The sequence below is a fragment of the Tasmannia lanceolata genome, unplaced genomic scaffold (genome assembly GCF_043159265.1).
Source record: "Tasmannia lanceolata isolate RefF3 unplaced genomic scaffold, GAP_Taslan_0.1 ptg000015l, whole genome shotgun sequence".
Taxonomy (NCBI): domain Eukaryota; kingdom Viridiplantae; phylum Streptophyta; class Magnoliopsida; order Canellales; family Winteraceae; genus Tasmannia; species Tasmannia lanceolata.
Genome location: NW_027518692.1, coordinates 41,140,458 through 41,194,461, shown reverse-complemented (window position 1 = coordinate 41,194,461; position 54,004 = coordinate 41,140,458). Strand labels below are relative to the sequence as shown.

General features: G+C 38.3%; 3 protein-coding genes and 2 long non-coding RNA genes across 7 annotated transcripts in view; 1 reads left to right on the top strand and 4 right to left on the bottom strand.

Annotated features, from left to right (window-relative positions):
• Positions 1 to 5,009, bottom strand: part of LOC143847291 (putative protein S-acyltransferase 7) — a 15,207-nt gene extending 10,198 nt beyond the window's left edge. The window contains exons 1-2 of the mRNA XM_077356076.1: positions 4,620 to 5,009; positions 154 to 336 (exon numbers count right to left, since the gene is read on the bottom strand). Coding sequence (XP_077212191.1) covers positions 154 to 336; positions 4,620 to 4,709 — 273 coding nt within the window. The 5' untranslated portion in view covers positions 4,710 to 5,009. The remainder of the gene's footprint in view (positions 1 to 153; positions 337 to 4,619) is intronic.
• An 11,556-nt stretch (positions 5,010 to 16,565) lies between these two features.
• Positions 16,566 to 19,249, top strand: LOC143847290 (bidirectional sugar transporter SWEET14-like). Its single transcript, XM_077356074.1, has 6 exons — positions 16,566 to 16,741; positions 17,473 to 17,509; positions 17,621 to 17,831; positions 17,947 to 18,108; positions 18,356 to 18,475; positions 18,579 to 19,249. Exons 1-6 carry the CDS (start codon positions 16,690 to 16,692, stop codon positions 18,855 to 18,857), a joined length of 861 nt encoding a protein of 286 aa, XP_077212189.1. The 5' UTR covers positions 16,566 to 16,689; the 3' UTR covers positions 18,858 to 19,249.
• A 3,793-nt stretch (positions 19,250 to 23,042) lies between these two features.
• LOC143847289 (uncharacterized) lies at positions 23,043 to 27,896 on the bottom strand. Its single transcript, XM_077356073.1, has 6 exons — positions 27,662 to 27,896; positions 27,235 to 27,340; positions 24,377 to 24,829; positions 23,977 to 24,109; positions 23,552 to 23,695; positions 23,043 to 23,450 (listed from the first exon to the last, which is right to left on the bottom strand). The coding sequence occupies exons 3-4, from the start codon at positions 24,741 to 24,743 to the stop codon at positions 24,045 to 24,047; spliced, it is 432 nt and encodes a 143-aa protein (XP_077212188.1). The 5' UTR covers positions 24,744 to 24,829; positions 27,235 to 27,340; positions 27,662 to 27,896; the 3' UTR covers positions 23,043 to 23,450; positions 23,552 to 23,695; positions 23,977 to 24,044.
• Positions 27,897 to 34,931: 7,035 nt separating this feature from the next.
• Positions 34,932 to 35,407, bottom strand: LOC143847341 (uncharacterized). Its single transcript, XR_013235018.1, has 2 exons — positions 35,373 to 35,407; positions 34,932 to 35,246 (listed from the first exon to the last, which is right to left on the bottom strand). It is a non-coding gene; the product is annotated as an uncharacterized LOC143847341 (long non-coding RNA).
• A 204-nt stretch (positions 35,408 to 35,611) lies between these two features.
• Positions 35,612 to 52,787, bottom strand: LOC143847285 (uncharacterized). Of its 3 annotated transcripts, none has more exons than XR_013234994.1 (4): positions 49,640 to 52,787; positions 36,231 to 37,388; positions 35,875 to 36,111; positions 35,612 to 35,784 (listed from the first exon to the last, which is right to left on the bottom strand). It is a non-coding gene; the product is annotated as an uncharacterized LOC143847285 (long non-coding RNA). The 3 variants fall into 3 exon arrangements; XR_013234993.1 differs by having other exon boundaries at positions 35,871 to 36,111; positions 36,231 to 37,191; XR_013234992.1 differs by having other exon boundaries at positions 36,231 to 37,191.
• Positions 52,788 to 54,004: the final 1,217 nt, after the last annotated feature.

The window sequence follows — 54,004 nt, the reverse complement described above, 5'->3', positions numbered from 1 at the left end:
AAATCCCAAGCCATGTACAGACTCGAGCAGAACCAACTATCAATTTATAAAACATCTATTTTGGAAGCCGTGATATAAGCATTAACGACATCAAAGAAAACAGCAATATACAATATGCTATATGTATAAGCGACTCAGTCCGATGATACTCACATATAATGTGAATGCAACGGCAATGACCATTATTGATATTCCCAGGTGGTGAGAATAATCATCCATAAGTTTTCTCGCAACAAATACACAGAAAATTGTGACTGGAGCGGCAATGAGTAATATGGTCAGCAATAGAGACCTCACATCGGGTCCAAATATAAACCTCCCCTCAAGTAAAAATATCTGCATAATATATAATCAACAATGTCACTGATGATAGCATATATCATAACTCCAAGAGAAGATATATGTGAATAAACTGTTCACAGAGAATATGTTTGTTCATGCAAATAAACTTAAAAATTGTACAAAGATATACGTGACATCCAACAATATTCATACTTCTATAGGGTTTTACTGCACATTTATATTTAGATATTGTGACATTAACCACATTGCATAGGTTATAACACAAATTGAATGTCAATTTTGTATCTTCTTCTTCTTCCCCTTGCTCTTCTTTAGTATCTTTTGGGAAATAATTCTCCATATCCTTGCAAATACTCTTGTGACTTTTCCTACTGGTGAACCTTACAATTGAACAAACAAGATCAGATGGTGATAAGAAGTGATCTCCACTTGATCCCTCAATCCTCTAAGCAGTCAAAGAAAAATTGGCTGTGTCTCTTAGCAATTCCCACTGTTCATTGAAAGGGGATGAGGTTCTATCGTAGAAGACACTCTAATTGATATACATCATGAGCTCATTGTCCATTGCAAAAAGCATTGGTAAGAAATGTAAAATAAAGCACGCAAAGGGTAGTGTTGTAACTATGGCTACCAAATTAACTCAAACTAAGAACCTATTGTTGGGCTCCATTTGACCTTACCACCTTAAAATGTAAAAGTGAGAGAGGTCCAAGTTCCAACACCAATTACAAGCTCTGTTCAATCAGGCTATGTGAGATCGACCCAAAGCAAAGATTAACAATTGGCATTAATCTGAATTGAGAATTGAAGCATAGATAACCCAGCATCTCTATTAACTGCAAAGTCGAACCAATCTTCTTGACCTACTGTGTTTTGTTTCTGATTCCCAGCACATCATTCAATTTTTCCATCTAGAAAATCCTTTTTTTTTAATGGTGGCAGATTCCATCAAAGAGCAAAGGGAAGACCGAGATACTCAACCCAAAACATACAAAGGGAGATAAAGAAGAAAAAAGAAACGATACAAGAAATACCATTAAAAAAAAGAGAGATACAAGAAAAAGATACAACTCACAGAGGGAGGAAATCAAACATCTCCTAACCCCATCCCTCGCTAGTCTATCCGCCTCCTTGTTGGCGGACCGCGGATGTTCTACTTTGGTTGAAAACGATTGACGATCCTTCCACTTTATCTTGGATTTCATAAAAAAAAAGTGGGCAAATCTCCATGGGAAAAAGATAAAAAATCAAAACCCAATTGGAAAAATGATTGTCGATCCATGGTTGAAAATGATTGAAAACCCAAATCTCCAAGGTTGAAAATTATTGGCGATCCTTCCATCTAGAAAATCCTTGTTTTCAGATCTGTCCTTTTATTGGAGAACATAAAAAATCAAAACCATATTGAAAAAATGATCTGTTAGATATAACTCTAGAAACATTGGAAAACCCATTCAGTCAATCTCCGCAAAACTAAGTATAGTCACACAAAAGAAAACAGAAAAAATACCATGCAACACCAGATATTTCCACTCCAAATCATAGCATGAGTCCCTACCAATAGATTGGAAAAAGAGACCCCAAACCAATCCACCTAAACCCCAGATCCCACTTCCTTATAGCATCCTGCCAAAAGGTGATGAGATTCACCATTAGCAAATACTCGGGTTGGCACTAATAAGATTCTTTTTTTTGTTTTGTTTTGAGAATTTAATAGGATTCATTTTTTAGGGAGAAAATAATCCCCTAACATGATGGAAAGCTATCAAAACATCTATTAGGAGGGGAACTGCGAGGGGGGAGCTGTGGGGGGGTAGCCATGTGGATAATTTCAACATTGCATCAGCTCATGTCATCAACAGTGTCCGGCATGGACAGAAGGAATTGAAAAGCTCTAAAGCCAGCTATTTTGAGTTACTGGAGTGATTTTCCATAATTTTATAAAAAAAAAGGGCAGCCCAAGCACGAGGCTCCCGCCGTTGCGGGGTCTGGGGAGGGCTAGATGTACGCAGCCTTACCCCTGCTTTGCAGAGAGGCAGTCTCCGTGACTCGAACCCGTGACCACCAGGTCACAATGGAGCAACCTTACCATTGCGCCAAGGCTCAATTGATAATAGATTCTATGATATGCAGATATAGAAATTGGGAGAGCTCGATTAAATCGGACACTAAAGTAATTTAATCAAGTATTTTGGTAGGAAAATGTTCACAAACAAGAAGACCAAGAAGACTTAAAAGTTATGAAGATATTAAGGAGGTATGCTGTAATTTCAGAGGTTAATTCAACAACTTTAGTTTTTAGTTGAAGAGTTTTCTTAGGATTATCCTGATAGATCACACTGATGAGGAGGTGCCATCCTAGCTGAAGAGATGATCATATTCCAAGTGCTTACCCTCTTCTTTTTGCTTTTGTACTAAGAGATCTACCAAGTGCTTACCCTCTTCTTTACAATCTGATACGATTCAACCTCTATTATGATTTATGATTCAATTACGATTTTCAAAACAATGGTGAGTACCCTTCAGGGATCACTTGGAGCCAAAAGATCGAAGTGTTGGGGTTGTACATTCTGAGTATTAGGGAGACCTTTGATCAACTGATTTTTTTCTGAAAATTAAAGGGGCTAACAAAAGGTTCAGACTTCCGAAATTTTATTGAAATGTTCCGGCAGGGTGATGAAGTTTTTAGCAGGTTTGTGATTGCAAATTTAGTTTCCTCGTTCTGTTTTGTTTCGGCATCAGGGTAGTCGGGCAAGTGCTCAATCCAAGGACAAGACTCTTTCGACCAAGGTCCAGCCCTTACTTGCATCAATTTCCCATAGCCAGAAGCTGAGAACACCCCAAGATTGAAAGATAGAACATAAAAACCCATGCTGTATGCCTTTAACTACATTTACCAGAAGCAACTAGAAGGCTAAAAAATGTACAAAGTAAGCAACTTTTGCATCAAAAGCACAAACGAATAAAACCAAGATGTTGAAGCAAAAGAAGGTCCATAACAACACATCCCAACAACCCAAAGTAAAAGATACATACTATTAGACAAAATCAATATGAATCTAGCTTCTACAGAATAGAAAACCTATCATGTACAATGCGTGACATCATGGTGATATCCACAACCTACGACCTTTGGCCTCTCCTAAATTCTTACTCATTCTTCACATTCTTTCTTCTACCAAAATTGTTTTAGTTTTTTTTTTTTTTATGGGTTAGCCAGGGTTAGGCAGACCCCTACCAAAATTGTTTTAGTTCAACGCAAATATTCACTGATTTGCTTTCTTTAAGGGTCTGCTTGGTTGGATAATATCCCGGGTTTCGTAAGGGTTTTGTGTGGTATTTGGCTGCCACATCAGCAAAATACTATTTTTGGTTGCCTATAGGGTTTCAAACTATCAGAAGACTATTTGGCTTGTCCCCTTCTTGCCTCCTTGTGGCATACCAGCAAACTACTAGCAAAAAACCGCCAAAAGATGGTTTTAATTCTCCACTACTCTAAAAGGTAACTACTTGCAACCAAACTAACCCTAAGTAGCAAAATAAAATAAAATACATCAAATTGAGAACCGAAATCAAGACGAATCGCATGCACCAATTGAAATCAAGAGAAATTCCATCAATAAACCCTAATTCCAACTGAAAACCCAATCCCGCGCAAAAAATTCCTAATTCTCAGCTGAAAGTTGGAATTAATCATTAAAAAGCAAATGAAACTCTAGAAAAGAAACATAGAAAAATAAAATGAAATACATCAATTTGAGAACAGAAATCAAGAGGAATCACATGCACCAACCAAAATCAAGAGAAATTCCATCAATAAACCCTAATTCCATCTGAAAACCAAATCCCACCCGCAAAAAAAAAAACCCTATTTCTCAGCTGAAAGTGCGGAATCAATCAAGTATTAAAAAGCCAAATAAAACCCTAAAAAAACCATTCAAAAAAAAAAAACCCTATTTCTCAGCTGAAAGTGCGGAATCAATCAAGTATTAAAAATCCAAATAAAACCCTAAAAAAACCATTCAAAAAAAAAAACCCTAAAAAGGAAATCAAACAAAAAAAAAAGTATTCAGTGATTTGCTGTCTTTAAGTGGCATAATAAAACGAAATACATCAAATTGAGAATCGAAATCAAAAGGAATCGCATGCACCAACCAAAATCAAGAAAAGTTACATCAATAAACCCTAATTGCAACTGATAAAACCCAATCCCGCCCAAAAAAAAAAAACCCTAATTCAAAGTTGAAAGTTGGAATGAAGCATTTAAAACCCAAATCAAAAGTCAAAACCCTAGAAAAAGAAATCTTAAAACTCACATTACTGCCTTTCCATTTTTGGTAAGTCCTCGGCTCCGCCACGTCAGCAGCTCTCGGATCGGAGCCTTGAGGCGGAGGAACAACGTACATTTCTCCACAAAACCAGATTTGAGATCTGGAATAGGAAAAAAGAGGGTGGAAATAACAAAAAAGAGGTGGTCTAAGAATATAAAAAAGTGGCTCTTTTTCTCCTCTAGGGTTTTGACTTTCCCATCATGACGGTCAACAGCCGGAATATTTCAAGTTCCGACGATCTCCGGTGCCGGAAAACCGGTTACCGGCGGTGAACAATGAGATTTAGGGTTAGGACCGTACGGACGCTGTTTGGACTGATGATTTTTTCTTCTTCTCCGACAAACACACGACATGGAAATGAGAAGAGGGAGACAGAGAGAGGATTTTTTGTTAAGTTGGTATCGTTTTTGCTCTTTCCACCCTTTATGATATCATACGTGTCGGCTTTTCATTGGCGAGATCAGTTCCAAGTCAAGCCGTAGTCTTTTGGGTGCTAATATTGACACAACCATGTTTTGATAGTTAGACAAAGTCAGTTTGTCCTTTTTTTTAATTGGCTTACGAGAGCTTTTGAGAACTGCAATAACGAATGGCTGCTGTTTAAATAATAAAGACAAGATGAGTTCGTTCCATTATCAAAATATGGTAGTAGCCTTTTTGGTGTCTGACAATTGTAAAAAGATGGTATACAGACAATCACTGGCCCCGCTTGTGCTACTTTCATTTGATCCAGTCTGCTGATCGAATGGACGAAAATCTAAACCGTTGATTTTTCTACAAGATATACTGTCTTGATTCCATATACATGCTGGCATGTGGGACCCTAACATTGATCCTCACCAATGATCTGGACCGTGCTCTTTTTAAAGGTGGGCCCGCTTTGGATTAGCATTAGCATATATGGTAGTTAGTTGGTGAGAATCACAAAAATAAACTAAGTGGGGGGGGCCCACACACCGTTAGGCTAGCTAGCTGAATCAATATAGACACTGTGCCCCGCTTGTGCTACTTTTATGTGATCTGATCCGTTGAACCGACGGACGAAAATATAAACCGTTGATTTTCTACGGTCCTGATTCCATATACATGCCAGCGTTAGGGACCATAGAATTGATCTTCGAAGGTGGGCCCCCACTCTGAATGCTCGAATATGGTAGTTGCCTAGTTGGTCGGTGAAAATGGAGAAAATTTTAGTAAGTGGTGGGCCCCACACACTGAGTGGGTCGAATCACCTAGAGTCGCAGTCTAAACACTAAACTGGTCCTTGATGTTCACTTGTCACAGTCATTGATTGCTTAACCTTGGTTTTAAGGAATAATTACGTTGATGGCACTAGACTCTTCCCGATCTTTGATGAGTGTTCTTTAGTGACTGAGCCCGGGGACATATATGTAAATGACACACCTAATTAAATAGATTAATGCCTGTTCTCCTTTTCAATTGGGAATTAATATATTCGCTCCCTTTTCTTACTTGAGACAGCCCCCTCTAGTTTAGAGAAGCCCATTAAAATATTCCGGGCATATTTCAGAAACTGACAGTATATTGACGTTAGGTATTCGCAGTGTCATCTCTGGTAAATTTGTCATAAAAGATGGGCACATGTTACAGCTGCGTGACTCGTGATGAAGACCTTTATTGTCTTTTTATTCTTATCCAGTCTCAAACCCCGTTACGAAAAAGACAGTGGACAGTACACGTGGCGAGAACCCACTTCTGTTTTTTTTATTTTCTTCTTGAAGCCATGGACGGACAAGATCATCATGCACTCGTGTACGGCTCTGATAGCGCGATTGAATACACTATACCCGCTTCATAAAAAAAGGTTAAATTGCAGTGGGCCCAACTTATTTGGATTATCTACACAATTCATTTGTTGGTCCCTTGCCTTGTCCCCCAAAATCTTCTCCACGTGACGATCTTCCCCAACCCCAATCTATTATGAGATTTTATAAGGTGTAAGCCCTCATAGTCCCTTATTTTCAAAAAAGTACTGTACGGACCGCACTATAGGATGATCCAAACCGTCCATCTATAGATCGGAGGGCTAGGATCATCCTATTGAAATAATTTTTTGGGCACAACCTATTTACGTTACGGCCCATCACATGGACGGTTTGGATCACCTTATAATGTGGCCGGTACAATACTTTTTGAAAAATAAGGGACAATAAGTGCTTACACGGTATAAAATATATTAAAATCATTCTAATTAGTAGATTTTTGGGAAACAACCTATCTACGATACCATCATCTAAGTATTTCTTTTGAAAGAATAAAGGACATAATAAGAAAGAGTGACACAAATATGTATCCTGTATAGGAAAGAAAGTGATAGCCTTAGTTTGTTTTGTATCTCCACTTGTTTGGGTCCCTTTTGTCTCGCGGTCGGGACATTATCTTTCCATGTAGATTTCCAAAGGGTACAATACTACATTCTCATTCTAGACGGATAATAAGTAATCCCATTTCTTTACTTTCCTTTTCCTCTTTACTCAAGAGGAAAGTCAAACCCTAAAAAAGGTGAAGAGCAGATGGCAACCAAACAACACTGAGATAAATAAAACATGTCATTTTTGCTTTGATTGTCCCAATTCTTTGTGAAACCATGGTACATGGATTTTATAATGGAAATTGCTAGCGTCCAACGCAAAAGGCATTTCGCGGCTGGTCTGTCACATGCCAAACCAGCCACCTCGTGAATGGAGACATCCTAGCAAATCTCTCTTTTATAATTCAATCTTGGGATAAGCAAAGTTCAGGGAGAAGACGGGAATTGGGAATCATTGGAACTTACCCGGATTTTAAAAACTAAAAAAAGTAAGGTATAGGGAATTAAAAAACTGAAAATGACAAGGGTAAGTTATTAGACTTAACTTATGTCTTAGACTTAACTGATGTTTCTTCTGTATCTTTGATGAAAACCAATCTCATTTTAGTTTCCAGACCTGTTTCATCATAATATTCATTTATTTTTAATGAAAGTAGATTTGATTTATTCTTGAATCCCCTTGTTATTAGCAATATTGATGTTCTGGGTGATGGATTATATAGATTAAATATTATATAATTCAATCTAGAGTAAAGTGTTTCTGAGCCCGAGCTCAGATAGCTTCTCTAAGTTCGAGCGTCAAAAACTCATGTGAGCCAATATTTTTGGGGTGATCCAAAGCATTCATTTGAAATGCCCTTACATGGATAGGATGTGTACCAAAAATCAGGTCCATAGGATTATCCTAACCTATCCAAAAGTGGAGGGAAAATGGACAGATACTGTTTCTCCACAGATCTGCTCATTTTTTTCCCTCCACAAATGGAAGGGTTAGGATGATCTTATGGACCTGATTTTTTTGTAGGCATCCTATCCATGGAAAGGCCTTTCAAATGAATGCTTTGAATCACCCCAAAAAATGTGGGCCCACATGAGTTTTTGAGCTTGAGCTTAGAAACGCTTCCCTCTCCGATCTAAGCTTAAATACTAAAAATAATTGTCGATCTAAACGAGCACGCACAAATAAAATTTCTGACAAGTTTTAGAATAAGCGTTTATGACACATCTTAAAAGGAAGGACTGAACTCGTAGTAAAAAAAGGATCCCGACAAGCTATATTCTGACGATCCTAGTGTGTGTTAATTGTGTTAATGGAAAGATAACAAGACTATGAAGATAGATTCAACCCACAGCTTGTAAGGGTCCGTTTATTGACCAGTCTATCTTTAATCCGCGACTCTCGAATAATCTTGGATATCCATCATCCTGATCTCTTTCTGTAATGCTCTAGTGCTCAATTGGGCAATTGTGAACCATCCTGGAGTGCAGATGATGAGATGGACTCATTTGTGCAGTTGGGTTGGCTCAATTTTCATTGATTTTGCATTTGTGGGCCTACAAGTTGGGCTGGCTCTCTTTTGATTGGTTTTGCATGTGTGGGCCCACAAAGCTTCCCTAAGTGCTTCTACAGGTGTGCCCTTCTTGACTAACAGGCTGGACGAAATAGGAGAGAGAGAGAGAGAGAGAGAGAGAGAGAGAGAGAGAGAGAGAGAGAGGGGGAGGGGGGATTTTTTTTTTTTTTTGGGGGGGGGGGGGGGGGGGGGCGCATAGAAAGGAAGATTATAATTTCAAATAAGACTTAGCACTGCTAATAATGGCATTCAACACCAGAGGAAAACTATAATGGTGAATACGCATATCCTTAAAAATACATTAGATTTAGAAGATAATGAGCCGCTTTGTTTGCTTCACGCTGGGAATGAGTAATCTTCCAGTCCAGCTCGAATTCACTTCACTAAGATACTACCCTCGCTGCTCGAATCCAACTTCTTTGGGCTTCTGACCTCAAAGATCGAACACAAAATTTTATTTTACTATCATTACAATGTATGTTCCTACATGGTGCAATTGAGTGAATATTAACAAATTTGTTATAAGAATTACTTAATATCCTATAGCTTATACTAACCTGTGTTGTAAAAAAATTAGTGAAATAGCATTATAATATAGGGAAATGTTATCAGCACTACTGTATTTTGATGAGGGCACTCCTCACTTTATTAAAAGTACGGTATGGCCCGCACCATAAGATGATTCAAACCGTCCATTAGATGGGCCAGTGTGCCACAAAAATTATTTCCATATGTTGATCCTAACCCTCTGATCTATAGAGGGTTAGGATCAACACTCTAACATTCAGATCGAAAGGTTAGGATCAACCAATGGAAATGATTTTTGTGCACAACCTATTTAGGCTGTGGCCATTCTAATGGACGGTTTGGATCATCCTATGGTGCGGGCCATACCGTACTTTTAATAAAGTGAGGAGTGCCCTCATCAAAATACAGTAGTGCTGATAACATTTCCCATAATACACACTAAACCATGATATTTCCCCAGATCTTGAATATCGATCCATACTAATTTTCAAGTCTCTAATCGGATCATGGCCGATACTCAACTCAACTCAACTAAGCCTTTGTCCCAAACTAACTGGGGTCCGCTAATGAATTATTTAGAAAATTTTCATTAAATCGGATCATGGGATCCTCTTTCAAATTAAACATAGGGCATGTTGTGTCCGTGAGGCTTTATATATTTTTGATTTTTTTCCTCCCATAGTTTCATGAGGCTTCTCTGTGTTGCTCTTTTTCTATCATTTCGTTGTTCCCCTTTTGCCTCGACTTATTCAGTTTGGGTGCTTTTTCTATAATAAATTTTCACCAGTTCAAAAAAAAAAAAAAAAACCAAAAATAGGGCATGTTTGACAAACATAAAAAAATTATTCGACGGGATATTAGTGGGGCCAGTTGTGAGAGATTGCAGATAGGGAGAGACTTGAGAGGCCTCTTTGTGCAAGTGCATCTCAGCTGATCGAGCGCAGGATATTCCATTATAGTTTTCAGCTTGATCAAACCACTTATGAACCATCGAATTGAAGTCCAGATGTTTTAGATTGGCAATTGGATTGGTTAGATTCATCATATCAACGGCTGAAAAGTCCATGATCGGACAGTTGAATTTACTCAATAAAGATCAAACCATTGACAATATCTAGATCACCGATTTGAAAGCTTAGATAGGTGATCGGTACGTGTAAATTGTGCAATCCTATTATCAGAAGGCCGATCATCCCAAACGATCCATGTGCCATCATAATCAACAGATCACAACAATTTCAATTGAGAGAGAGAGAGTATGTGAGAGAGTAGAATCCATGAGGACCCACCTCTCCCCTTTCAAAATTCTGTGGAATTAAGATATTTATAGAGCCTTATTGTTTAATCACAAAAGAACTTTAATTTCAATCTAGAAGTGTCTTTGTAAAAAAAATATCAATTAGAGCTTCTATGAAAGGGAAAATGATATCAACACAACCATATTTTGATAGTTTCACTAACCTATCTTTTAGTATTTAAAGAGCTGTCAAAAGGTTATTAAATTTCCCAAAAAGCTCTCACAAGCCAATTAAAGAAAAAAAGACAGGTAGGTTTGAGCAAATATCAAATTATGGTTGTGCTGATAACATTTCCCTTCATGAAATTCTAATTGAGGAAGTTTCCTTGTTTTTAATTGGTTTTCACAAAGAAATTTTAGTCAGTTTTACCGATTTAGGGGAGATAGACTTATATTTTTTGGTGAGGTCGGACACTGGTACGAGCTCACATTCGATCGATCGATCATCGACTTGCTAGTTGGGGTTGGACACTATTTTTTTATTATTATCCGTGCTTTTTGAATAGTGAGATCACTATTCGGTACTTCAGACTGATGAGCATGAAATGAATTGGCAGAACTGTTATGTATAACGAGTTGATAATGTTTTCAATTATGAAAAATGTTTTTGAAGAAAAATCTTTCTGAAGTGTTTAAGAATACTTTTTCCTATTATATGTTCAAATCTGCTTGATCGGATTGTCAGATGTACTGATTAATTACTTGCTGAGTTGTTGAGAGCTCATTCTACTACTTCTTTCAGATCATGAGACCTCAAGGATTGAGGGGATTAGCGGATTAGGATTCTGACTTTGACTTATATGCTTATCAGAGACTTAAGGCTTTATTCAGGTATCGTAAGACAATTGTGATTTAGGACTTATGGCCAAATTAAATGATCTTAGATTTAACTATTCATATCTTTAGCAATTTAGATAACTAATTATACCCATGTAAGCTTGTAATTAGCCTTGCATGCCTATGGGATTTTACCCCATGGGCAAGCGGCCCTGTCACATGCCTGGCCCGCAATCTCAGTTTGGGGCGTGACAGTGAGAGTGAGGGGAGCTTGAATATCCTCTGAAAAATAAGAAAAAAAACCCAATTAGCAGCGTATTTGTTTTCTCTGTTTTTAGGGATTTCTCAAGCTCTCTCCACCACCCATTCTCTTTCATAGTTGGGCCGATGAATATTCCATGAAATTCTTTTCCACGTTTGCCAAACATGCCCTTAATGTCCGGATCTATTTTAATCTGATGGGCTCCCATTATCTAACGGTCTGGGTCCATTGACACTCCTATATCTTGTACATTTTGTAGGAGAATTTATGAAAAACTAAGACACTTGCTTGAGTGGAAAATCATGCAAAATCACACTAGTTTTGAGAGAATCTAGGATGACACATGATATTCCTTCTGAATTGGGTGTGGCTGTGGGATACAGTTTGCTATCACTAAACTCAAGTGGGCCTTTTGTATTTCTGTATGGTTCTATTAGTGAACTGGTCAGGTCCACCATACCCAAACTTGCATACTTACCCAAACCTCAGAGATATGGATGATGGTGATGATGCAGCTTCCATCTCCATTAATGAAATCTTTTTGGGCTTTTTAAAGTTTTCTTCCATGTATGCTATTATTATTAGAGAGAGAGAGAGAGAGAGGTACTATCTTTTGGGGCTTTTCAAAGATTTTTTTTTCCAAAGAAAGATGAGATCTTCAGATCTTTTTTAAGTTTTCTCCCCAATATGAAGAGTGGATTGGAGAGAGAGAGAGAGAGAGAGAGAGAGAGAGAGAGAGAGAGAGAGAGGGGTTGCCATATGATGCAGATTCCATGTATAACGGATATTCATGAATTCAACAACATCTCCCTCTCCCACTTTACTAATATATGTTTTATTTTCTGTTTTCTCTTGTGATGTAAAGAAAATACAAAACAGAAGAATCCTAGTCCTTTCGAAAGCTTTGAATTGTTTTTAATTTACATTTTAACTTATTGCACTCTCCTAACTTTTCTGAAGCAAAATAGATTATCAAGTGCACATTGTGGCACCATACAACATAAATGAAGATGACGAGTGCAATGCAATAGATACCAATTTCTAAAGGATATATACACAAACCACTTGGGTACCATCCTCACTAACCAGACCATCTTATCTTATCTGATCAGTGTCTGTCGATGAACTAATGACTAAAATAAGTCGGTCAACGGTCAAAATTTAATCATAGAAATCTCATGATTGACTAATTACGATCGTGGGGTCCATAAGATTATTTTTCACTGATGATTAGTTCTAATCACAATGTACCATCCTGTCGTCGATCATCTCCTAACACTATCTTAATTTTTTCTTTCTTTTCTTTTTACTTGATGTTTATCTCCCATGTTGATGTGCTACTTTACTCGCACACTGGTCTCTTTGGTTGTAGATAAAAATTTCCTTCGATTTTTTCCATGGAAAATGAAATTTTCAGTGTTTGGTAAACTTATTTTTCATGGAAATTTTTTCCTAAGGCTCCATTTCTTTCGACGTCTAAAACAAATTTTATGCCCATTTTCCACATTGAAATGAGCATAAAATTAGTTTTACGCGTAATTTACATCGGAAGAAACATTGCCTAAATCGAAAATTTCCTTGCTGTCCTAGGAAAACTACAAAACTACCAAAATTTTATTTTTCATAGAATATTTTTTGATGAAAATATTATTTTTCATAATTTTCTTTTCCCTAGATCCAAACACCCACGTAGCTTACCTTCTACTTTTCATGATTTGAAGAAATCTAATCCAATTTACTTGTTTCCCTTTTATCCAATAGACATGCACTAAAATAATACCATTTGCTCAGATTAAGGTGGGCTGGAGTTTAAGAAGTTTAGTTGAAAATGACACTTAAGAGAAGTTTAGTTGGAACCCAAAACGCCAAACAAGGAAGCAATACATTTCATTGTATCTTGCTTTTCCTAGTTTCCTTACTATGCATGCTTTTGAAAAGTTAGCAAAATCATCCTTCCAGGATCCTTCAAATGCTGAGAATGTTTTCCTTTGTCACCAGCTGTTTTCTTTGCCATTATGAGAAAAAGAAAGAAGCTAAGATGATACGCCTACTCACACAGGTAAACGCATTTAGGCTTTAATTAAAAGGAGGAGGTATTATTTTCCTATTATTTCCCTCTTTGGAAAATGCCCTTTTATTTTACAATCAGTAGCAAAAGGTGCAGCGATGCGTGCCACATACACACACAAAGAGTCCACTCCCTCCACCCCAATCTTAGTAAATCCATGTTAAGTAGCCAGCCTAAATAGTTGCTGGGACTTCACTTATATGTTAGTTATTTTAGTGTAGATGATTCAGATAAAAAAGTATTGCCAACTAGTACTAAGACATTTAAATACTGAAATTCAAAAAAAAAAAGAAAAAAAAGAAAAGAAAAACTACTACTTATGTAGTTGTGTTAGGAAATGTATATGATGCGTGGGCGTGTATATATGTTAGCGCTGTATATAGAAAGATTTCGAATAGGTCTAAAATCAATTTAAAGGTAGAAAGAAGTGAGTGGGAAGTTTGCGCCGCACATTAGTCATCGAACAGATCTAAACAATTAAACAACACGAATATGCTTTCTCTTATTCTTCAAACTTCAAGCAAAACATACCTTGAATAATGGTATGACTTCCTTTTTTCCAAAATATATAGGACAATGATCCCTTGTTAATAATATCCAAATTTTAATCAATTACTGTGCGTATATATGAGTAATGCTAAACTTAAGTGTTGCAAAAACTAGCTAGCAGGGCATCCCCATTGGGTCATCTCACCGAAGTACATATACTAGCTTGAAGGGCATCCTTGCAAAAACTAGCTTGAAGGGCATCCTTGCAAAAACTAGCTTGAAGGGCATCCCCATTGGACCATCTCACTGAAGTGCGCGTGCATACACACACACCCCTTTCGAAGTCATTCATTTAGTACCCTTAAATCATTGCTTAGGTGGCACTTCTCCCTTGTTTTGATAATGGCACTCCTCAGATAGTGAACACTTCTTGACTGGATATTGGTAGACCTAGAATCCTTTTTTGGGGGGACATTTATTCACTTTTGAGAATTGTAACAGCCTTGTCTTACCAATGAAATAAATGAAAATGAAGAGAGGAGTACCACCACTAGGGAAAGGGAGTGCTGATATAAATTACCATAAATCTATTACATACTCTACTTAAATGAATGTATATTCACATTTATGTTTGTAATTCAAAAAAAAAAAGATTTCATTCCACAGCACATCAGATGAGACTACAATATTAAATGATTTGGTGGGCGACGCATCATTATGCACTAAATTGAAACCCTATCTTCCTCATGCAATCTAATTAATGGAAACTCTTTTACTAATAGAGCTCGCTAGCATATTCTCATTCCTCTAATAGATCATTCTAACCTCTCCATCTCTAGCTTGCATAGCAACAACATTAATAATGACAATAATAATAGTAGGGTTATTCCAGGGACCATCTCTGAAGGCATGAGAGAGAAGCCACCTCACGAATAAAGACCAAATCTGTTGAAAAGTGAGCCGATCTGGCTGCTCTCTCATGCAACAGACCACCGTGAAATGCCTTCTTTGATGGACCCTAGCAAATCCCATAATATTAATGTTTATTAATGAGAATTCAATATAATTGAATTATGGAGTTGGAAGTTTTCGATTTCCCCCCTCCTTGATCGGTTGTTATGTTTTGAATGTTTGTTCTTCCTGTGTTTTTTTCTCTATCAATTGCTTTACCATTCAAAAAATAATAATACTAATGATTACATTTTTCATTCTTTTTTGTTTTATTATCTTCTATAACTGCAAGCACAAACGTCATCCGTGCAATGACATAATCTAGAAGTGTCTATGGGCGAGAGAGAGAGAGAGAGAGAGAGAGAGAGAGAGAGAGATTTCACACAAACAACCAAATTAGTGAAGAATGGAAAAGGAGTAAAGAGAGCTTCAAACAAAAGAAAGTCATACGTGCAGCTACAAAAAACCACAAAAGGAAAACAGAGAACAAGATAAAGAAGTGTATTCTCTCGTTTTGTCCCTTTTTGGATTTTAAACCACTTGCTTTATTAGAGAGAGAGAGAGTAAATTGGGAGATTTTATATGATGAGTGGGCGTACACATGGTTTTAAATTTCGACCGAAATCCGAAATTTTGATTTTTCCAAAATTTTACCCAAAAACCTATTTTTTAATTAATTCAATATTTCACTGAAATTTCGATTGAAATTACCGAAATTTAATATTGAATAAAATATTCTTTTCTTTGTTTCCCAGATTCGGCCGAAATTTCAAAATTTCAGGGGTCCAAAACCGGTACCAAAACCGAAATTTCAAACCATGGGAGTACAAAGGCGTAATGGAGATACCGCCCTTGATATTTGATTCGACAGCTTCTCGTGAATACTTCCACCGTGCTACCTTCATGCGTTTGTACGCCCACTCATCATATAATTTTTCGTAGATATGACTAAGTATATGAGAGAAAGACACATGGGGGTCGATTTAAGATATTTGAGGGTCGATTTATCAGTGCCCTTTTTTTTATAGGCTTTTTAAAATGAGAGAAAATGGAGAGAGAGAGAGAGAGAGAGAGAGAGAGAGAGAGAGAGAGAGAGAGAGAGAGAGAGAGAGTTAGTATATGACAAGTAAATATGGGTTTTGTTTATAGAGATTTAATATGGTGCCTGAGCATTAAGTCAAGTGTAGGACTTACCACCGCTGATATTTGATCCAACAGCAGCCAACTTCTTAAGTTGATCAAATATCAAGGGATAGTTCTTAAAAGTGGGTTGCTTTTATTCTCTTTTGTTCATATCATATTTAAAATGAGAGAGAGAATGACAGTAAATTTTTTTTTTTTTTTTTAAAGTAGAGAACTGGAGAGTGAAAATGACTCTTGAAAATTGTGTGTGAGAGACAGAGGGGGGTTCAAGGGTAAAAGGGGTTTAGTAAAGACAAAAGAAAGGCGTGTATTCAGTTGGATGGAAACGGCAAAAAGGGAATTGGTGATCACGTGAAAGCTCTCACACTCTCAAACGAGTAACGTAAAATTCCATTTGTTCGGTTGGGGAATGATTATCCAACGCCACCTTTCATCCCCCTCACTATCAGGACAACAATTCTCACCTTCTTCCTATTTAATCTCATCATCTCCAAATGTGCACAATATTCAAACAAGAGAGATTTGACACGTCTATCACCTCAACCCTATAAATTAGCAAGGATTTCTCTCCAAAACCCTCACTCTACTTTGCCTCAAGGAGAGTTCCCTTCTTTGTTTTTGCTTCTTTTCTACAAAGATGGCCATCTTCACCATGCACCATCCCTGGGCTTTCATCTTTGGCCTCTTAGGTAGCCATAGACTTCTCAATTTTCATGCATAACCCTACTTTTTCTTCTTCTACTACCTTTTGTCATAGTTCAAAAACTTGGAAACTCGACTCGACTCGGCATGGAACCGAGTCATGTCCACTCGGTCTACTCAATCGAGACTCATACAGAAATTTTATATTGAAATACCTAAGTTCTATACCTTTCTAAGTTTTTCTTGTAATTATCATCCCCATCTCATTCAATGACTTGAGTCAATTTTCCAATTGTATCGAGTCAATTCGGACGAGTTTCAAGTGTACCCATCGAGTTTTAGTACTATGAATTTTTTGGGTTTGATTAAAATGGATTCCTTTCATGTTCTTTCTTTCTTCTCATTCTTCTTGAGTTTGGTTGATAGGCTTTTTCTCGTTTTCTATATTTTATTTCTTTTCTTTCTTTTGAGGTATGGTATTCTGGTTTCTAATTTTTAGTCAAGTATGATATAATATTACTCTCCATCAAACCTCGAACAACACCATTCATGTTACTTTTGGGATTATGATGATCTGCCTATATTTTCTAATTACTTTTGGGATTACTCTTAGTAAGATTGTTACCTGTTTCCCTTTAGATATTAATCTATGTATGATGAACAGATTCATGAGCTACCCTACTTGTAGCATCATGTTTTTTTCCTATTTATTTAATAGAGTTCTCTATAAATTATGATAACATATTAATTAATTAATCTTTTGTTTCTTTAATGATAGGTAATCTGGTGTCATTCATGGTGTACCTTGCCCCACTGTAAGTTTTGTTGTTGTTTCTGGCAATTTTTTTACTGTTAATTTGTTTCTACGGTAATTAAGCTGTTCATGGGGGTGGAGTAATTTTAATTCAATTTTAATTTTATCGCAGACCCACATTCTATAGAGTGTACCGGAAGAAATCAACGGAGGGATTTCAATCTGTGCCTTATGTCGTTGCACTATTCAGCTCAATGCTTTGGATCTATTATGCATTTCTCAAGACTGATGCTTCCCTTCTCATCACCATCAATACAATTGGATGTATCATAGAAACTATGTACATAGCCATGTTCATAGCTTACGCACCGCGGAACGCTAGGGTACTGAAAGACTGACTCTTCTCCCTCTTCTTCATTTTTGAACAACTGTTTAAGTTTTAATTATTATCAGACCATTAAATAATCTCTCTAATAAAGTTTGTTTTTGGAGTTGCAGATATTGACTGCCAAACTGCTATTGGGTTTGAACCTTGGTGTATTTTCTTTGATTCTTCTCGTCACTCTCCTATTAGCTAAAGGATCAAACCGTGTTAAAATTCTCGGATGGGTCTGCGTCACCTTTTCTGTATGCGTGTTTGTGGCTCCACTTAGCATCATGGTGAGGATAAAAATTAAGATAACTTTGCTGCTTTTTGCCTAACCAGCCCAGATGTTTTCTCTGCTCTAATAGAAAGGAAATAGAATTATGTAGTCTACATTTATTGAACATTGAACTCTGTACTGTAATGTGTAGCTATGCGTGTACACTATGTACTTTCACCATACGTTTATATACACCCACCCATATATATTTATTTTTTTCTTATTATTTACTTTTTTTTTTCTTTGTTTTTTCTTTTTTGCAGAGGCTTGTCATACGCACCAAGAGTGTAGAGTACATGCCATTTTCATTGTCCTTGTTCCTCACTCTAAGCGCAGTGATGTGGTTCGGCTATGGCATGCTAATGAAGGATCTCTACATTGCTGTAAGTTCCTCAATTTTTTTTGTACATTTTATCCAATTCTATTATCGCTTTATGGAGAATTTGGCACTAATTGTTGGTTTCCACATGTTTCTTGTACAAATAGCTGCCGAACATACTCGGTTTCGTCTTTGGGGTCCTCCAAATGTTGCTCTACTGTATCTATAGGGATAAAGTTATACGAGAGCAAGAACTACCTGAGCACATTAACAACATTGTTAGGTCGGGGACGATGGGTTGTTCGGAGGTTTATCCCATCGATGTCCAACAGAATCGGAAAGAGGTAAAGTTAGGTGAAGGTGGAAAATTGCATGAACAAACTGATAACAATGAGGAAAACATGGGTAACCAAAATGAAGTTCAGCTAACTGTGGGTGAAGTCTGAATCACATACAATTCTCATTGGAAGAGGCTCCCTTTTTTAATATCCATGCACGGTTTGAAGTGATTCAAACAAGAGCTATGACTTCCTCTAAGCCAAAGCTCAAAGGACAGACTAGGAGAGAGGTTTTCCAACATCTTACTGCCTCTCTCTCTCTCTCTCTCTCTCTCTCTCTCTCTCTCTCTCTCTCTCTCTCTCTCTCTCTCTCTCTCTCTCTCCCCATGTGTCTGCATGTGTTTTGTGTGTATGAGTGTGTCTCTTTCTCTTTCTCCTCCATGGTAATCAGATGAAAACTCAAGGAAATCAGTGCTCAATGTATGGGAATAAATAAAAAAATCTCTGAATATATATACTGTTCTGTGGTAAATAAAAGTGTTAATTTTGTTCCCTTGCAACTTCTATTTCATTTTATGATTGGGATATATTTCCTTTATTTTACGTACCGAGTTCTCCTTCCAATATCTAGGGAGTTTGTGACATCATTGCAATTAGAACTGTGTATTGTAAGTGTTAATGATTGATTCCTGAGGGACCCACTGGTGGGCCTAAGGTTGGGATACTCTACAGAGATGTGTATTGTAAGTGGTCCTGATTCCTTGAGGTCTCTAGGGCTGGCTCTTTATGAAATAACTGAGCCAATCATGTGTAAAAAGAGGTGGTTTATCACTGAATTGGTTTTCTCTTTGTGTGGTTATGGTTCAAGTAGCCTTCTTCACTTTGGGCTTGTGCCAAGATACCCATATGGGCCTCCTGAAATGGATCAGAATCAGGCCTCTCTTGCAAGCTTAATGCTTGTTATAACACAATTAAGCACAATTAAGGGTGCATTTGGATTTCCGGAATTAGGTTCTGGAACCTTATGAGAGAAAGAAGAGTGCCTTGATATTCTGATAAGTCCCAAAGGTTTTGTAGCTAAGGCTTCGTTACAACTGGGGAACCAGTAGCTCAACAAACCATGACGCTTGGGTACTTAGAAAACCTTTAGCCTTCCCTCCTCTCTCCACTCCCATACAAACACCTTAGAAGTCCCAATAAGGTTCAGTCATTCAAAAGCGAAAGAGGAAGGGAAAATCCCATTCTGGTTGAGCCTTCCTTCTGCCTTACTAATCTAATAGGGGCTCTACAACTATTATAGCAGGCCGAACATCATTAGGTCCCGAATTCTGCGAACCATCGGATCTAGACCAAGATATCTCCATTACGTCGTACGATCTCTACATCGTAGAGACAATGGGTTAAGTTAAAGTAGAATTCTTTTCCCAGTAAACACAGCTAATGAAATGTCAATAGGATTATCAACCAAATAGAGGGGAGTTCCGATTATTCCTGATTCTGGTGTTTTGTTCGAAGAAATGAACATAATCATGAGGCGGTGGAAATGACACCTTGGCAGAATTAAAGAGGGAAAATGTCAGAATTTGTTTCCTGCCCTAAGAGGTGATATTCCGATTCCAGCCAATTGAATGAATTCCGATTCCAGCCAATTGAATGAATTTGTTTCCTGCTCTAAGAGGTGATATTCCGATTCCGTTTGGATGCAGGAATTTTTTTGGTTCTTGGGACTTTTGTGGAATTTCCGCAGGAAACCCACGTTTGGTTGCTGGTTATATAGTGAGCACAAAACAATCCCACGAACCAAAATAACCCCGCACAAAACCTAAAGCTGGAAAAAAAATCCCAAGAACCAAAATAATCCCGCACGAAATCCGAGGAACCAAGATAACCAAAAGAAGAACTTTTTTCTTCCCAACAGTTCAAGCAACCAAACAAAGGAATTTTTATTTTACCGGGATTTTTTTTTCCACCATAGTCCGGTCAACCAAACATGGGATTTTTATTTTACGGGAATACTTCCAGGAAGTAGAAATATATGTTAGAATAGGATGCTGATTCCAATTCCAATTCCTAATTCGGGCGATCCAAATGCAGCCATAGGGCGGACCATTCCCAACACATTCTGCCTCAAGTTCATGCGGGACATACAGGCCCAAACACGTATGTTATAATGGTTTCGACATCTTAAAAGGAACAATGATTCTATAAAGGAAAAAGATAACGACAATCTTAAAAAAGGTATTTTTTTCCAACCATGTCATTTGTCGTATTTGATTTGCTTTATTTTGTCGTATTAGATTTACTTTATTTACATATATCATAGATTGACTTGGTGGCAGTTATTGTATAAAAGTTTCAATACAAAATACTTACTCTATGTAAAAATAAATAAAAAATGATATTTTTTGCCCTCGCTACTTTCTATTATTTCATCTTTCTTTGATTGTATTTTAGAGCTGGAAAGCTCAATAGGGATAGTTTAGAGACATTCGATTTCCTCCCTCCCTCACCTTCATCTACTTTTAACTCCTTGGTCGGCTCTTCTTCTTCCCTTATCAATAAGATGGAATTTCGCAAAATGCATTTCGCAGGTGGTTTGTTGCATGTCTGACCACCTGCGAGCGAAATGCCTTTTGCGATAGACGCTAGCAATTTCCTAATAAAATATATATCTTTCGAAAAAAAGTTGGACAAGGGGATAAAATATCAGTAAAATATCATTTTCTTTATATAAATAGATATTGATAAATATATATATATATACTTTCCAAGCATGTCGCGCGTTTATGCACACACTTTGGTGGTTTGGGTGGACCACCCTGACCCCCTTCAGGTGTGCAACCTTTACCTCATAACCTAATGGGCATGAGGCTTATACATGCACAATAAGAGAACTAGTGCCTTCAACACTATCCTTTAATGACTTCATCCCATTTTAGAACCATAGAACCTTTGCCACCTCCGACCAGTTATAATGTTAGCATATTCAACATAAAACCTTTTGTGTTCATCCGAGATTTTTTTTAAACTTACTTGCAATCTTCCATTACATAAAACACTTAACAAACTTATCACAGATTGCAATATTTCAGATGAAGAACACATGCCCCTCCATGGATGGCTTATCTAGATATGCAATGGAAGCCTAAATGATCTGAATCTCTTTTGAGGACATGCGTGATTTCCTTATAAGAAATATATAGTGAATGTCTTTTTCAGTGCATTTATAAGAATCAAATCCCATATGAGAGGGAAAGGTTTCTAACTGTAAGTTTGAATATTATTGTTTGTTCATGTCAGTCTATTCTTGAGGCTCAAGCGTGGAGAGTGTCTATATCACAGGTGCAACAATGGATGAACCATGGGAAAAAGATACACCAGCTAGACGATCCTAACCATTTGACGGATAGAGTTTAAATGCAAGTTTAAGAAAAGAATTGGTTAATCGTCAATATTCAATGTGTAATTTCCTTTTTGGCAGAGTTTGAATCATTCTATTCGTGGGATTTTTCTATCAATAAGATCGGATCGTTCGAATAGCCGAACCATGGTATCGGATCTACTGGTCACCATCACTAATTGATCTCTTCGTTTATAAATTATTTAATAGTTAAAGAAAATTTTACATCTATAAGGTTTGAATAACCTCCAAGGCCTGCCAAGATTTCCCATTACATTTATACGAAGAGATTTTATATGGTGTGCGCGTGAAGTCCATTATTTTCAAAAAGTACAATAGGAACCACTTCATAAGATATGATCCAAACCGTTCATATGCTGCGCCACAGTATAAATAGGCTGCAACCTGTAAAATCATCTCCACAGGATGATCGTAACCCCCAATCTATTGAGGTTTCTATAGTGTGGGAGGGATAGGCTCATGCTATGTAAATGATTTTTGGGCTCTAGCCTATTTAAGTTGTGGCACAACAAAGGAACAGTTTTGATCATCTTATGAAATGGACCCTATTGTACTTTTTGCAAAATACTAGACTTAACGAGCGCACGGCATATAATATATCGAGATGGTGTAAGCCCTTATTGTCCCCTCACTACAACAAAAAAGGTTTTTAGCAGCGGTCAAAACCGCTGCTAAAAGTGGCCAAAACCGCTGCTATTACTTGCAGCAGCGGTTACACAACCGCTACTGATTATCTCGTCGCTGTATGTTTTAGCAGCAGTTATAACCGCTGCTAAAAAGACCGCTATTGTATGTTACTATATAGCAGCGGTCATAACCGCTGCTACATTTGGTTTGCAGACATTGAAGTTCATCAATATAGCAACAGTACTGTATCTTTTAGCAGCGGTTAGGACCGCTGCTAAAAGTGATATTTAAAAAAAAAATTATAATTCTAGAAATCCCCAAAATAAGGGTATAATACAGAATCTGGCTTAAGTGTACAATACATAACCTGCTTTAGACTATAGTACCTTTACACACATAAACATTACATTCACAAAATTAAACAAAAACTAAAACTTATCCATCCAAAAATGTTACTGATTAGATTGAAAAACCTTGATCTATTAGCTTTTCTGAAACCCCAATCTTAAACTGATTAGATTGAACTCTTTGATTTTCTCTTTGATGTGTGATCAAGCCCATGCCATCAACTTCTAAAAACAGCCCGGCCTTGGAGATCAAAGGCGATCTTAACTTTTCATCAATGGTAGATGGAGACAAAGCTAAAACTTGTTGGTCGAACGCTTTCCGATATTACAGCAACACCCAAAACCTCAAAGGAAATTCCTTTAGCACTGTTGAATACCAAATCCATCAAAATGAATAGACAATAAGAAATAAGCATATAAAAGTACTTCCTAAATTCCCACTTTCTAGAATTGGTCAGGAAACTTACCAAAAAAATGTTGTGGAGCTCCTCTAGTAGAGTTATAACAATGGCTTGAGCGTGGTTAGCTACTGCCGCAGCTTGCAAAAGTTGAACAGAACCATCCCCTTCTCTGATTTGTGAGGAGCCACAATTTGCATCATCTTAAGAATCCTGAACTCAGAAGAATGGGAAACATAAGTCAAAAGGCAATTAGATGAAATGGAAGGGGAAGAGAGAACATGATCACTAATGAGAGAATGCAACTTTGATCAGACACATTATCCTACAACATAATATAACCGCATCATACAATTAATATCTTTGTTTTCACTTGAGAAATGAAAATTTTATTTACAAAGAAAAAAGACAACATAATTTCAGGAGGAGGACAGACTGCATGATAAATAACTTGTTTGCGTCACACAAAACATGATTGAATGACAATTCCACACCTCTGGCCAAATCCAATACTTCATCAGTGACAAGCTACTATCGACCCACATGGCCTCCTCAAAACCCATCAACAATGTAAGCTAATCTCTTCAAGAATATCAAATAAGTAATAAGGCATGTGAATTGTTATCCCTGAAAAATAAAACCACACCAAATAAATCCAAAGAAATTGTCAGACATGTACATTATGAATATTATAGGCAGAAATTTTTTCACATCATTGTAACATAAGAAAATAAAAAAATTAAGAAAGCAGGCCTGTTGAGCACTTCATAGAGAAAGCCATATAGAAACAGAGAGCCCTTTATAAAAAGCTATAGGTGAGGAGAGGCAGAAAGCTCGCAAAGAGAGCAAGTAAAAGTAAAAGAAAGGAAGAGAAGAGCAAGTGAGAAAAGTAACCTTGGCAAGAAGATACCAGAAAAAGAAGTCGTTCAGCAATATATACATAACAGTGAGGTGATATGCATCCAACTTTTTCCTTCCAGTTGATATTAAATGTACATTTCAAGGCAGCTTGGAGCTTGCTGCTGACCAGAGAGATATGCCCGGATCCTGATTCCATGTTCTCATGCAGTGGTTCAATGAAATGTTTCCATGGTGCGATCTGAACAAAATGATTACTGATTGACTGATACAATTCATCAGGTACCATTCTAGACATGAATAAAAGCATCACCACCCTCCTAATTTCCACATGTGTTAGCCTACCCTTTATCAAGTAAATGTTTTCAGTAAGAACTTCTAATTCCAGACTATTTACAGCCATCACAGCAAGAGACCAGCATCGTGTAAAACAGTAGCCAGCATCCTCAAGACTTGACGCGCCACATTTTTCCAGATATAGTGTTGTACCTGCATTAATAAAAAAAATCACACACAATATATTCTTCACAAACTCCAAATATCTGAATATTATACCTCTCAAAATATCTAATTCCCAAAGACGTGTCAAAATATGCTTTTAAATGCTCATTCAGTCATTAGAAATTTGAGCAGATCACCCACTAAAACACACAATATTACAGCAAAGAACATTTCTTGTTAATGTTATGATAGAATTATAACTTGTCACTAGTTAGTGTTCTGAAGTAGAGGTACAAACCACTTCTGAACTCCATGGATTTTGCATGAGGATTTCTTATACGGAGGCCACCACATGAGTATAAAAGTAGCTGAAATTCTAGGCGACGTGGCAGTTCCCATATGCAAGAGCACCATAGGAAGTAGCGAAGTGTGAAAGCAACTAGAATTATTGATATAAAATATAGATATGAAGGGGACACAAACATGGGACATGTTTTTGCAAAAATTGATACACGGGTGTCTCTTGATGGTCCATGTTTCAATCTTGTTTAATGACCCAGAATTTTTTTTAGACGGCTCATAGCCTTCATCAATGTACCCCTCTTTTCCACAAGCCCTTCATTCACCATATCCAATATCGTGTTCACCAACACTACTACTATTAGCATATGTTCATTACCTCATAGATTCTCTTCAAAGAGATCAAATTGACCTGTCCCCATAAGCATCCCCATATTGATAAGCACTAGCACCAACTCCATAATCCAAACGAGCCTTGGACTAATGGAGAATCGGAGGTATTGAAGAAAACCTTCCTTCAATACCTTCATTCAATATGTTCTCTAAGAAAAGCATAAGAGAGAAAAAAACTTACATATATATGGAGAATCAGAGGTTGAGTATCAGGATGTTTCATTCATCAACGACAAAGTAAGAAAGAAGTGACATACACATATTAGTACAAGTACCCACCTCCAACATACACATACTACTATAGGTACCCACCCCAACCACTAACCACTGCACACACATACTAGTACAAGTCCCCACCTCCACCACCAACCCCAACACACGTACTCGTAAAATTCCCCACCTCTACCCCGACCCCCAACATACATATATTAGTACAAGTACCCACCTCCATCACCATTCCCACCCCCACCCCAAACAAAGGAACAAAAAAACAGAGGAATGAAAAGGAATATAAAAACTATGCCATGATGGATAATGGAGCTCAAATAGAATTGAAGAAACACATAACTAAATTAAGAGGGATGCACTTATAAATGCTTGAACAAATAGTCGGTAACAAATAATCCCTGTAAAAAAAAAAACCCTAAAATGACAGATAATCAGTTACAAATACCTATGAAGAAAAAGGAAGAACATCCCCCCCCGCAATTCCCCCTTTCTTGAGAATTCAAAGTGAATATGACGCTAAGTCAAAACCCTCATTCAACAACCTTTGCACATCCCTCAATTCATTAAACCATTTTTAGTAAGACTGATATAGAAACCGGCAAACCCAATAAATTCAAGAAATAATATCCACAAAATCCAAAATGTAATTACAAAAAACCTGAAAACCTCACAAATGCCACTCAAAACTATCCTAAATATTTAACACAGTCAAGTATCCATAAAAACTGATTGTTTAACACCAAGGCCCAAATAATTTCACCCAATTATGAATCCAAATACAAAATCATCACATAATAAAAGACAAAACTTACGCAATGCAACCCAAATTAAAGGAAATATGAAACGAAATGGGACAACAGCACAACCTTTGTAACATAAGTAAGACAATAAACTTAATAATGCACTAGGGTTCAGAACCATAATCTATATGAAAAATGATGAGGATGTACCTGACAATTATAAAATGATCCCTCTAACTGTCAATGGAGCAACAGTTCACTTAAGTGCAAAATCCATGTTGCAGGACTATTTTCATGTGAACATCTAAATAGGGTGCTTAGAATTAGTAATGGCGGGCGTCAGACAACTACTCTAATGGCGAAGAGAATACACAGAGAAAAAGCTAGAAGGGTTGTGAAGGTTGAGAACACTTCACGGATTTGGAGGAAACTTCACGGATTTGGAGGAAACTCCAACAGTTGAGAGCAAAAATTCTTCACAAAAAAAACTTTATTTAATATCTCTCCCCAAAAACTATAAACTGTTCCGTTCACCTCTTCTTTCAATAATCCTTGACATGCAAGATAGTAGAAATAGCAAGAATTGTTAAAAACAGTAACTAACTAATTAAAGCTAAAACTAAAAATGTAAAGATGGGCAACTTCTATCTCTCATGTCCAAGAATACAGCTGGTGTCTTCTTGGAATAGCAAGTGATAGCAGCAATAATTCCTCCCTTTAGCAATCTTTTATATTTCTAACAATGAAAAAAACAGCAGCTTGATTTCTAATATATTGAAGAAATGCACTTGCCGATTTCAGCTCCATTGAATTGGGCAAGTTCCCATACGAGTGTAATTGCTGAAATGATATTATTTGTGGGCCCTCTTTGGATTGTGCATCCACATCGTGTAAGCCTCTGCAATCAGATCATACGATCCTGCATCAATTAGGGAACGAATTATAGAAAAAACTCCATGGAACAATCCAGGGTATAGAAAAAATGTCTAACTAAGGCTTTGTTTGGATTGCAAGAATTATTTTGAAAAATTACGAAAGGAAAAACAATGCCACAAAACAAAGAACCCAAACCCTAGAAAAAAAACCCTAGAAAAAAATGAAAATCTTACCCAATTTCATCATTGCCATAACAGAGCATGGAATACAAAGGAATCTCTGTGAGAAAGAAAGAAAGAAAGTAAGAGAAAATAATAAGAAAAAAGAAGAAGAATGGTTTTACCCTATTTTTTGGACGATTGAAACACGGAGAAATTGATGGAGAGATGGAAAAATGGCTGTAGAGATGGAGAAATCGCTGGAGAGATGGAGATATCGCTGGAGAGATAGAGAAATCGTCGAATGATGGTGGAGAAATCGAAGGAGTGGAGGGGAAAGAGGGTTTCGCACGGCGGGAGGTTAGGGCACGATTTTTTTCTTCGTGGAACAAAACATTTGTTTTTGCTTTTAACGCGTAGTCTGTGGGATCTCAACGATATACAGCAGCGGTTTATTGAAGACCGCATGCAAATGTTGACTTATAGGAGCGGTTTTCAAGACCGCTGGTAAGGGACCGCTGCTATAAAATGTATTTGTTGTAGTGCCTTTTTTTTTCTTCAAAAAGTACTGTCCGGACTGCATGATTCAAACTGTCCATGTGATGGGCCACAACGTAAATAGGTTGTGCCCCCAAAATCATTTCCATGGGATGATCCTAGCCCTCTAATCTATAGAGGTTTCCATAATATGCAGTTCCTCTATAGATCGGAGGGTTGGACTCATCCTAGGGAAATGATTTTATGGGCATGACCTATTTACGTTGTGGCCCATCACATGGACGGTTTGTATCATCTTTTAGTGGTTTCCGTACAATACTTTTTTGGAAAAAGGGGGACTATAAGGTCTTACACCGTATAAAAACTCTAAAATCTCATATATGAGATCTAAAAGAGCAAAAAGTCGATTATTTTTATACATGTGAGGAAAAAATATTTGAGGGCAAAAATAGAAGGGTGGTCTAATTAAACTATTCATCTACTGGGGCTTACAATGATCTTGTAATCCTTACCTCTTGATTTGTGGAAGTTTTTGTAGCATTATTTTTTTCAACTTTTATTTTTATTTTTATAAAGATAACTTTTATTATTATCAAATGTAATACAGAAACATGTAATGTACGTGGGCAGGTGACAAGATGGGTAGTACTACCTCCCATTTTTACATCCCAAAAATACCCCTGTAAATATCACCAAATATAATTTCCATAGCCACCTTCTCCACTCCCCTCTTTAGCAAGCTTGTCGGCTCTCTCATTTGCCAATCTTAACATCTGAGAGAACGACCGGCGAATGATCCAACAGCAATCTCTGATCTCCGATATCAAACTCGCCCACTTCCAAGGGCTAGGGGCCTCTTATTTTACCCAAGAAATGACAATTGATGAGTCTCCTTCGACTACAAGCGAGTATGAGAGGTTTCTCCGGTACCATTTTAACCCCCAACGCAAAGCTTTAGCCTCTGCCTCATTTGAATCGCATGTTCCAATAGGTCCTCAGAAAGACATCCATATATTGCCATCCAAATCTCGAACTAGCCCTCCAATTCCGCCAACTGGAGGAGGAACCCATCTAGGAGGACAGCTCTTAATTTCTCTCTCCCATATGATATCCCCCTAATTTCTAATGATCTCTTCCGTGAGTATGGGCCTACGTCAGGGATCACTTTTGCCCACGCTATTAAGTCAACCTTGATATCTGTGATTATCCTTCCTTGACCTTTCTCCTTGAAGATTCTAAGATTCCTTTCCTTCTATATATGTCACATGATGGTGTAGGGGAGAAGGCTCCAAAGAAGGCGCCCAAATTTTCCACAACGGCAAGTGCACCAAAAAAATTTCAACTTATTTGTGCCCCCAGTTTACATCATAGTTTTTTTTTTTTTGAAATGCAAGGATCATCCAATGGAGAATAATTTTTGGTTCTTGAAAAAGTGGTCCCACCACGCGAGCATAATGTAACTCGTTTTTTTTCCATTTTGAGCACTAAAGTGAGCCAACCAAAAACAATGAGACTTGACGAAGATGTTCATTGTTGATACTATTCGGATCGATGAACTCAATCCTTAGGGTTGTGGAGGAAGAACATAAAGTGAAATTCTTGCCAAAATACTTAGAAACTTTTTCTTCTTCAACAAAACCCCCTTTATAAATGTTTGGTGCACTTTTAATAGATGAATACAAGAGAAAAGACATTCAACCTAACCCACTAACAAGTTTAGGGACTTACAAACTTATAAATAACTTAATAACTTACAAACACATTAATTACCCTAGGAACTTACTGACACAATCCACTAAAACATTTATAACTGACTAACCACTTGTCCGATTTGTGCGTGCCTATACTGCTTGGAAACATCTTTCAAAGGGCTACAACTTCATAGTGTACCATTTTTCCAAATTCTTTCATCTAGTAATCCAAAACTCTCCATAAAAATCGGGCAATAATATAGCAGCGGGAATGCACCTGCATCAATGGTTACTACTATAATCACCATTATTATTATTACATATTATTATTTCTAACCCATTTATTAACGTTTGGGCAAAGAATTTATATTAATTTTTCGTTATTGAAACCCATGTATTTCTATTCATTGACAATAGACCTGGCAAAAAGTGACCCGGGCCCGTGGGTCCACCCGGCCCGCCCGTAATTTCCAGGTATGGGTCTTCACTAAATTAGTGACCAGTTAAAATTTGACCCGGCCTGTACGAGTCCCATCAAAACTGGTCCGGGCTAAATAAACCCGCGGGTGCCCGTAAAAACCCAAATGATCGAGATTTTATATGGCATGAGCCCTTATAGCCCCGTATTTTTTCAAAGAGTATGAAGCTGAATTTGATAGACTGGCACACCATTTTCCTGCCTTGGTGCCAAATGAAGCAGTTAAGAAGTATAAATTTGAGCATGGCTTAGAAATGTATTTGCATAAAGGGATCACTGGATCCATTGCTCCTTAAACTTATGATGAGTTAGTAGATCGAACTAAGAAACTGGAACTCAAGAATTTGGAATCTAAATTACTTACTGTTAAGAATCAAAAGAAGAGGGCTCGTGATAATGACCATCGACGTGGACAGACTTCTAGGGGCCCGTCCCTAATCAACAGGCAGGGAAGCAGAATCCTTATCGGGGGCCTCGTGGTAGGCCATGGGAAACAGAGAAATCAGAACCAAGGAAATAAGAAGACAAATTCTGGACTTCCTCAATCCAATGCCCCTTGATGTGAACGTTGTAGCAAAGGCCACCCTTCTGAGACTTGTAGATAGACGTTGGGTGCTTGCCAGTCTCCAGGTAATCACATTTCTCCTCGTGATGAGTGGATTTTAGATTTAGGGTGCTCTGTTCATGTATGCTCCAGGAGGGAATATTTTGATACATTCTTGGAGATAAGGGTAGGTCTTGTGTCTTTGGGTAATGGGTTTACTTATGATGTCACGGGAGTTGAAACAGTGAAGATCAAGATGTTCGATGGAATGATTCGTACTTTGAGTGGTGTGGCTATGTCCTAAATATGCGAAAGAATCTAGTGTATCTTGGCCGGTTGGACTCCAAGGGTTGTAGATATTCAGTTGAAGGTGGAGCCATGAAAATCACACGCGACTGTGTGGTTCTGATGACAGGAGAGAAATGTGACAGGTTATATCCTTTGGTCAGGGACATCGTGACTAGTGTTCCTAAGATCTCGATGGTTAGTTGGAAACAAAGTAGTGGCGTGCACAAACGTATGGTCTCTTTCGCAGTTGGTGCAGGCAGAGGTTTCCATGCAGACGATGATGAGAGGATGACACTACCTACGTTGGGGAGGATTGATCGAGATCCCTCTCCAAGGTTGACTACGTGAGTCAATGGTTTGCCAGCTATACATGTGCATTGGCCGTGTAGATCGAATCAACAGGAGGAACGTATTGCTCTTAAGGAGGCTACTGGGGATTGGGAGCATCAACAAGAGGATGGACCAGTGGTTCCGGATATGGAGTCTATTCTGTCAAGATTCATTAGATAGGGACCTTAGCGGATACATTAAGGACTGTCTTCAAAGGCCTGAACAATCCCCAGAAGAGGAAGAAAATGAGAGTCAGGAGACCCTAAGAAAGTTACACAAAAGGATGTTGAGAAAGGCGGCTCAGAGTTACAAGTTGAAAAGGGAACTTTGGAGGATGATGACCAAGACTATATGGAAGAATTCAAGGAGACGATCAAAATGGGTGATGTGCTGGGCATAGATTACAAGGAAGATGTGGAAGAAACGAAAAGAATGTTTGTTGAGATTGAGAAAAGAGATGCGGAGGAGAAGAAGAGGAAGACCCCTACCCATGGAAGCCAAGAGCTTAAAGCTCTCAGTAAATGAAGGAGGGGCTTCTTTTGTAAATAAGTGGGTCTGACGTTTTTTGTGGGAAGGTTGTTCCTGGACTTTATCTTTTGTTTGGATGGGTGTATCTGGTTGTTGCAAGGTCGGATGTTTTGTGAGGGTTGGAAGCCCGTGTAAATTTTATTTAGAAGCCAATGATGGTTAGTAGGTATTCCGAGTATACTTGAGGGACTATGTCCTTTGTTGCTCTGGGGAATTTCTTTTCCCCAAGATAGCCATCTCTACCCACGGCGATGTTTCTATCCAAGGTGGGTGAAAAAATGCTTTAGGTCCTAGATATACTTCAAGGCACAATTACTCCTTGGTCTCACTGTTCCTGTTTTTTGGACGTTGTTGGAGGGTGGTTCATGGATGGCCCATTAATGTTGGTGCAATGAGTGATTGAAGGGGTGCTATAGAAGGAATTTAGACGGTCGAGTTTTACTTAGGGTTTTAAGAAATTTGTACACAATCTCTATGTTTTTGTTTTGGGACGTAGAGTATGCTCCTCGAAAATTTGTACTACGTAATTTCTGGTGGAACTGCTGGCCCCCTATTAGTTCCATGGTATGAATACATAAGTCATTATTCAAAAATAAAAAATACATGTGCATTGGTCATGTTGATCGAATCGAGAGGAGTCAGAACCAGGATGATTCGAGGAGGGTGTAGCTGGTACTTCATAAGGCCAATGGTGATTTTGCGACGATGGCAGACCAGTGGCAACATCAACGGAAAATCTTCAAGTGGCTGGGAGATTATTGGGAAAGTTGCCTATCTCCCAAGTAATAGTGGGAAGGCTAAAAAGGCAACCTCTTTCTTTTTAAATTTTTGGTAAAGCTTATAAAAGGAGTCGGCTTCTCTTGTTGGTGTGGCAAAACAAGAGGGTTGGGTGTGTCAGCTACCCAAGGGCAGAGAGAGAAAGAGGGAGAGAGAAAGTGGGTTTCTCATTTGGGTTTCTTCTTGGTTCCTTGTCTGGGTTTTTCCTCTTAAGGTTTCTTCTCTTGGGTTTTTTCTCTCGGGTAACACTTCTGTGTACAATCTTGGTTTTAGTGAAGCAAGGATTTGCCCTGCAAACTACTACAAATGTCTGGACCATGTTGTAGATAGGCCGGAAAACAACTACAAATGGGCCCCATTGCACATTTTTGGGTCGTGATGTAGATAATGCTGTGCCCCAAAAATGGGGCCATAGGATGATCCTATTCATTTTTGGGCCCAGTCGAAGAGAGGCTCTTCCCCCAAAATAGGGCCCATAGGATGATCCTAACCTTCTATTTGTGGCTCCAATTTTTGGACAGTCCTCAAATCAAAGGGTTTAGAATCATCCAACGACCCTCGTTTTTTTAGGTACGCTCCAAATGAATGCTTTTGATCGTCTATTCATGTGGGTCCCGCTATCCTTTTGGGCTGCGTGAGCAATGCACGCCCATTTACCAAATAAACCTCTGTTTTGAACTTTTGATAGGTACACCCTCTGTTGATCATCTGTGAAGGAAAATGGTATTTCCATTTTATACTGCTTTTATTTGATAGGTATATAGCCTCTCTTGACAAACGAAAACATGACATGCGTCACTGCACACGTGGCATATGTGCATCTTAATCGAGACCGTTGATCTGGCGGGCCATCAGGGGGCTACGCAACCGCATATTAAGAAAAAAATGCTCTCAAAGGCAAGGCAACTTCCAAAAGAATTGGAAGTTGGAGAATGTCATTTTCATGGGTGCCGTTGCTCTTTCCCTCTCTGCAAGTTGGAGAAAATCCATAGCAGAACCCACAACAGAACAACCACAAGCATCATCAGAGGTTGAATTACCATTAACAATTCCAAGCCTACCATCCATCAAACCCCAACAGACAATAGAATCAATTGAAATAGTTTCTCTAGTACTAGTAGTAGTGGTAATAGTATCAACAGTCGTGGTGGTGGGAGTAGTGGAGCAAAGGATTGAGGTTTGGGGGGATGCAAGAAATCAGGAGCTGTGGAACTGCTTGAGGAATTTGAAAGGAGGGTTGGAGTCAAAGGCGCTGTCATTGGATGCAAGTGTAAGTGCAGAGATGGGCCGAATGGTGTTTCGAGTTGTGATAAAGAGGAGGCCATGTAAATACTAGCCTTCTAGAATGAAATTTTACACGGCCTAGGAGTATGCTCCCACAGTCTAAACATATCTTTCGAGTTGGTTTTTACTAGCCTAGCAGTATGCTCCTGGCCACCCTTAATTGATTCTATGTAATGCAAGTAGGGACCCTAGCCCCCAATGTAATCTTCATAGTATCAGTGAAATTGTCAATTTTTAAAAAAATAGAAAAAAAATTTGATGGTTGTAATAGCAGTAACTCATCCCTTCCAGGGTAGCAGCAGTCATGATGAGTAAGGTACAGTATTGAATATTGCAATCAATACAAGCTGTGCTGGAGAGATGGATGCTGTTTGGACCAAGGTTAAGATTTTTATACAGGCATCTAATGTTACCATTTTCTGCCATTAGTGACTTCCTCACATCGAAGGATATGGTTACACAGTGGGAATCTTACTAGAAGCACTAGGAAGGGCTGCTGGCCAGACTCTTCAACCTACCAACCACACGATTCTACAGGCTAGATCATCCAATTACGACTAGTGCCTTGGCCACTTGAGTGACAACATTCATAATCCATTCTTTATTCAAGTGGTTCCTTCCCATTTTGGAGTCATTTTACTCCAGATCTATCGTAAGAGGACACCCATGAACAGAAACCTAATTTCTGCAGGAACGTTCCACAAGTATGATGGTATTTCAAAAGGACTCTGACCAATTTAGTAAATGGCTTCGACGAACTCAAGAAATTTCATGTCGACATTTTATCATAATAGATCGATCTCCTGGACTGAGTTTGCAACCGAAAGACAAATTCAATGAGAACAATACCAAAATAAAATCACTCCATGATGCTGACCTCCACATACCCATCAAACAAAAGGCCCAGAAAACATTTAAAAATGAAGGAGAGTAATAAAATAAGTCCAACTTTACACACCTGTGCAAGTTGCAGAAGAAGTGCCAAGAGAGACAGAGGGGGAGAATCAATGTAAACTTTGGATAATAGTCTGAGAAAATAGAAGAAAGAAAAATGTTTTAGTTTTAATGAGATTTAATAAGAAGGGACCTTCTTATACAACACATATACAAACATCCCAAATCAAATTTATTCTTAACTTCAATAGATTGAAGCAATCCTTAACTTTTAAAGTTAAAGCTAGTGTGCAAGAAATTCCAACCAGAGACTATCTTCACCTGCAAAACATCCAAAAGAGTAGATATTAGAGCAAATCATTAATAAACATAATTTGTAAAAAACCATACAAACCAAAAATATTGATATTACTTAACTTTTAAAGGATTCGAGAATGATTGATACCAGTGCACTCAATCTCCACATTGGAAGCATTTCAACAACAATAAACAATTAATTCATTGCATTCTTATAATTGAGAACAATAAATGGATTAAAGTTATAAATGAACAATTACAATATGGGCAATTGAGGGCTCTCTTACATTCATTGGAGACTATGCAATGAGGCACCATATCCTCTTTGATATCTTCGAGAGATGAAATCTAAAATAAAAAATGTGACAAAAGGCAATGAACAGGGTTAGGATTGGAATATAAATAGGAAAAAATTGAATATAAGAAAAGAAAAATTACCTTCTAATCACGTCTTCGATTCTAGCACAATTGACAGTAATAGCTTTCATTCATGAAAATATTTCCATACAACCACTATATTTATAAGGAGAGAGAGACACTCATTTCATTCATTAATATCAAAAGATTCAAAACATTCAATTCATTAGGAAACAACACATTCGTAAAACAAACTTGTCCATATTACAATTCTTGCCCATAAACTATTATATCAACTACTAGTCCAATCATTTCCCCCCTTTCGTTCTATATGCGTTGTACCTGCAAAAGGATAATTTCAAAATAATTAGTAACTATATCGATTAAAAAATTCAAGTATTAAAAAGGTTCAATAATGAGTTGTATACTTACGAATGAGTTCATCCAAGCGACATTTGCTCCTATGGCATCTCTAAAGGTTCTTAAACGTCCATACGGTCTAAACAAAGGCTCATCGGGAAGCAGTGAGAACTTGATAGAAACTTTAGAAAATCCACGTCCCAGTTGTGATCCTCCTACTATTTTAGATGGATCATCACTCACAAGAATTCCTCGTGCCACTCTCGTATCAGATTCTAGGCCACTCATCAAATAGACATCAATAACAACCTACAAATGAAATTATTTAGTACACACAATCATATCGAATGTACTAGTAAAGTAATAATCCATGTGGATGGAAATGTAATAAACATAGTTTTTTTCAAACAAAAAATAAATGTAGACACCTCATCAGTCTGACATTGCGAGGTTCTGAAGCAAAAGATGGGTGATCATGGTCAAAAGATTGCCAAACGGGGCAGCCGGCAGGATGCCTTAATATTTCGTCTTTAGTGCGGCTCTCATCATGGCATCTCATGAAGGAAGCTGTTTTCCTTGACATGTATAGCCTCTGTAACCTTGGTTTTAAGGGGAAGTGACGTAGAATCTTTACAGGAACTTTTCACACTTTCGTAGATGAATGTGTTGCCTCATCATCTAAATGGTGTTCAGCTATGTTCCACCTTGAAGCCCCACATATTCGACACACAGAGTCATTGGCAGAATCTTTCCAATACAAACATACAATCATTGGGGCATGCATCAATATTGTTGTAGTGGAGGCCCAACTCCTTAATAACATTTTTGGTTTCATAGAATGAATTTGGTAACTCTTCACCCTCGAGAAGTGCCTCTTTCAGTAGCTCGAGCAACATCGTGAATGATTTATTGCTCTATCCACCAAGACACTTTATATGAAACAATCTAACAAGGAAAGCGAGTTTTGTGAACTTGCTACCTGGATACAATTCTTGCTCCGCATCATGTAACTTTATGTAAAATTTATGAGTATCTGCATTAGGCCCCCTTGTAGTTGCATCTTCTTGCTGAGCTCCATCATCGTCTAGGCTAGACCTTCCGATTACATCATGTAACAATCCATCCATATCAATGTCTACATTCGGTTCATCATTTGCCTGTCAATGAGTGGCATCCGTAGAAGATGATGAAGCTTCCCCATGAAAAATCCAATTGGTATAATTCCTAAGCATTCCAACCCATAACAAATGGTTTTTGGCCTCTTGTCGATCAACCCATATGGAATTGACGCATTTCTTACATGGACACAATATCTTTCCCACACGAGATCCATTAGCAAAGGTGAAATCAAGGAATTGAAGAAGTCCATTCAAATATGCTGGTTCATTCCTATTTCATCCAAAGAATCACGCATGGGACATGTTAAAATAATGCTTGTTAGAAACTAGACTTAAACTTATGAAAATTGATACTTTATGATAATAGTACCCTTCCAACTGAATCCAACTCCTATCCATCACCATTTCTCTTAAACTGCTCGAGAAATGGAGCAAATATGTATGAAAAGATCTCTAAGATGTATTGACCTGAGGTCGAGGCACATGAAAAATGAAAAAAAAAAATTATCAAGTAGGCTGCCCATGTGTAATTAAATGGCAAATAAAATAGGAAAACTATATATAATATTCATGTCTTTTCATTTTTCCTACGGAGAACCCAGTTAAGAGTTCTAGTACTCATACTATAACGCTTAAGTATGCCGAGTGTGTACAGATAAGATATATAAATTATTCTTTTATGATCCCTTTGAAAATAGAATTCGAGATTTGACTCCTAAGAAAATTTCAAATGACCAATGGAAAGCATATTGCATCACCTACGGTCTATTATAAAAATGCTAGCAATAAAGATGGAGAAAATGTAATAGATCCTGAAATGTACAAAACCCATTTCATTCAGTCAATTTCACAACTAACCCAACCAAACCCAAGACACCAACTACCATCCAATCCACTATTACAGATCATAGTTACCGGATTCACCATTAGCCCTCTGATCCGCGATCCGGGGTCGCACGATCCCAAACGTGGTTCGCTAGCAACCCGGATCACAAAAAATGACGAACCGCGGCGACCCGTGAGAGAGAAAGAGAGATGCATATAGACTAAGAGAGAGATGGAGAGAGAGCTACAAAGTTTATATATTTTGGGATGAATTGGAACTAGAGCTTTATTTTTGAAAAAAAATATGTAGGGCATACATGAGGTGTAATATGGCCTATGGAAGGATATTCATATATTCCAACCGGGAACTTTCTTTTTGAAAAAATATGTATGGCATACATGAATTTTTTATATTTTGTGTATTAAATGTATGTAGTGTGTACTATGGAATGACATCTTGTAAAAATATATGAAATTATATATATATATATATATATATATATATATATATATATATATATACCCTCATCGTACCACGTACCGGACTACCATCGTACGCCGTACCCGTTCCTGTACCACGTACCGAAACGAACAGCATTCCAGGTAATATTGTTACAGATCAAGCCATAATGAGCTTCTCAAATACAAAATATTGCTAAAATACAGAAGCAATACTACACTGTGCACTATGTCCGAATTTAAAAAACTAAAAGGCGTGTCAAAAAACAAACTATGAACAAAATGCAATTATTTCTTCAAGCATTCATTCCATGTTTCCGCAGTCATATCAATGGCAGACATTCATAGATGCCATATGTGAGTTTCCAAAAGTTACAATTATAATAGAAATAATAGTCTAAACAAGACAAAAAAGAACAGTGGAAGAAACCACCCAAACAATAAAAGTAATAAAGCTTGAGGAGACCTATACAAGTGTGGACCCCGATCCGAGAGAGATGAGGAAACGAGTCCCTACATCCTCTAGATCTCCACATGAAGGAGAGATCTGCCAAGGAACTCTCGAAACGGATGCCACCATCATAGCATAGCACGAGTGGCGATATAAATGAGATACCTCTTGATTCGGGAGCAAGTCCAGATTCGAGACGTATCTAAATAAACTCAGAGTCGCCATCCATGGATAGGCCATGGGACCCAAAAACCAAATCCTCTGTGCAATGGATAACCAGAAATATATATGGGTTCGTGCCTGATTACGAATGGAGAAGGTCCGAAGAGCACCCCCAATTCGTCCGAGTGCAAGCACTTGGTCTCTTATGCCATTTATTATTAAATCCAAAGAGTTTTGGGCAAAATCATGTCAAATGAGAACAAATATCCCCGAGTGCACGTCTACCTAATCATGCATGACTCGGGGATGAAATAATAAACACATACAAAATAAAATAAAAGATGTGTCACCTAAGCACAACTAGGTTATGAGTGACATGCCTAACTGGTGTCTAAGTTCTGGTGGACAAACACACGCATGCTACAGCTAAAGGTATAAAGTCTGCACATGAAAGTAAGAAAACACAACAAAACACACAACACAATTCAACTCTATACACGACTCGACAAGACAAATCCTAAAACTCTAATGCAATACTTGACTCAGACCAAAATGGCCATCCACCCTGGCTGCTCTACGTATCCCAGCCTCGGGAAGAATCAGAATCAACGTAGTTCGATGACCTATTCTAAACTACGATGCCTAACCATCTAGAACCGCTATCCTAGACTCGATCCACTAAACTCGACTGATTTTAAAGCTTTTGGTATAATTACTCAAGTTCATGTGATTGTAACTTTTAGGACTCTTTATATGCCCTAACTAATGCAAGTTGATTAGCCTTAAGCTAATGCAGGTGGGCCCTACATCCTATGTGTAACTAGGCTGTGTATCCTAAAGAAAACCATGGGCTGACTATATGCTTCCTAGTCTAGCCATCAGTTCGACTAAATGTCTAACCGACCAGGACTCGAGGCCCCCTAACTCTAAGGACACCCACACGACAAGACACACCAAATCAACACATACAAGACAGACTCCTAACTCTAAAACACCCCTAAACAGCTAAGACAGACTCCTAACTCTAGGGGAAGATCTTCTTGAAAAGGTTTTGAAGAAGTTTTGTATTTTTGGAAAAAACTTTGAAATGCTCATTTTAAAAGGTTTGGCTGGACTTGGGATGTGGATCCCAAGCTGCACTACGTACCTCGTGGAAGAGGATCAAGCCAACGTAGCTCGAAACGAACTCTCTTACTACACTCCTAAAACTACTCAACACTTTAGATGATTTTGGATTTTTCTGTTTGTTAAATGTTTTTTTTAAATTTTAAGATATTTCAATATTTTTTTAGATTTTAAAATTTTCAAGTGTTTTTAATGTTTTTGGACCTTTAAATGATTTCAATGCTCTTGCGATTGTAAATGATTTCAATGTTTATGGATTTTAAAATTTCAAACACTTTCACCCTTTTGGTCAAAGGCCAAAGGGAACAAACAAAACAACACTCTAGGGTAAAACCCTTAGGATAAAGGGGAAACCCAAATCAACAAACAAGATGGAACAATCCACAAACGAGTAAACAAGTGTCCCAAGAACAGAGAAAATGATCTAAGATCCCAAGCCAGCAAGGCTCTAATAACAAAGAAGAAGACAACGACTCTAAAAGGCTAACTCCTAAGCTATAGGACAAACCAACAGTCTATGAAATAGACTCCTGAACAATCAATACTAAAAAGGGATGCAAGTAAGTCAAAGCACATCTAACACTCTATGAGGGGGTGTAAATGAGACTGGGTATGTATCCTATGGGTTAACCCTCTGATGAGACCAGGGTGGTCTCCTACAAAGAAAACTCTTCTATTGAGACAGAGCATGTCTCCTAAAAAGAAAAACATCCTAATGAGAAAAAGTGTGTCCCCTAAAATGAGACTCATGGAATTTAGAAGGTCTAGACATGATTTGGAAGTGATTCTAGAAGTTTAGATGTCTAGGTTGACATGTAGCACGGGTTCTATTTATTTAGCATAATATATATATATATATATATTGAAAGCACTCTACACAACATGCAATTTTAGCAAATAAGGCTCTAAAATATAAAGTAAATCATGAAAATTGATCAATACATGATTTGTGACTTGCTAGCATGCTCATCATATCCCAATACAAGCATTAGAATCAATATAGGCTCAAAACAATCTAAAAAAAAGAAAGAAAGTTGAAATTTCCACCCAACATGTAATTTTCCAAAAAACTGGTAAAAAATGCCAAACAATTCATTAAAATGATTGAATATATGATTTAAAACTTACTAGCAAGCTCAAAACATCTAAAACAATCATTAAAATTGAATAGAGCTCAAGTTGTCGGTGATTTTCAAGAAATGGCACAGTTATGACATAGTGTGAAAAATACAACTTTGTACTGACTTTTGGACCTCTCAAACATCAAAACCATAAAAAAATCTACTAATCAAAATTGTAGATCTCAGCATAAGAGACATTCTCTCAGTTGACCACTTCGTTTGGATCTGGCCAGAAGTGGCCAGAAAATGGCCTCTTCCGATCCATCACCATTAAAAGACATATTAGTGTTTTAACTGAAAGTTCGGGCTCAGTTTTGACACTCAAAACATCGTTTCTAGAAAAATTTGCTCAAGGACAAAGTATTAGAAAATTTTGTGAAGAACATTTTTCCCTTATACAGATTTGGACGAAACAGACTTAAAATGCCTCAAAATGGCCAAAAAGCTGCTGTTGCAGAAATGACTGTTTTTTCAAAAAAACTGAAGCTTGTAAGTAGTTTTGAACATATTAAAAAGCCTTTATGGAAAACTTTGCTATAAAGACAATTTTAGAAAATATTATAACAAACACTTTTCCAGTTGACAGTTTTGTACAATTCCGGCCAGAAGCAGCCCAAAAGTTACTCGACACGATAATTTCTAAAAAACAGCGTTGTGGACTGAAAACTTTAAACGGGCATAACTCTCTCGTTCCTTGGCCAAATTTGGGCCGCCATATGTCGAACTGACTGACTCGATGAGATCTATAAGGTTGAAATGTTTATTGTTTGATGTTTTAAGTATTTGAGGTCGAAAAAAAGAAAATTCAGAACTAAGGATCACTATACCTAGGAGAACACATACACATATACACATTCAGAGACACATAAATCTATTTATAGACATGCACATATATATCTTCTCACATACATCCTCATTCAAACACATAGTCACAAGCTCACACTTACATGCCTGCAAACAAGTACACATCCACATACATTCACTGTATTGACACACCTGTACATAGATTTAGTGATACTTTTACTTGTACATGATGTACTTATACAATCTCTATGAACTGAATTCTGTGCTAAACAGAAACTGATTTCAGAGGCTGAATTACAAGTAACCGGGCTGATTCCATAGCAGAGAACATGGGCTAAACAACAAGAGAGTGAACTGTCCTTGCATTACATCAAACATGGATTGAATCATGACTGAACTATGGGCCGGACTTGTGCATAACAGGGTCTGAATTGTGCCGAAACTACGACTAAACCATGGGCTGAAATGTGTAAAAATCTGTGATGGAATCGTGGGATAAATGTGCAAAACAGGGAGCTGAATCTTGAACTGAACTTGTGCAACAACAAGGGCTGAATCTTGGACTGAATCTTGTGCAAAACTGGACAGCAACATGGACTAAATTGTGCGCAAAACAGGGTCAGCAACATAGACTGAACTGGGGACAGAATTTGTGCTAAAACAGGGGTGAGTTGTGGACAGATTTTTATGCTAAACATGGCTGAATATAGGGACAGATTTGTGCCAAAACTGGGACAGCAACATGGACTAAATTGTGGACAGAACAGGGGTGAGTTGTGGACAGATTTTTATGCTAAACATGGTTGAATATAGGGACAGATTTGTGCCAAAACTGGGACAACAACATGGACTAAATTGTGGACAGAATCATGCCTCAAACAGGCGTAGAAATGTGCTTAAAAATGGGGGCTGAATTGTGCTTAAAAATGGGCTGAATCATGGGCTCAAAATGTGCACAAAAGTGGGGTTAAATCATGGACAGAATTGTGTTAACAGTGGCTGAACCATTTAATTCCAATTTTGTACTCAAAGAATACGTTATAAAGAATAACTAGTGGAAACAAGTACAAGCATAATCTGAACTCTCAAAACAAAAATATCAAAACACCTGTATAAATGACTTGAGGAAGACATAAGGATTTTTAATCAAAAATTTCAGCAATAACTAACGAAACATAACTGCTATAAAATACAAGAAAAAAAATCGGAATAAACACTTACCTTTGAGATCAAATGAAATCTAATCTCTTCCTCCAGCTCATCTCTGATTTTTCTAATCTTTTGATTCACCTCAATTTATACCTCAATAGCTTTGGAGGTCTCTCTCTCTACCTTCAGCTAGGGCTTCAATGAATAAGGCATAGCTCTGAACCTCAAGATAACGATTCTTTCTTCTTTGATTTTATCCCGAGCATAATCAGTATAACGGAGAAGACATATTATAGAGATCTTTTTCTTTCTTTATCTACTTACTCAGATCCGTTCAAATCTCTCAATTTTCCTCTTATTTTTCCAGTCTCAACTCAACTCCTTAATTTTTCTCCACTTCTCAGATCAGAAACTTTCTAAGATAGAAAACAATAGGCCTAGAGTTTCAACATATAAAAGAGTAGATCCAAGGTTAGGTAGTATGAATCTAAGGTTTTATCAACAGATTTGGAGTTTCACCAACAAATTTAGGGTTTTAAGATGGAAAATAACACATCTAGGGTTCTTTTGAACAAAGAAAAAGAAAAGGATTGAAAGAGGACTAATCTGAAAATGATCGGAGTTCCATTGGAGTGCGGCCGGGGAAAAGAAGCTCGCCGGAGAGGAGATTCTCCGACGGAAATGTCGAGGGTTTCACGAAATCCTTTTTTTTTTTTTTTTTTCTATCTCTCTATTTTCATGTTCTGCTATGGTTTGCATAAATTTTACCCCCCATAAGTTGCACAGACAACCCTCCACGTGTGTATTTGATTTGGTTTGGTTTTGAATAGGGTGGTCCACAAGAAAAGGTTTTAGTGAAATATTAACAGATAAATTCGTGCCTTCCTAGTTATCCAGGGACACCCTCCTGCAGCAAATTCCCACGCTTTATTCCCACCAAGTCACATCCTGGTCAGGATAATGCACACCCCTTCTGCGACACTAAAATTTACACAACACTACATGCCCCTCTCGTTTGCTATACAAACCGCGACGGATTTTTTTGAAATTTTAGAAGGACCTAAATAGGATCCTGACGTATGCTAGGACTGGTTTTGGGACATTAAATTCACCTATTTAAAGGATTTTTAAAAAAACAAAAGTAAGGGTTTAGGGTTTGGTCAAAATGGGGTGTCTACAACAAGAAATACCATGAATTTGAAATTTCCTAAGAATAAGTTTGAGGAAACCTACGAAATTACCATCATGAATTTGAAATTCCCAAGTAAGATTCACTATGAAGTTCCTAACGGCTCTCAAAAAATTAAATCAAAGTAGTGTGTCCTAGGAAGCATCAAGAAAGTACCAATCAAGTTGCCTTTCTCTATAGAGAGCACATTTTATGACACTAGCATGAACAAAAAAAAAAACAAATTTTGATTTAAAGAATTAGTATAATTTCAAATCCCATATTCTCTGAATCATAGAAACAAGAAATTGCATTTAGTATTGATTATATGCTGTCTATTCAACTCATCAGATTATAGCCTTAATTCTATAACATTTTCATTTTTATTTTTTTTGAAAAGGTAACAAAATTTTATTCCATAAACCATAAATACAGCAGGGACAAGATGTCCCCAAAATACAGTGAAACACCGAACCCAATCAAAATACAGAACAATAACATTTTAACATTTTCAGAAATCCCATATTCTTTGTGATTTCTCCATCACTAGTGATGAACACATACACATGCACACAAAAAGAAAAAGTAATCATTCAAGTCTAAAATTCAACCAACTCCATAGCAAATTATGAAGCATTCTGAATTTTAAAGATCCTGATTTATGATGCTTTCGTTCTGAAAATCAAAAACTTAGAGAACAAGACCATTGTTAACTTCAACTAGGGATATTGTAACCTATTTAAAGCATTGCCATGAACATATTTAATTAGCATTATACAAGGAATTGTAAAAGAATCAATTCCACACACATCCCACAAAAAAAAATTATTCAATATATTGTTTCCAAACATCACAGAGGAGGAAAAGATCATCTTTGCTGCATTAGCCTGACAAAATCAGTTCCTGTAGCAAATGAAAACATTGACTACAACAATACAAGACTGTGGACCCCGATCCCGAGGACGGTGAGCGAGGGACACGAGATCCCCCGCCGATCCTCTAAGATCTCCACAGTGTGAAGGAGAGCTCTACCAAGGAACTCTCGAAATGATGCCACTCACTGCATGGGTGGTGATACAAATGAGATACCTCTCGATTCAAGGACTAGCCCGGAACCAAGATGTACCTATAACAAAGAAGAGTCGCCATCCAGGGAAGTAGGCCCTGGATCCCATGAAATACTCTGTTGCAACGGATAACCAGAGATACAAAAGTCCGTGCCTGATGACAAATGGGGAAGGTGTTAAGCGCCCCCAATTCGCCCAAGTGCAAGCACCTGGTCTCATATGCCATTTTTAATTAATTTTGAAGAGTTTTGGGCTAAAATCACATGAAATGGGAACGAGTATCCCCGAGAAAACGTCTATCTAAGCATGCATGACCCGGGGATGGGCAAAAGAAAATAAACATCCAAATCCTAACTCACCGCATCTAATCCTAACCCATCATATCTAGGAAAGCAGTAACATCCACACGCACAGCTACGTCTAAGCGGATAATCAAGATAAGATGAATAAATGCTACAACTAAGCAGGTGAGAGGACAGACAAGCACAGCAGTAAACTACCAAAACAATAGAATAAACACACTAACATGCGAGCCTATGTAAGAGATAATGCTAAGAAAATAATAATCAATCGCATGCTAGGAAAGTAAGCAAGCTAACAGTAGCACATAAGAAGTCAAAGATAAACACACAATGAGCTAAAAGATACAGGGAAAGAAACGAATCGGAAAATCATCGGTACATGAGGACTAAGAATGCCAGGAAAAAGAAAAGGGAGCGTACGATAGGCTTAGGGAGCGATTCTAATGAATCAAGCTCAGCGATCCTGATCCGCTAAAAATCAGATAAGTCTCACGATCGTCATAGCCTATCGTTGGGCTCAGCGAGGACAATCCCCGTGAAGGGGCCACGCTACGTCACCGCCCGTCCCAAAGCCCGATAAAACGTCGGAAAACCGATAAAACCGAAAAACCACGATTAAAATCGGAAACGAAATGAAAAGAAGGCTCCGAGTGACCTGGCAATCACCATCCTTGCCCATTTTGGTTTTTGTATTTTTGAGAAAGCTTGAAAGATATTTTTGGATGCTGAAATGATTTTTTTTTTAAGGATTTAAATGATTTTATTGAAAAGTTTGACTGAACTTGGGATGACGATCCCAAGCTGCCTACGTACCCTGTAGAAAGGGATCAAGCCAACGTAGTTCGAAACAGCTTTTCGAAAAACGCTTTTGTTGTTTTTGAATTTTTGATTGTTTTTGGATTTTTGGTTATTTGATTTTTATGTGTTTTTGTTTATCCCTTTTGATTAAAAAAAGGGGGTTTTGGCTCAAGAGGTTGCCGTCCGTCATAGCCTAAACCCGACAATGTTCCCGAAATCGATGGGGATCCCGAAGCACAAAGAGTATTCCAGGGAAACAAAGAGGTTGCAGATTCGCAAGCCCAAGACATGCAATTCAATATTGAAGACCAGCTGAGATTATACACTACCCAACATAGTTATACTGATAATATTCTCAAGAGAATGATGGAAAATAATAAAGGGTATCCCTAACCATGAAACCCTTTAACACATAGCAATTCCACATACATGTGCTGGACGAAATCGCAGTCACCAAAGGCCCATTGGAGTATCGGTGTCACCAAATGCTCATTGGAGTATCGGTGCCGGTACCGGAAATGCCAGAAGAGAAGCTGATGGTGAAGCTTGAATTAAGAGGCCGGAGATGAAAGCTGAGATAATAGGAATTGAAATGGGTTTTGATGGGGTATCTGACGTGGGTATTAACGAGGCCAAAATGGGACCAATTGGGATTAAGAAATTGAAATTGAAGAGGGGAATTAGTGGGATAGAGGTGATGGCCTGAAATGGTGGCGCGACACAGCCGGATTCCGGCAAGATTGCCGGAATCAGTAGTGTTAGAAATGAGAAATGGTTTTGGGTTTTGGTAGATGAAGGGAGGAGTGACTGTAAATGGAAGAAAACCCAAGTGGGTTTAATGGATAAAAGAAAATGGTGGTAGGGTCGGTGGCCGGAGCAAATGGCTGGCAGGAACGAGACCGAAGAAGACAACCCCCAATCTCTCTCTCTCTCTCTCTCTATATATATATATATATATATCTCTCTCTCTCTCTCTCTCTCTCTCTCTGTTTTCCTTTTTTTTTTTGGAAAATGGGAGGTAGCGGTGGAGGGAGGAGAAGAGATGGTGGCGGCAATGGAGGGGTCGGCTAGGGGAGTAGTGGCCGGAGAAGAGGGGTTAGATGGGTTGGTGAAGGGTGGAGATGGAGGTGGTGGATGATGACCGTGGGTTATGGAGGAGGATGGTGGAAAAAAAAAAAGGGTTTCGGTTTTGGGTTTTGAAGAATGGTTTGGGGTGGAGATGGGTTTCGATTTTGGAGGTGAGGGTTGGAAGAGATGAGGGTGGGAGAAGGTTTTCGAATGGGTGGTGGTGGTGGTGGTTCGGTGGAGGTGGGTTTCGCCTGTTGGAGTGGAGAAAATGGGTTTGGGTTTTGGGGATTGAGGATGGTGGCTGGTGGTGGTGCGGCGGCTATGGAGGTGGAAGATGGGTTTTGGGTTTCGGGTTTGAGGTTGAGGATGGTGGCTGGAGGTGGTGGATGTCGGTGGTGGAGAAGGGTGATGGTGGGTTTGATGGGTTTTGGGTAGGGAAATGGTGTTGGCGGAGGTGGTGGATGTCGGTGGTGGTGGTTGGAGAGGATGGTGGTTGTGGATGACGGTGGTGGCGGAGATGATGGCCGGAGGTGGCTCGGCTCCCTCCCTCTCTCTGCTTTTCTCTTGCGGCTCCCTCTCCCTGTTACTCTCCCCCTCTCTGTTTTGCAGAGAAATGGGTTTTCCCTTCTTTCTTTTTTTTTAGAAGGGTTTTGAAGGGAGGCTGAGGGTGGTGATTGGGAGATTGATGGTGGCTGTTGAAGGAGAAATGGTGAGGGTGGCGGCGGTTTGGAGAAGATGGAGAGGCGGTGGTGGCCGGCCGGTGGTTGGCCGGGAAATGGATTTGGGGGTGGTGGCGGTTTGCAGGTTTTGGGTTACCGGATTCTGGGTTGAAGGCGGGGGATGATGAAGGTTGTGGGTTTGGCCGGAGGTGGTGGTGGTTAAGGCTAGCAGTTGCAGAGGGTTTGGGTTTGGGGAGATGGTGGAGGTGCGGTGGCCGGGAGGATGCCGGAGAAGGTGATTGGAGATGGTGGCTCGGGTGGAGGCCGATGGTGGAGCTTGATGGTGGTGGAGATGTGATGGTGGATGGTGGAGGTTGGTGGCGGTAGAAGGAGGAGAAGATGAGGTGGCTGCCAATCCCTTTCTCCCTCTCCCTCTCTCTCTTGCTGCCCCTTTTCTTGGAAAATTGGGCTCCCCCTCCTCCCTACGACTCATTTTTTTTTATAGCTAGGGTTGAAACCCTCTTTCAATCTTAGCCATCCATTCCCTTTTTTGATGAATTGGATCATCCCCACCCTTGATTCCTTATCCCTCTTGCCCTAATTCTATCCTAGAAACCCTAAAACCGAGAGTGCCTAGTTGATCCAAGCCCTACACCTCATCTTTTTAATCTAATGGCCTATGTTTGTGGCTTGCAGAGGAAGCAATGGAGATTTCCAATAATGCCCTCCTGCAAATGGGAAGTGAAATATCATGCCCCCCCCCTTTTCTCTCATGGGCAGCGCCCCCCCCCCCCCCCCCCCCATCTAGTGTATTTTATTTCTTTCTTTTGCACTTGAGTGGGCTGCCCCAAGTAAATAAAAATAAAAAAAGACAAATATATCTTTCTCTTTTTAATACAAGGGCTTGGTATTGTCACACCTTCCTTGTTAAAATCAACCCCCTTCCATTTGCAAATGAAACAACCTCACCCTCGCTTTGATAATCACACAAACTCAGCTTGTCCCTTGATAGATTTTAATTCGAAAATGTACCCATTTAATCACGGTCTAAACACTAAGAGACAAGGTAAGTCAGTAAAATATCAAGGAGAGGTCGAGTTAGCATCATCCACACTTGAGAAATTCGCATAGAGAGGTGCCAATACCAAAACTCAGGGTATTTTGTAACTCTTTCGAATTTTTGCGAAAATGAGATAGAGGATCAGGGCAATTGAACGAAGGGTGCCAATGGGGTTCAGAGATCACCCAGGCTTTCAAACGATTTCCAAAATATATGGAAATGGGCATTTTTAGGGTTTTCGGGTTTGATTTTTCAAAAATTTTGGGATTCGGTTCCGGAATCTCGACTCAACTTCGGGATTGGGACTTTATTCGATTTCGAGAATTTATTCGATTTTGGGGAAAATGGTCCGGTCAAAATGGGGTGTCTACAAAGACGCATATGATTGCATCGAATATCATGTTCAAATCTAATTGTGAAATGCAATGAAACAAAAAGAAACCTCAATATTTGTCAGAAAATCAATCCAAGAAGAATATTAGGAATCAAATATTATTGTACCCTGATCCCTTCTTCTGGTTATCGATCAAAGGGTTTCTTTTGGGGAAGTTACTTCTTGTTCGCCCAGCGGTTGATCAAACAGCTTGTCATGCTGTAAAAAAAAAAAAACAAAATGCAGATTTTATGTCAGTTTCTAATGAAAAAATTATATATTTTACGAAATAAAAAGATTGGGGAATATGATCTCACCGGATCGAGTTTCAATCGGAACTAACAATGGAAACAACATGAGGGAAAGATGGCAAGAGGGAATTGGGGTAAAAAATCGAAAGGGGGGGGGGGGGGGGGGGAATGGTTCGTACCTGCTATATCTCCTAAATCAAATATCATGTAACAAATTACTACGTTGTAGACTGAACAAAATGCAGATTTCAAATATTAGTCGAATGAAAAAACATAAAATGATAGAAAGAGCTACAATTGAAGGAAAATGGAGATAAAATCTGCCCTAATCGCAATAAGTGATTTGAATGATTGAAAGAGAAAGAGCACATAGTGATAAAATTAGCATAAAAAATTAAAGATATCAACATGTAAAAAGGGTTGAGGGTTTCTGTAGAGAAATTGTGAAGAAGATCTGCATAAGAAGGGTTTCTAAGCAGATATCGTGAGCAACAAGCAAAAACTCTTTTCAACAAGCAAAAACCCTTTTCACCATGTAAAAACCCTTTTCTTGATGAAGAGAGAAAGAAATATAAAGATAGATAAAGAGAGAAAGTGTTGGATATGATCTGTGTAGTGGTTGAGAATGAAATGAGAAAATGCTTCAAGGCGCGTAAACGCTCTCCTTAAGACCATATTCGCCCCCACCAATAGTGTGCAAAGGGGACCACGAACTCGCCTCCACGATACAATGAAGCCCGGTTCCAAACCAATTGCTTGACGACGTTCTGCACTGAACGGAATCAAGCCTGAATCACCTTTGAATTTTGCAAGTATTTGAGACACAAGAGTTCTGTTTCTGCAGAAAACAAAATACTCTAAAGGATTTCTAAAAACAGTAAAACAGTAACTTTGGATGGGTTTAGAGAGAGAGAATTGTGCTGGAAATAGTATTTCTGGGTATGCTAAAGTAGAAATCCGAATTCTATTTTGAATGAGAATTTTCTACTATTTTTTATAGAGCTTCTGGTGGCTTTTCCCTTTGGAAAACACCCTTTCTGGACCTCCTTTCAGCGGGTTTGAATTCTAACCGTTAGATCGTGTCTAATCACGACTCTATGGTTCAGATCAATCCTGGAGTGACCGTTGGCTTATGTAAAAACCCTTCTAACTCCGTAACCGCAAGATCTCCCATCCACGGTGCAGATTGCACCATTTAGGAACTTGACCGTTGTGTAGGAGAGACACAATCCAATGGTCATCATCCACTAGCTGCTACACCACGATCCGATGGTTCAGATCGCACCCACCCATGCACTATCCATTGGAGCCCCTAGGCCCGCTGGGCCAACCATTGGGCCCGAACTCAGGCCCAACCCGACCGAACCATTCGGTCTACCCACTTGACCAATCCAAGTCAATCTTGATCCAACGGTCGGGATCAAATCGGGAAAAATGAAAGGCTCCAATCGCTCCTCGCTACGATGAGCCGTGCGAAGTACAAAGTGCGCTTAAAAAAGCGCCATTATGCGCCCTATAACCCATTGCCCACGCTACGTGCGTGTGCGAACAGTGCGTTGCACCGTCCCGCGGTTCAACCCAAGGCTAAGACCATTGAGCACCATAATAAAATAGAGAAAAGAGTAAGGCTTTATAAGCCCAACTTTTTCTTTCTTATGAGTCGGTATGGGACTATCTTTTTCACACTACTTTTGCACTATTCTGTTTCTCTTGCAAAAAGCAAATCTTTCAAAAGAAAAGTTTTTCCTTTTCCAAGACACACTTAAAAAACATTTTCCAAACACTTTCTTTTGACCAAATAATAAGATTTTGAAAATCAAAATCTAACAGAAAGGAGGAGAAGAAAAATACCTCATAGATTCGTTTGATTTCCTTGAGATATTGAATGGGGTTTTGAGGTGTGGAGAAGTGGCATATAGAAAATAAGAAATGAGAACGAGAAAAGATTAAAATTAGGAAAACCTAGAGGAGGGAAGATCGCGCAAGTAACCAAATTACTTTTCGCACGAGGTACCCTTGACACGGCCGAAAACAACAAAGTTTAAAATTTTAAAAAAGCTTAAAATTTTGAATTTAAATCTGGTGACTGTAGGGAGTTAATATCTCAATTGAATTGAAAGGGAGAGAGAAGATTTGAGCTTTTAGCAATCCGAATGAATTTGGGTCAACCTATAATGCACACGCAGAGATAATCAATGTAGTAACAGAATGTGATAGTATGTGAAAGTTCAAATCTTGAATGTTTTAAATGCTGTTAGAAATAGATAGACCAAAAACCTAAATGTTCTTTGGTAGTAAAGCAAATGAGATTGTATCTGAGTCTACAAATTATATCCAAACATACATGGCAGCATAAATAAGAGGCTGGTAATTGAGATCCAGGACTTGGGATAAAAAAAATTAATGCAAATACAAGAGGAGGAATTTTAATGGTTAAAAAGGTTTGAGTATAACATATGGGTATGCTTATACAAGAAGTTGTTAATTTTATCCCTTTTCTGTGGGAACAGTATTTATACGATTCTATCCCATTTTAAGGCGAAGAACATGAAACAGCAAAGATTTGGAGAATGAGAATAAATATAAGAAATAGTGAAAATTTAATAAAATAAACAAGTTTAGGTCTTCCCATTTGTATGAAGCTCACAGAAGGTGATGATGAAGGTAGGTTTCGGGAACCTTGTTTGAAGCTTGAGAGATGGCGTCTTGTTGCTGCCGAGAAAAAAGCAGAGAATAAATGAAGAAAAGGGAAGAAAATTGCTTAAAAGATGTTTGGAGGGAATGAGAGCTTGTTACTATCGAATTTCGTGGGTCAAAAAGGGGATTTGATTGGGATTTCTTCAAGGGTATTGAAAACCTAGGGCGTGGTTTGAGGATTTTGATGAAATCCGTCCATTTAGGAAGGATTTAGGGCGAGGATATGGAAAAAATAAAAAATCAAATCTGTTTCATTTTGGGGAAGAGAATAGGTTTGGGAGTGAGGATTCCCGTTTTAGGGCTCAAATGGCATATATTTGTAAATACAAAGAGTTTTCTAGTTATTTTGATACTTAAAAGGAGAGGGGTATGGGCTGTAAATATGTGGAAGGGTCATGACATTTTTGGCTATAAACAAAAAATCGTGTACGTACTACTTTTTGGCCACGATGTGTGCTTTCTCCCGACGTTTTTTTAATGAACGCCGGTTGATGTGCGCCGGCCAAAGATACCTATTTTTTTTTGTAGTGATGGTGTATATATATATATATATATATATATATATATATATATATAGACATTATAAGAATTCAATCATGCCTAATTCTGATGCTCCAAATCTGGCCAAAGTTGATGCCCGAATCATGCTAAATCTGAAGGTGGAAATCATGCTCGAGATGCAATGTGTATCGTGCAAGTTGTTGGGAAAAAACCCTTTCCCGCTTTGATCGAACCTGTGAGAAAACAATTGAACACAAACAATGGAAATATACTAACCGCAAAAAATATCAACAAACAACCACAATCAGCACAAGAGAATTTTTACGTGGAAAACTCCTTCAACGTGAAGGATAAAAACCACGGGACCTTTCTCGGAGTCCACCCAAATCTCCGCTATAATACTTTAGGTACAAAACCTAATTCTCAACATCATCAACGGGATAAACATCCCCCATTCCAACAACAATGGAATCCACAAATATGAGTGAAGATAGAGCAACAATATCAACTTCAAACAAGAAGAAAAAGTTGAAGAAAATGGTGAAGATCTCACCCAAAATCTGCTGTCCGTAAATGACCCAGAAACCTAATTTAGAGAACTCCAAATCACAATCCAACCGTTCAGAATGTAGATCAAGATGTCACGAACCTGCTGTCCAAAAATTAGCTTAATCGAACCACGGATCGACCTCCAATCGTCGGTTTGATCACTACTGCGCAGAAATCCTTTTTCCTGCGAATTTCCCCTCTTCTTTCTTCTATTTTATGTTGTCTCTCTAGTTGCCAAAGATTAGGGCCACACTTAGAGATATGCTTTAGGTATAGAAAGACCATATTATCCCTCTAGTTAAAACAAATTCCAAATAAGCCCTTATTGGGCTGGACTTAAACCCAACAAATCTCCCCCTCCAGCCTAATGAGGGAGATTCCAACACTAACTCCTCAAGTGAAATCCATGCCGGCCAGATGCCGGCAAAAATCAAACTTCTCTCTCAGAAGTGCCTTTGTCATCATATCTGAACCATTAGCTTCGATATGTACTTT

Excerpts from the sequence above, each read along its gene's own strand:
- LOC143847290 (XM_077356074.1), top strand. The coding sequence starts at position 16,690 with ATGGCCATCTTCACCATGCACCATCCCTGGGCTTTCATCTTTGGCCTC. Across the intron at positions 18,109-18,355 it reads TGGCTCCACTTAGCATCATG|AGGCTTGTCATACGCACCAA; the intron begins GTGAGGATAAAA and ends TCTTTTTTGCAG. Across the intron at positions 18,476-18,578 it reads TGAAGGATCTCTACATTGCT|CTGCCGAACATACTCGGTTT; the intron begins GTAAGTTCCTCA and ends TTGTACAAATAG.
- LOC143847289 (XM_077356073.1), bottom strand. The coding sequence starts at position 24,743 with ATGGCTGTAAATAGTCTGGAATTAGAAGTTCTTACTGAAAACATTTAC. Across the intron at positions 24,110-24,376 it reads TCTGGTATCTTCTTGCCAAG|GGATAACAATTCACATGCCT; the intron begins GTTACTTTTCTC and ends TTTATTTTTCAG.